We start from the raw sequence: 61657 nt of genomic DNA, 5'->3' as shown, positions 1-61657 counted from the left end.
ACACTTTAAAGACTTTATTATTCTATCTGTGATATGTGATTGTTCTTCTTTTTTTTTTTTTAATTTCAATAATCCACGTTCTGGATTCCTTAGGGATTTGATATTATATGTGCCTGAGTTATTTCATAGTATCTTGAAAGACGAAACGTTTCTAACATTTAATGTACAATTTAATACGGAAGTGTAGAGTACTTATATACATATAAACATTTATATATATATATATATATATATATGTATATATATATATACGTATATAGATATATCTATATATATATGAGTGTACATATATGATATGTATGTATATTATATATATGATATATTTTATATATGTATATATTATATATATGATATATTTTATATATATATATTATTTATTTGAACTAATGGAGAAAATATATTGATGTAATATATTCTACTATTATTTAAACAATAAATATATATTTGAAGTTATTGATCTATTATTTGAAAAAAAAAAGAGGAAAAGAAAACGTCCTTATCAAACGACCTTATATTCAAAAGAAACATAATCGATGAACAATCATTATAAAAATAAACAATAAGTAAAAAACGTTCGTAAAAGTGAACGAAATGTAAATGATCTTTGTAAAAACAAACAAACAAAAAATTGCTGCTGAACAAAACAAAATGTAAACCTTTAATGTAGTAAACCTCTAATGTAAACAAAATGTAGACCTTTTTAAATATAAACAAAAAATATATGAATAAGAAAAATTGTAATAATGATAAAAAAAAAATATTACGATATCTTCCGATATATATATATATATATATATATATATATATATATACATATATATATATATACATATATATATATATATATATATACATATATATATATATATATACATATATATATATACTAACTATATAATAAACATACTCGATGTTATTAATTTATTATTGAAACAAAAAAGAAATTTCAATGTATACAACAATAAGCAATATTACATTTTTCCAATTCATTCATATGTCTACTATTTGAACAAATAAAAACACAATATTTGATATTATTGATTTACTATTTGAATAAAAACAAAAGCAAAAAGAGGACGAATATAGAAGATAAAAATAAAAACAAAAAAAGAAAAGGTACAAAAAAAAAATATCAAATTTTTGCAAAGAAAGAATTAAACAGTTTGGAACTCATCCGTTCTCGCTTTCTCTCTCATTTTATCATCTCCTCCCAAGTCTGTTCATAGTTCATATATCAAACGCTTAGGAAAGGCGGCGACACATAAATACCTTACGCGGTATATAAAAGGCAACGAAAAGGAGAGAGAGAGAGAGAGAGAAAGAGAGGAAGAGAGAGAGAGAGAGAGTATCTCTGGAGAATATATCCCGCGCGTTGGCAGGCAGTAGATAAAATATATTAACCCCCCTTCGGCTACGATATACTCTAAGAACCGACCACTGCCAGTATGACGATCTATGCACGATTACAACGCGGTCGGATTTCATGATTTTTCGAGGACATCGTAGAAAAAAAAAGAACAGAAAGAAATACAGAAAAGAAAGCGACAACAAATAAAAAAAGAGAGAACGAAAATTTATGTAAAATTAGAAAATTCTTTTAGATAATATTACTATGGGATATATATATATATAATCATAACATATATATATAAATATATATAATTTATTATTATAAAATATAGAAAATAATATTATAATGATTGAAAATAATAATATTATGAAATAATATTAATATTAATGATATTAATAATATAATAATATCATTATGAAATGATAATATTATGTATGTGTGTGTGTAACATAAACACACACACACACATATATAATATTATATAAATATAATATTACATATGAAAACGCATATATAAAAAACACGCATATATAAGAAAAAAGAAAAATAATAACCAAAGAGGACGATAAAAAATAGAAAGAAAGACAAATAAAATTTATGTAAAAATCGAAAATATTTTCAAATATTGCAATGATTATATATATATATATATATATATATATATATATATATAATATATATTATTATATAGATTATTATAATTTTTTTAATTTACATATTATGTATATTAATATATTAATTTTATTAATTAATATATTATATATGCATATATTATTATTATATTATTATATTAATTATATATATAGAAAGAAAAAATAATACATAGAGAAGGCAACGAAAAATAGAAAGAAATAGAAAGAAAGAAAATTTATGTAAAAAATGAAAATTTTTTAAAATAATATTTATAATAATATTTACAATAATATTACAATGATCAAATATATGTAGCTATATAAAGTGAGGACGATCTATTTACTGACTTATCGAATGGGAAAAATATGTATGTTTAGAAAAAAGAGTTAGAAAGAAAGAGAGAAAGAGAGAAAGAGAGAAAGAGAGAGAGAGAGAGAGAGAGAGAGAGGGAGAAAGAGAGAATGAAAGAGAGAGGGAAAAAGAAAATGTTAAAAAATAAAAAAATGTAATCATTCAAAATGTATATTACAAATTTTAATTATTTAATCGGTACTTTTATTAATTCGTGGTAAGTATTTTATAAAATAAACGATCATTATATACGAATATTTTGATCAGTATAAATAATTAAGTGTCAGAGTTGCGTCACTTATATTATATAATGATATTATATTAATAATATTTATGATGATTTAAAATACTGACCTAATAAATAACATGCATTATGTACTTATAATTGTATAATATATTATAATACATTTAAATAAAATAAAAATATAAGAAGTACGTGCAGTCAAACACGTATAATCGTTAATAAATTTCGTGATGATTTAATGAATAAGTAATTATTAAACAAAAAAGATACAAATTATTAAATCTTCGATCATTATAACCCAGCATCATATCAAATTGATCGAAAATTATTATAATATGTGTCATTAGTTTACTTTTTTATAATCTGATTCTAAAATTTTTCTCACATTTCATCTATCATGTAATTTTTTTTTACTTTTTTTTTTTGACAATGGAATCAAATTAACTACACAAGATTTATGAGAGTATTGGGTATATATATATATATATATATATATATATATATATATATATGTCAATAGAATGAATAAATATTTTGAAAGGGAAATTTTATAATATAGACCTGTAAAGGTTGATACAACTGCTTTTGCTTGTACATATTAAAAAGTTTCTTGTGTATGTGAAAATGTTGTTTCTCAATATTGGTATTTAAATTAATTAAAATAGAAGTAATTAATTTTATTTGATTATCAGAAGTTCGATCAAAATTTTGATCTGTAAATATTTTATTATATTTTTACTTTGTTTATTAACATACATCAGTGAATTATGATAATTTAATATACTTTTGTTGATATTATATTTACATAATATAAAATATTTAATATAATATAATCTTTTATAAAATATTAATATGTTACGTAAAAAAAAAATCGGACGTAATTAATAAAAACACTTTCATTTCTCGAATCATTACTACAATTAGCGTAAAATATTGAAAAAATAAAAAATAAACAAATTTCAAAATGCAAATACATGCTATTTGTAATCGAAAAGTTCGTAAAAATAAATTCGAAGAGATATTTAATCGATGGATGATTATTAAATAAAATGGAAGAAAAGATTAATAAATGGATAATTATTGAATGAAATGAAAAGAAAAATCAGAAAATTAATAGACGGATAAATATTGACAAGCTAAATGTAACATTGAATTAAAAAATTAACAAATAAATTGATTTAATCGTTTTTCTCTAAATGAAAACAATTCGATGTTTAATGTGGTTCGATTAAAATTGAGAAAAAAAGAAGTACAGAAAGAAAGAGAGAGAAAAACAGAGAGAAAGTGAGAAAGAAAAAGAGGGAAAAAGAGAGAGAGGAAGAGAGAGAAGAGTTAGGCATTCCGCAGGATTGTCCTTATGGTCCTTATGGTCCTTATGGTTCACGTGCGTCTATAATCCCGCGATGTGAGCGTGGCAAGAGAGAAACTTAAAGCGTGCCGCTCGCCATAAGTCATTCGTTGGGAAGAAAGAGGAGAGTGACGGTGAGAGAAAGCATAAGAAGAAAAAAGAGAGAAGAAGAAGAAGAAGAAGAAGAAGAATTTTTGGCTCTCTTCTTCTTTCCTCTCTTTCTCTCTCTCTCTCTCTTTCTCTCTCTCTCTCTCTCTCTCTCTCTCTCTCTCTCTTTCCCTCTATTTTCCATTTTTCTTTTTGTTTAATATTTTCTTATTATTTATTTAATTTTATTTTAAGCATTATTTATTTAATTCAATTTTATTTACTTATTTATTTATTTACTTATATAATTATTAATTTAATTTAATTTTTTTTATTATTTATATCAGTTCACTTAGCTATTAATTTTGTTTTTATTATTTATTTCATTTTTTATTATTTATTTTATTTTGCTTTGATCATAATTCATTTGATTTTATGATCGCGTAGTTACAATACTCATTTGTATATGTCAATAATACAAAACGAAATGTTGTCTTTTTAACATATAATACTCTTACTCATGCATCAAGATTATTTTATATTTTATTATTACCTCATTTTATTAACAAGATCATTTTATCTATTTGTTAAATGAACGTTATAATTAATCAAAAGAAGGATAAATTAATAAAAGAAAACGAAACACGATAAGTAATATAAAAATAAAAAAAAAAGCAATTGTACCTATGAATCACAAATAAGATATTTCGTTCAAAATATCAAAAAAAGAAAAAAGAGGAAAAAAAGAAAAAAAAGGAAGAAGAAAAAAGAGAAAAAAGAAAAAGAAGAAGAAAAAAAGACAAGGAAGAAGAAAAAAAAGAAAAAAGAAAAGAATAATGGGAAAAATCTTTTCCAAAAAAAAGAAATAGAAGAAATAGAGAGAGAGAGAGAGAGAGAGAAAATTTGTGTTTGAGATCGAATGAAGGGCGCGGAATGTGGAGCGAGGGGTTAAAAGGGGATGGAGTGGGAAGAAAAAAATAGTATTCCCTCGTGAGCCTAATCGAACGATCGTTTGTATCGTTAGCAATGATAACTCAGGCAAACGTCTGCCGAGTGCCATTATAAGGGCGACAATGAAGTTGTAGGTTCGATAGTTGTAAAGGAAAGGAGGGGAAACTCAGTGATCGGATTATCCTAGAAACTCCGTGAACAAGGAAATGTGTATCCTCAAGGTTAGGAGGATTCATGTTTGACGTGCAACTATGCCAAAAGGGATACACGACATAAGGCATTGTTAACATCCCATGGGATAAACCGGGATTAAATGCTGTTAGCACGAATAGACTGTTGCCACTTGGCCTAAGTTCGTTTCCATTCTCTGTTGGAATACCATACTTACGATTCTTGGTACATACATAGATACATAGATACATAGATACGTACGTACTTACTTACTTACTCTTATTATCCGTAGTACGATTTCCTTTTACGACATATTGTAAGCCGCTAGCGTTGCCTTCTTCATTTCGATGTTAAATAACGGGTCTGATCGTTAGAATGCTCACATAGAATCATGATTCAGCGCATACTCTGAATCATCCAATAATATCATTTTCTAGAATCAATTGTAGATATTTTATAACAATTTTTTTTTCTTCTTTTTCCCTTTCCTTTCTTTTCCCTTCTATTCGACCTTTTCTCTTTACTTTTCTTTTTTCTTTTCAATCGTCATTTTCTCAATTTTAAATAACAAATATATATATAATTATAAGGAAAATAAATATAATTTCGATAAATTTCAAAACCTTCGAATGTCAACATTTATCGTTACGATTATTATAATTAATCAATCTTATTTTATTTGTACAGATAGAATTTTTATCAATCGCCTTCACTGTTTCTTTTCTCTGATATTAAAATTTCAAATAAAACTCTAACAAAGAAATAAAAACTATAAGTAAATAAATAAATTAATAAATAAATAAATAAAATATCTGTGAAATACAAAACTCCAAATATTTTCTGCACTTAATAAATAGTCAAATAATTATTAAACTACACTTACAAAACTATTACATGTTAATTATTAAAAAGTCAATAAGGATCGTTTGATTCATATGAAAAGAAGAAACAAAGAAAAATGAAAAAAACGAAATAAAAGAATGAAAAAATTGGAAAAAAATCAATTAAGTAATCTCTTTCAGGGCATAGTACATTGATTCCTTAGTATAGTATTGAAAAAAGTTTGGTCGAAAAGGGCTAGAAAAGAATAAATGAAAAAGGAAAAATAAAAAAAAAAGAGAATAAAAGAAACAAGAAATATGAAGTAAGGTAAAGTATCCCTTCGTTTATTAACACGGATCGAAACTCAACGAATCGACATAAGGAAGGAAAATTGAGAATCCTCTTTCTCTCTCTCTCTCTCTCTCTCCCTTTCTCTCTTTGCCTCTCTCTTTCTTTCGAGGATAACAAGGCTATGGAGGAGAATATCGAAAGGCTTTGGCGATATCGGCGTCGTCGAGGTACAGATCACCGATCTCTTGCCCAAGGCGGCAATTAAAACCGTTTGTCGTTTCATCGCTGAAGATAAATTCATAAGTAAGGCCCGTGTATACTAGTCGCTATCGGGCGACTCACACATACATACATACATAAATAGATATATATATCTATATGTATATATGTATATATACAAAAAAAAAAGAGAAAGAAACAGAAAGAGAGAGAGAGAGAGAGAGAGAGAGAGAGAAAGAGACAAGTAAAAACGGACTCAGTGAGCAGAACACGTGATTTACATATTCCTTAGACCGGTATACTCTCTTAAGAATCACTATAAATATGCCGAGGGTGGTTTAATATGCGGTAGCCCTTTAATTTATAACAACTTATTAAATAAAAGCCCAGGGCCATTTACGCGCACCGTGTAAGAGCCAGCGATCGGTAACGATAAATAAAACCGATCGCTCGAGTTCGTTCAAATGTTAAATCTCTCTCCTTTATCGATTATCCTACGGAAATATGTATGTATTGGACGCCATTTTCTTTTCGATCGCGATCTGATATTAAAAATTGATCGATTATTTATGTATTCTTCTTATTATGTAGATACGTATCGTATTGACGTTTAAGGGTGACGAGTAAGTTTAAAAAAATATATATATTATTTATTTTTAATATATATATATGTTTTTTTAATTTATATATTTATATATATATATATGTATTTATAAATTGAGAGAATAGAATGCGAAAAAGGATTAAAAAAAACAAGATGGTGAGCATGTTCTAACGGTTTACTTTTAATAAAATTATTTTTGATTTTTAAGTTATATATATGTATATGTATATATATATATATATATATATGTATGTGTGTGTGTGTGTGTGTGTATGTGTGTGCGTGTGTATGTCTTTTATTAATTTAATTAATAAAATTTAAGTTTTTAAATGTATATGAATCATCATTTAAATAAAACGATTTAACTATAATATAATTCACTAATAATAAAAAAAAGAAAAAAAGAAAAAGAAAAGGAAATTTCACTTCCATTGAGAATGAAAATTCTAACGTCTAAAATTCTATTTTGAGCAAAAAAAGAAATGATGATTAGAATTGAAACAATGAAGAAGAAACGGAATATCATTTCTTTTCATTCGAAAACTTAAAGGACAATTTATTCCTCTTAACTTTATTTTCATATTTTTAAAATGATTTCTATATTTTTAAAATTACATCCCTCGATATAATACCGGTACTTATAATTTAATTGATTTTCCATATGGCATTTATATTACAATAAATATCAATGTAATACCGAAACCGGTAAATATATCGGTATTCGATTTCCACTTTCAGCTATTCATTTTGTCAATTTTTTTAGAATTATCCGATTAAATTTTTTTCATAAAAAATTCTTAATAGTATAATACTATCAATTAGAAATTTTTTGAAAAAAAAAATCGATTTCCTTTTTTATTAAAATTGCTAAATGCATTTAATGGAATTTGTCTTAAATAGAACAATTCTTATTTTCGTGATTTCGTTCGAAGATACCGATACTGAACTTATAATACCGATATTTATAAAAACTTTACCAAATAGGATTTATATAAAAGTAATCTTAAAACAAATATTGGTTTTAATACCAAAACCACAAAATATTCAATTATCTTAAACTTCTTCAATCTTTTAAAATTATCCATATAATATAATTTATATATTATAAATGAAATTTTTATATTATAATATCATTTACAGATATTATTTAAATTATATTATCATTTATATTACAGATGAAATTTTTGTCGGAGAGGATATTTTTTAAGGGATAATGGAAATATTCAAGAAAAAAAAAAAAAAAGAAAAAAAAGGAAAGTGCAAATAGATTTTTCTTTTTAAGTTTCTTAAGTATACATAGATAAAGCATCTTTTTTTCTAAATAAAACGATATAAGTAAAAATAACTTCTACTTAAATAGTTAAATAATAAAAAAAAGGATAATAAAAATTTCATGAAAATAATCGTACCGTCAAAATCGTTGAACGTGAGAACGTTGAAAATGTTGTCGCTTCGTCGAGTAATTCGTAGATTGCCTGCGGCCATAGAAAAGCATTTAGTCCACCCCAGGATTCTTTATCCTGGCGCGTGGCTGCATCCTTTAATAGACCAATAGCATTCCGCTTGGCGAAACAGCGGAACGTGCCGACCGGATCTACCTATTATTTATTCTTTCTCTTTTCAACCTACTTTTTCTTTTTTTTTTTTTTTTCTTTCCCTCGTCCAAGAGTAATCGAAGAGACGATCTTTCCGTTCGAACGCACACCTTCGTCTAATATCGATTAGAAATGTATGTATGTCTCACCTATGTCTTACAGACGTCACGTGACTAATTGATACATTTCCGTTAAATAATCTCTCTCTCTCTCTCTCTCTCTCTCTCTCTCTCTCTCTCTTTCTCTCTCTCTTTTTTAGGATCGTTTATCTTGATAGAAAATAAATTATTTTTAAGCTTTAAAATAAATTATTTTCAAGCTTTAAAATATTTCTTTCGAATGTATTTATTTTCTATAGATAAGCATAGTTATTTATTTATGTAATTATATCTATGTATCTATCTATCTATCTTCGAAGAGATATTAGATTGTATTAGAGATATAATCTTGTTTTTTTTAAATAAATCTTTTTTTTTATCGCAACTGGTTATGATTTTTCAATTTGTTTTTTTTTTTTTGGCTTTTTCTTCTTTTCTTTTTTCTTTTTATTTTTTTTTTCTTTTGATTAGCCCACGTATAGAATTTATTTAAATCAAGAACGACGTGATTCGAAGAATTAGATTTCCAGTTATTTAGGAAAGTGTTATTAGAAGATTACAATGAAATGCAATAGCACACATCGATTCGAAATAAATAAATAAATATTTCAATACACATTGATAAGATTAAAACAAGCAAAATATAAAGTAAGAAATGAATTTAAATGACGTGCTTAGATAATTAAATAAAAATATTTGAATGTGATCAAATTTAATTATGAGATTGAAACAAAATATAAAATTTTTATTGAATCTAATAAAATTAAGAAATTATAATAAATCAAAATAATAATTAGAAATAGGATAAATCGATTCGAAAAAAAATAAATAAATCGATACCTTCAATACACATCGATAGGATTAAAATAAGATTAAGACAAGGTAAAATGTAAAGTTTCAAGTGAATTTAGATGATTCGTAATTAGATGATTAGATGAAGGTATTTAAATGTGGCATATATCGGTTGGAAAGAGGTACTTTTGTCACGCACGAAAGGAGTAAGGAAGCATAGAACAAGCGTATCCACATACGCGCAAGCCAATTAAGGGTCGAGAAGAGACGTCTAAATGTGTATATATCTGTATGTATGTCTGTGTGTGTGTGTTTGTAAATGCCCTTAGGCTTCTCGACGCGTTCGAACTATCGAAATTAATCCTCGCGTAATTCCCTCGAGAGCTCGCTGACAATGAGATGGATACTCGTAACGTGTAAGGACCTACACCATATACGTATCTAACTTTTTTTTTATTCATTCGTTTATTTAATATTCATGTATTTGAAGTCATAAATAAGTGACTACTACAATGAAAAGAGAAATAAATAAATAATCATATTCTTTTTTTTTTTTTTTCATTTTCTTTTTTTTTCAATTTCAATATTCCTAATAAACATCGTAAACATGGTATTATTTTAATTTTGATTTATTCTTAATAGTATATTTCTTTAGATTTTTTTTCTTTTTTTTTTTTCTTTTACTTAATCATGATCGATTTAAAAATCAAAAATTAATATGATATAATTAAATTAAAGAAATTAGATCATTTCGTTCTTATTAAAAATTAAATCATCCTGAAAGACATTAAAGACTAACTCCATTGTACACATATATTCCACAGATCACTGTAACTTTAACAACATTCCAATGTTGTTATAAATCTTTTTTAGACAAAAAGACGTATTAGAAATATTTACTTTTAAAATTAGAGATTTGTAAGACGATAGACGTGGAGATCAATCGTTTTAACCACCCCTCACGAACGTACGAACGTACGAACGTACATATGTACATAAACGCACGTGCGCGTTACACCTTGCGTGAACGCATGGACGTTACAGAGTGGCGCCCTCTGACCTTCTTTAACACCCTTCTGACACACGTGTCGATGGTACACACAGAAAGTAGGCGTCAACTCACGTTCACTATACACATACATACATTGAAAAAGAAGATAACTGTTCTGTAGAAATCATTTTAACTTATTGTGTGTATGTGTACGTATGTGCATGCACGTATACATGTATGTAGATATATCAGTTTAGGTGTACGAAACGCTTATTTATGTATATGAAAATATATTAATGTGTGCAAAAATGTATTTGTGTGGATTTTTGTGTATGTGTGTATATGTATGTATATACGTACATACAATATATAAATAAAATTGTATGTATACGTATGCCAAAGAGAATATGTACAGGGGTAAAGTTTGTGTATATACATGTGTGTGTGTCTTCTCTTGCACAAACGAACATAAAGCGTCAACCCTTACTGAGTGACGCGACTGGCTCCCTCTGTTAGGGTTACACAATCGCGCCCTGATTGATAATTTATACGGTGCGTGCAGGTTATTTGATTATCTGTCCCCAGCTGGGCTCGTATCCACCCCATCTTCTTTTTCTATCTCTGTCTTTAGCTCTCTTTCTCTCTTTCTCTCTTTCTCTCTCTCTCTCTCTCTCTCTCTCTCTCTTTCTCTTTCTCTCTCTCTCTCTCTCTCTCTCTCTCTCTCTCTCTCTTTCTCTTTCTCTCTCTCTCTTTCTCTCTTTCTCTTTCTCTTTCTCTGTCTTTGTCTTTCTCCATTTCTTTTCTTTTTTTATTTTTTTAAGTAATTTTGTTGTTAACTACATACACGCATACAAACATTCGTAAAGTCATACATATTCCTCGATATTTTATATAAAGATTATTCTTCAATCATTGATAATCGAATTTATTTTGATATTATTTGAAGATAATGTATAGTGAATTTGTTGATAATGAAAAAAGCTATGACTTTTTGAAATGGGAAATACATGAGGTGTACCGTATTTCGTAATTGTTTCTTTTTTTTGTCATAATTTTGATCAATCCGTCAATCATATTAATATTTGATATATGTAAATTTTGTAATGAGAAACTCTGATCCCATTTTATTCTATTTTAAAATAAATTCACATAGGAATATGAAATTTAATGGTGGACAAAAAAATTGTCAACAAAAATTATTTATTATTTGCAAATTTCTTCGATCGAATCTCTTACATAAGTATGACCAGTTTTTTAAATAATGTTCGTTTTAAAATGGCTGCAAATAGAGGTATAATAAACGGTATTACAAGAACATAATAATTTTTTCTTTATTTCTTAACTGGTTATCAGCCATTTTAGTTTTATTATTAGTCATATTTGCACTTTTTTACCACATATCAATAATTTACGATGTATATGCTGCAATATATAATCCCATCGATTATTGAGTTAGTACTGTTTTATGATATTCTTTGAAAAGATTTTTACTTCGAACACACATCGTACTACATATATATATATATATATATACTACATATACCCTTATATATCTCTATTTGTTTGTATTTTAAATAAAAAGCCTAATAAACACTTTAAACTATAACGAATAAATATATGTTTAATAAAAAAAAAAATATATATATAGCATTCATTTATATTTTATTACAGTATTATATATATATCTATATATATAGACTTTTCTTAAAATGATAAAATTCTTTGTCCGATAGCAATACAATTTAATATTTAAACAATAAAAAAAATTTTTATTGGCCACCAAAAAATTATGTATTAAAATTATTAAAAGAATAAAAATTAATAGGAGGCAAATAGAAATTTTTTAAGATACACCAAAATGTGCATAAAAATTAAACGCAACATATTGTCGTAAGAATATTCCAATTAAAAAAAAAATTCTAATGTTCGTCATTATTCATCATTTTCCTCTTCGTTTTCTTTTTCTTTTTCCTTTTTTCTTTTCTTGATCAATGAAACGACAAAAAAAGTGGTGTATGAATTAGTACGCCTACATATGGATGATAGTAGAAGCTGAATGTTGGGTTACCTCAAAAGAAGGAGCAGAATGATACCAATTATGTCATCAACGTAGCGTGCGCAACCCTCTTTTCTGTTACGTCGCTGTCACAGCATAGTCTTCACCCGCATGTTAACCCCTGCTCTCATTCACCACCCTCGTGTATTTCATGCTACATAATACGACACGTACTCTCGACACAGAGGGAGATTCCTGATGTGGTCTTAAAATCAGGAGAAAAAACATGTAACATTTTCTATATCTCTTTCTCTTTCTTTTCATAATATCCGTGTGATTATTATTCTATATATTTTTATATTAACAATTAAGATAAAATATATATTTATTTTATTTGTTAAAGATGAATAACATTATTTAATGTCATTAAAAATGGTAATATACGTACGTCTATATGTATTGTATTTGTTAATATGTTAAAAAATTGTTATTATTATTAGGGGGACCGAAAAGTAATGTCGCTTACTTAAATTAAATTCAAACGAATAAATTTTTAACAAGTTTTTATTTTTAATCACAATCAAATATCGACATGCGCAGAAACGACATTACTTTCCGGTCCACCTAATATTTATTATTTAACATTGAAAAATATTCTATTATTATTTGAAATTTATATGTCAATAAAATTTAAATACGTAATATTTTATATATATGATATATATATATATAGATATATATATATATATTTATATATATATATATATTTATTTATATATATATATATATATTATATATATATATTATATATACATATATATATATACATTATTATTTTAAATTATTTTATATTTTAATTATTTTAAATTTGCAATACAAGCGAATCATTCTTCTAAGTCATCGTACTTAACATCAACTATTCGAAAATAAATAGGATAATAATACAAATATACATAATATACATAATACAGATCTATAAACAATTTTTTGTTTGGATTATATTAATTGCATTGCTTTTACTTATTATATGCACATTAATGTACTTTGTTATTATTTTTGAAGTATAATTTTTTAACTAAATCCTTTTATTTCTTATCTTTATGATTGTTACATTATCTTTTTAGTTGTTATCGACAAACTATGATCTAAATTAATTTCTTTTATAGCATTTTTATGTACAGATCCATGTACTTATATCTATATTTTATATTTTTTAAAAACAATTATTTCAAAAATAAAAACCAATAAAGTTTTTACCGACTGATGAAACAGGATCTTAATATTACCGGCCGATTTTTCATCGATCGATAGAACAAAGATCTCATTTATCAACTTTCTCTCGGCTAACACAACAGAGACTCAATTATTACTGACTGAGTGTTTACCAATCGATAAAACAGTTTCCATTATTGCCGATTTTGACTTTAAACAAAATTATAAATACATTCTAAAAATATAACACAGTTATGCTGTTACTCATTTAATAAACATTATTATATTTGTATATATTAGTTTATTATTATTTAGGAAATGTTATACAAACATAAAGTCAAATATTTCAGTAACACAAGACAGATATCCATATGTAGAAAGGAATTTGAATAATACATATAAATTAGTTCTATGAAATGTTAGATATTAATAATTTAATAATTTAATAATATATAAATACATATATATATATATGTATATCATTTTATAAAAAAAAATAATTATTTTGTATTACTGAAACTTTTTATTAATATTTTTCATTTAATATTGGAAAATTGTGATCGAATTTGTATTTAAGGGGAAAATAAATAGTATGATTTTATATATATATATTCGTCATACCATGAAAATAACGAAAAAAAAAATTAAGTTCGATAACTTTTGGATAAAAAATTAGGAAAGTATCCGGAATATATACCGCTTCTCAAAGAATAAGGTTTCGAATAAAGTTCTTCTTGATTCGCATGAACGTTTTCAAGATGTCTGACGTCGGAATTCGAATTTGTTTTTACTTCTTTCGATTTCCTTTCAAGTATCGTTACAGCGATATCGACTATTTCCTGAGATCCGTTTTTCAATTTTTTCACTGGTTCACGTAAACCACATTTCTCAAATTCTTTTCTCCTTTCGTCTTTTTCAGCTTTTGCCATTTTGAAAACTTTCGTTTCAACGTTCATTTTCTTTTTACGAACTCTTTCGAATTTTTTATTCGACAAATCTGATGTAGATTTTTCTCGATTATTTTTTTCATTATCATCATCTCTCGTGCAATCCGACTTGTCGACCAAAATTAGAGCAGTCGACGTTGATTCATCGATTTTGTTATCTTTCAATCGATTAGTTTCTCTAATGACCATTTTCGATCTCGATCTTCTTCGATCTTCTAATTTGGAATTATTGAAATTATCTCCTAATTCCTTTTTCAATCGAGAAATCGCGATTGGTATTCTCGATCTCATCGATTTTTCTGTTTTATTGGATAATTTTAAAAGATTTGAAATCGTCGAATGAATTTTTGAAAAAGATGACGTTCGATCACTGTTAACTTCCTCGATCTTGTTTTTCTCTAATTGATAAAGTTTATCTTTAAGATCGTTATTGCTTTTCGAATTTTTACCTTCGTTATTGGTCGTCTGCGAATTCGACCATCTTTTAGATTTTTTCATAACCGAGGAAATAAAAATAGCGCCTACTTTCTCTAAATCTTTTCTTTGAATATCCGCCTTGTCATTTTCCTTTTCTTTTCTAACAGATCTTGATAAAGAATATCCAGAAATATTTTTAATCGGTGATCTTTCATTGATATTCTTTTTAAATTTTTTCGACGCGTCGGAATTGTCATCGTCGAAAGAGAACACCGTATTTATTTCTTTTTTCGATTCAATTTTTTCCTGTTGAATATTTTCTTTTCTTTGTGAATATGAACCAGCACTTTTTGGAAGAACTCTCGACTTCGTTTTATTATTTTCATTATTGAAATTCTCCTTTTCGATAAAACATTCATTACCTTGAATTTTCTTAGACGCCGAATTATTTTCATCCAATTTAATCGAATTTTTATTAACGTAATGTTTCGCCATATTGTCATGATAATTCATTCTATCACGATCGGCACTTTTTGAACTGCCCTTTCTTCTTTCAGATCTCCTTTCAGTTTTATTATTTGTTTCACGATTAACATCTTGATGATTAAAATTTTCTTTCAAACTTTCGACATTTTCTTGTTTATTCAAAGTAAAATTATTTTTTTCTTGATTAATATTTTCAAATCTATTTTTTATATTTTCATTAAAATTATCGAACATATCCGAAATACTGTCTATGTCCACCGCGCGATCGATCGATTTTCTTATTTTTTCGTTAAGATCTTTCAACATTTCGTTATTACTTTCGTTATTATTATTTACGAATGAAAAATCTGTTCTTATCTTGATATCATCTGTGATATCATTGAATACAGGTTTCGTCGTGAAATTTTCTTTCTTTTTTTGTGGTGAACGTGTTGCCGAAGGTATTCTTCGTTTTCTTTTATTATTATCATTTTTTAAATAATTCAAGCCATCACGCGATTGAGATAATCTTGTTGTGGATGTCGATTCATTTGAATTTTTGTACGAATCAAAAACTTTTTTTCGAGTCTCGTTTTCTTCCCTTTTGTTTTTCCGATTAATTGCCTTTTTAAGGAAATAATTTGATAAATCGGAATCGACAATGACTTTTTCGTTCGATGACAGATCATCCATAAGATTTCCTTGGCTCCTTAGTAGAGTATTTTCAAAATCAGCGATATTTCGTTCCCATTGTTCAATTTTTTCATTAATTTCTTGATCCATAGTATTAGATCTTTCCTCTAAAAATTCTTTCGTTTTTACTTTTCTCGATGATGTTTTGTTTGTCGATGATACATTGCCTCTGGTATTACTTTTTTTCTGGAATTCTTCCTATTTAAATTGTATATAAATATAAAAATACAATATTGTATATATGTAAATATGAAAACATTAATTTATATAATAATAAAAAAAAAAAAATGAAATAAAAACGAAATGGGATTAATAGACAAAATAGAAGAAAAAAAATATATATTTATATATATATCTATATTTCATTTATTTTTAATTAATAATATAAAATATTATATATATATATATATATATATATATATATAATACTATATATGTATACTACTATATATATATATATAAAACTATATATATAATACTATAAAATATATATAAAATATATATAATACTATAAAATTTTTATATATAAAATATATATAAAACTATATATATAATACTATAATATATAGCTCGAAAATAAAGTCAAATAGTACAAATATTTATATGAAATTTTTTTTTATTGAATTTTTATTGTTTTTATATTCTGAAACCACTTTTACTTATTAATGGAAATATCCAGTATAATATAAAATATTTACTATAGACATTATTAGTTTCTATTAATTTCATCTCCCTTTCATTTTTTTTTCCCCTCAGTAAAAATTTTTTTTGCATTTTATCGTATCGTATGTAAAACGTTTCTTATTAACTATTTAAAATTATCATCCTATTTAATTTTATTATTTAAAATTTGCGTATATTAATTGAAACAAACCCGATTTATTTCTCGTTTCTCATCGTATACTTTCCGAATATTTTTCGATACGGGATCACAACTGGGTGTCTTCCTTTCGCAATATGATTGATTTTGATCTTTTTTCTGTTGAATCGAAGACGAAGGAGATATTGCGTCACATCCGGTGTCCGATAATTCGACTATTTTGCCGACATCTTGATAAACATCCATAGGGAATATTGGATGAGCATTATCCATAAAGAAAAAAAATGGATTTTCAGAGAATGCGTTCATTTTAACTTTTTCTGATTTCTTTCTCTTCTCTTCCTTTCTGGTTTTTTTTCTTCTTTTTTTTGTTTTATTTTCAATATTCTCTCTCTCTCTCTCTCTTTAATCGGACACTAAACGGAATTACGTTACCGGAAATATCTTGATTCGGATGCCATGTTTCCTATTACAGGATATTATTACTATTGAATTTGTTAAATCATTTTGTATAAGCAAAAAAAAAAATTTCGATTTTACTTTTTGAGAAAGGTTATACCGAATGAGATGTCGACTTTTTTGTATCTTCCGATATGAACATATCTCAGATCGTAATATTTTTTTTATTTTTATTTTTTTCTTCATAATCGATAATAATTCTAACGTGAGAGACATCGATAATATTATTCAACAATACATATATATTAACATTTAAATATTCAAAAATATATTCTATTTTGTAATTAATTGATTTTGGTTTCTTCTTTATTTTATATTTAACTTCTTTTTCTTTTTTTTTTTTTTCTTTTTTTATGATAGAGATCTCTTTCGATATCAGAAAATACTGCGAAATTTGTTGTACGTTACAAGCAAAGATCATCACGATAAAAATAATATTTTATTTATATAGAAAAATATTCGAATAATTTTGATGAAAAAAAAGATCAAACAAATATCTGAAAGGTTCATATTCGTTCTTTTTAAATGATGTTAAAGATAGAAAACAAAATGCTAAGTTAACGTAAAGCACGTCAGCATTGTCCATTTGTGGCACTAATTACTCATCTATATATATAGTCCTGAGATAAAAACTGACTTTTCCTTTTTTATTTTTAATAATTCTCTAGAATAACAGTCTCGCAAATTCTTCCATTTTCTTTGAAAACGCAAGGCTGCAAAGATAATGACTCTTTGAAACAAAATTTGTTCTTTCATCAGTTCATTCTTTCAGTTATTTTTAATTCTATTATTATTGATTAAATCAATTACAATAATTATATTATTATATTATATATTATTAGTAATAATAGTAGTAATAGTAGCTATAGTACGAAAATAATATAACGTAGACTAGACCTGCAGAATAACCATAAAGGAAAAGGAAATAGCACCGAGAGTTTTATCTCACAGATAATACGTAAATGAATTCACATTCATTTTTAATAAAATAATATTGTATGTAATATATAAATATTAATTAATTATTATCTACTTTTTTCCCTTGACAAAATAATGGATAAAATTTTTTAATCTTTTTTTTTTTTGTCGCAAATTTATGTACCAACTATAATATTTATCGATTGTATTATTATTCTCTATGCATTTGCACGTAAATTAAAATCTTTTCTAATTCAATTGTTAGGTTAAATGGCAGTACTCCTCACTAATTCAATTGTTAGGTTAAACGGGAGAGGAATATAACCTCAAAACAAACTTATATACCGATAAGATAAATTTATGGTTTTAGGTACCCTATCGCTTTTCTATTTTATATTTTGTCCATACTTGTCGCTGAAGTCACATACACTCTTTCAGAGAAAGATTATGAATATATATATATCTGTCGACACTAACGCCATCCTTAGATTTATGCACAGTATTAAGTGAGACACGATTAGCCTATAAAAATTGTATGAAACTAATTTTATATATAAGATTTACATGTATAAAATATAAAAGCTTGTGAGAAGATAATGATAATTCTTTTCTTTTTATTTTCAAAATATTCGAAAAATCTGACAAATTATTATATTAAAAAAATACAGATATATCTAATAGATTTTTTGGAGTTAAAACTAGCTTTAGAGTTTAGAAGATTTTATTTCTCTTAAAATTCCAAATTACTCCTTCCAATTGTAAGATATAAAATATAATTATACATAAATCTTGAATATTTATATTGAACTACATGTTGTCAGTAAAGTCAATATACGAATTTTGTGAAGAATGTGAAAGTTGTGATGATGTTGGAGAAGGCGTTGTGTGTACCGAAGATGAAAGTGGACTTTGCGTTTGTGGATACGAATATGTTGCTGTTTGCGTATGAGTAGTTGATCTATTTACATTGGATTGGTTATTTTGTTTAAAGCTTTGGGTAAATTGGCATTGATTAGTAAATGGAAAATTTAAAGAAGGGATCGAACACGTTGAGGGTGATGACGCAGAAGAGGGAAAGCTTTGACTTAATCTAGCTTTCTTAAAGACATTTAATAGTTCACATTTAACATCGAGCTTGATATCATCTGGAATCTTTTTTAATTCAGGTACTAACGACAACACAAATAACGTGTCTTCGTCCTTTTCCATAGTTTCTTGACTCTTTCCTCTCATTAATTTTTCAGCTACACTTACAAAAAGTTTATCTTCCTCCAATTGTTTCATATCAGATATATTTCTCTTACTTCGAGAACGTGATTTTAGACTAGCTTCCATTTCTCCTTGTCTTTCTGGTTCTTTCTTCACCAACATTGTCATATTCTCTACGTTTTCTATTACTCCTGACATCGGTTTTACAACAGTTTGTAAAAAACTCAATTTGTTATAATACATATACTGCTTTCGATTAGCAGGGGTCCCCGAACCTGACTTTTCCTTTTTTATTTTTAATAATTCTCTAGAATAACAGTCTCGCAAACTCTTCCATTTTCTTTGAAAACGTAAGGCTGCAAAAATAATGACTCTTTAAAATACAATAATATAAATAAAATTATTCTTTCATCAGTTCATTCTTTCAGCTATTTTTAATTCTATTACTTATCATATGTCAATATAAACAAAAGATTTTCCGAAGTAAATATCAAAAAAAGAAACAAATAATTCATTATAATATCGAATACTATATTAATTTTAAAAATGTCTCGAAAATTAAAAAAAACTTACCAATATTATTTTTCTCTGCATTAGACTTTCTTTCAAATTCTGGGCAAAATTTCCTAATAACTTCTTCCCAAGCATTCTTCTTGGTAATTTTATTTGTATAATCATCACTGGATAATTCCCAAATAGCTGGACGTAATTCAATTTCCGAAATAAAATCTTCAGTATTTATATTATTGATATCTTCCATGTTGTATCTACGTGTTTCTTATAAGTAACATTACCGCGCCACACTAGACCACAAAATACTTGCACAAAGCAACTCGGTGGCGCCACAAAGAGTAACAACGAACGTTTTTGTATTCAAGACGAAACATTCGATTCAATACATTAAATTATTGTTATTAATTAATTATAAAAATTGTTGTTACATTTAAAAGCACACATACAAAAAATAACTCGATGCTTTTGAATTTTGTGTCCGTCACAAATTGATGATGACAATACAGTAACCTCTTCCACATAAGAGCCACGTATAGTAGGGATGTGGCGCCGCATTGGTGGCGCCGCTAACGCAGATGGCGTATAAAAATTTTTGAAACTTCTGATATGATGAATTTTTTTATACGTACGATCATTGACATAATCTTGTAAAAATTGAAGAAATTTTGCTACATCAAAATTCTTGTCAAAATATGTCATAGTTTATAATAATGAGATAAATATTGATTTAAAATAATATTAACTTATCTGTGGCGCCACAGATTTACGACGACTTTGTCGAGTAAGAATGTACATTCTATTATCTTTTAATAATTTCCAAGAAAGATTATAGATTCTTCTTTTTCGCAAACGTGATATCAATTCTTTCATACGTTCTATTTTTGTATCTTTTTTATTTATTTGTCGTTTCAATATATGAATTTTATGTTGCAATTTGTCAATTATTAAATCTTTTTTCGAGTCGGTAAATTTAACTTCCATTTGTTCCTTGTTGTTTTCTACTTCTAAAGTTATTTTGTTTAATCCATTAGAATATAATTGTGGATCGTCAAAACTTTGTTCTGATTTGTTAGAACATTTAGGCTCACTTCTAGCAGATGTCATAATCTTTTCTTTTTTTAATTTCGACTTGTTTGATTCCAAAGTATCAGAATAGTTTGAAAATACAGATGGAACAGCATCGTGCTTTAAACGTCTGATATATGGATACCAAGCTGTACTAGGACGATGCAAGAAATCTTGCGGCTTGAAATGCGCACTACAAATTCTACTTGCCTTAGAAGGCTTCCAATCTTTTCTATGAACTGCTGTTATCCAAGCTGCGAGTCTGTGCTCATCCTTGAATGGAAAACTATAAAAAAAAAAATACATATATAACAAATATATTATATGTATTCATATGTATAATACGATACAAATGTTATTGATACTATCCTAAATTAGGTTAGTTCGGTAAGAATAAAGTTATATTCTATTATTTTATATGTATATACGTGTATATATATATATATATATATATATATATATACAACAAATATTGTTTAGTTATTGAATGTTAAAGAGAAAAGAAATAATAATTTAAGAAAATTGATACTTACGTAAAAAATTGAATTTTTTTCTCTTTGGAAAATCTATTACTACAACCATACACACTACACGATGTAGGCATTTTGTTAAGCCGATATTTTGCACTAGTTAAACGAAAATGAAATTTTTTAAAACATTATTTTTAATAGTTTCTTGTCAATTCTTACAAAATTGAACTTTTGTTTTGTCTATCACTTACAAATGGCGATCTTTCAACTAAAACTACTTTCTTCTTTTAACACCAGATGACTCAGTAGTATTCCATAAATCATTACTTATATGATAAATATTGTTTAAATTGTTATTTTATATAATATATACATATATACATATATATATATATATATATATATTCATTATTTATATTTTTAATAATAAAGAAAACAAATACTTAATAATTATTCTTTTATTTTTATTAATTAATTTATCTTAATTCTTTATCATTAATTATTTTCGAAGAACTATGAAAATACTTAAATATAATCAATTCGTTAATTGTTTAATTTAAGAATAGTATAGATCAATTATAGTTTACTTATCAATTGTATATAATTATATTTGTACGAAACATAATCCGTCGATAAATTTAATACATTTAAAACAGCGTCGATAAATTTTATTTTCCGTCGGTAAAATTACTATTATCGATAAGAAATTTTTAATTCTTAATAATAAACAATGTAAAACGAGTAATCTACTGTAAGGAGATTATCAATAAAATGATAATGAAACAAAAATAAATAAATGGACATGATTAAATTAATAAAAAAAATTATCAAAACTTTAATTAATTTATTTATCAATATGTTCTTATGTATTTGATTAATTAATCGTTAAAGAAATAAAAAAAAAAAAACAAAAAAAAAATAAAAAAAATTGATGTGTCTAAAACTTTTGAAAAAGAGAGGAAAAAAGAAAAAAATGGATTTTAAAATCAGCTAATACATCATAACAATTATAGTTACGAAATGATAATTTTTCACGCAAACACGCTATGTGTCGAAATAATGTACTTGAAATAAATCGTTTTAATGAATAAATAAATGTTTTTCTTTTTACCGACAAGAGAAGAAAGTTGATACTTATTGTCAGCTGTGAAGAATCACGAAAAGGATAGAATGTTTGCGCGCGCAGAAATCAATGAGACAAATTTCAAAGCATGCGCCTGTGATATTCCGGCACAGAACACACGTCTGATCAAAGTGTTGAGAGGAAATAAATAATGCGTTGATCAGGTGCTGTTAACTGATCAGTGAAAAGTGTGTACATGGTGCGGCTTTCCATTCTTCTTTTTCTTCTTCTTCTTCTTCTTCTTCTTCTTGTTCTTCTTCTCTTCTATTTATCTATCTCTGTTCTATCTTTTTCTTCCTAATTCTCGAGTTATCTTTCAGTTTTGAAGACTCAAAATAAATTACAAGTATCCAACAACGACTCTTATCATGTATCTCTAGAAAGAGAAAAAAGAATCAATTTGATTGATCGTCCAAAGTTTCTAATCTCCGCAATCTTAAAATTCGTCGATCCTAATCATTCTAACTGTACAACAACAAGAAATTAATAAAAAGGAACAAAATGGACGAAAATCTCAGTCGTGGATATGTGCAATTAGGAAAAGCAAGAGGCATGAACGAGTTTAAATTCTCTAATGGATTTACACATCTTTCACCACCGGTCGACAAATGCAACTTAATCTATCTGGCCTTGATACTTGGTGGAATAGGCTTCCTATTACCGTACAACAGGTCATATTAATCATTTTTCATTATATATATATATATATATATATATATATATATATATATACATTTATAGAATGAATATATATTATATACATTTCCAGAGCCTATGTCAAAGACCTTCGAATACTAAATAGTATCTCGTGGTCTGACCTTTGAAGAACATAGACTGTAATCGATTGAACCACCTTGCGGAATCAATGAGAGATTCTGAATTAAATTGTCAATTCAACCATGAGTTATTACAATATGTTCTTTTCTTAGATAAATTTATTTTTTCATGAGAAATTATCGAATTTTATCGATTTATATATATATAGTTTTTATATAATTTTTAGATAATATATCTATTTATATTTTTTAATTCAATAATTTTTTTTTTTGAGAAAATTGAACTATTATATTATTTTAATTATTTTTATTTTTTATGATACAATATCGAATTATATATATATATATATATATAAAATTTTTAGATAGTTATAGCATATCTATTTGTATCTTTAATTGATCAATTTGTTACTAGAATTGAGGATTCATTGAATGCTATAAATATATATATTTTGTTTTAATTTTTAGGTAATTATAATATATTTATTTATATTTTTTAATTCAATAATTTCTTTTACAACTTGTTGAGCCATTATATTACTTTCTTAAATTTTATTTTCTTTGTAGTAAAATTTCAAATTTTATATATATATATATATATATATATATATATATATATATTATAATGTGTAAAAAGTTATAATATATTGCTTTATATTTTTAATTTACTAAGTCGTTAAACCTAATAAATAAAATAATGTTAAAAGATATTTCATTTATGCATATCCATATAAAATATAAATATATAATATAAAAATAAATATACGATATAAAATAATATATATATATATATATATATATATATATATAGAATAAATACATAATAAAAAATTATAAACGTGTATATATATATATATATATATATATATACATATATATATATACACATATAATGTTATATGGTATGCCATCATCTTTAATGTTTTTAAAAAGTACATACATTATACCGTAATATGTCATCATATCTTATTATTACAGCTTCATAATCGCTGTAGATTACTTTCAAACAAGATACCCTGGTACAACAGTAATATTCGACATGTCTGTCGTTTATATTACAATGGCCTTTTTTGCAGTATTCGCTAATAATATTTTAGTCGAAACATTGTCGTTGAATATGCGAATAACTTTTGGTAAGGGATATGTATTATATATATATAGGTATATAATACATTTTTATTGAATCTTATTTATAATTATTATCGTTATCGTTATTATCATTTTTTTACCAGGTTACTTGGTCTCGTTCGTTACATTGAATTTCGTTGTAATATGCGAAATTTGGTGGGAAGTATTTGGTGCTGGTACTTCGTACAATATTAATTTAATGGCTGTTGCTATTGTCTCGCTTGGTTGTACAGGTAAAGTGTCCAATGTTATTATACCTTATTATAATTACTTTGTAAAATCATCGAAATTATTTATTTCTTATTAAAAAGTATCTTTGATAATTAACAGTTCAACAATCGAGCTTTTATGGATATACTTCGATGCTTCCTAGTCGTTATACGCAAGCTGTTATGACTGGAGAGAGTAAGTAGATATTAAATTTGAAAAAAAAAAGAAAAAGAAAAAAAAATAAAAGAACAATTTGAAAAAAAAAGAAAAAGACATCAATCGTTAAATATTTTTCTTTGTTTCGTGAAAAAGTACAGAAAAGAAAAATTTGGGAAAAAAAGATCTATTTATTGCTATGACAGTTCAATTAATTTTGCAATGATTAATAAAATTACGAAGTTTATTTAAAAAAATTGTTTTCAACGAATTTTTCATATGTAGTGATATTTGTGTACGTAGGTGTTGCCGGATTTTGGGTTTCGATTAATCGAATTTTGACGAAATCGTTGCTGAAAGATGAACGTGGTAATACGTCGATGTTCTTTGTATTGTCGAATTTGACGATATTAATGTGTTTCCTGTTACATCAAATTGTACGAAAGTCTGATTTCGTACAATTTTACATAACATTATGCCAAGAGAGAAATCGTATTACATTGGAACCAACGGAGGACGTTGGCCTGGTAACCGAGTGATTTTACACAATACGTTGTTACACATACGTAACGTTGACAATAACGATGAGAGATTGAGAGATTAAATAATTTCATTCAACAGATGGATCCGCTTGACCAGGTGGGTGACCCAAGTAAAGGTCAATACGGAATTTTGAAAATACAAACAAGTCCATTGGGAACTGATTCTGCCAGTGCAAGTACAGATCTAAATGGTAATATATTTTTTAACTTCAAAATATTATTGAATTTAATTTTCTTCCTTTTCTTTTCTTTCTACGTATTAAAAAAGGCAATTTTTTCTCTTTTTTTTTTTTAATTTTCATTAATGTTATTACAAATTATAATATTTATTTATATTTTGTATATATACCTATTGAATAGTTCATATCTTTATACAAATTATTTCATCGAATTTTTTGATTAATTCGTAAATTTGATAGATATTAAAGAAAATATATATAAAGAGAGAGAGAGAGGAGAGAAAAAGGGAGTAATATTTTTAGTAATTTTAAACAAATTATTTTTATTCCTTTTAGGTACCGGACAATATTCAGCATTCTCCTTTAGTAATCCCGTTTATGAGCCTAGTGCACCTTCTGGGAATCCTCCAGGAAGTGCTGGTCCAACTTACAAAGTTGAAGACGTTGTGGTGATGAGAGGCTCTTACGCTAATCAGAATAGCAAGCCTTGGTCTGGTATTAAAAGTAAGTTTTTCATTCACGTCTAATTGTCAGATAAAACAATATTTGTTTAAATAATTAATTGAAAATTGTATATGATTAATATTCTGAGCAAATTTTTATAAAAAACATTTTTTAAAAATTCGACTAGAGACGTTACTTTAGAGACTGACGATCAATATTTAAAATTATATTGTCATCATTTTGAAATTTATTAAATAATATATTTGATATCTATTAGATAATTGATATCTATTTGATATCTATTAGATAATTGATATCTTAATTAATAATGTATTTGATATCTATTATAAAGAATTTTTCTCTTTTCTTTCTTTGTTTTTTGATTAATTTTGGTAAAAATCGATCCGATCATTTTATTAAATTTTAACGTCAAAATATTTGCTATAAAATAATCGCCATTTTAAAAGCAATCAAGCAATATTTACTTTTTCTTTTTCTTTTTTTTTTTTTTATTAAATATAGAAAAAATAGATCCAGTCATTTCGTTAAATTTTAACGTCAATTTACTATAAAATGATAATCATTTCGAAAGCACGCGAGCAATATTTTTGAAAGAACAAATCGTCATTTCTTTTTCTTTTTTTCTTTTATTACTTTTCTTTTTTTGAAATTAATAAGAACTGTTTCGTTTGAATTATTTCAGGAGGATTATTGGCAAGATACGAAGTCTCAAAACTTATTTTCCCATACATGGCTAGCATCGGAGTTGCATATTTCGTAACTCTCTGTTTATATCCAGGAATAGTGTCAGAAATAGTATCTTGCAAATACGAATCATGGATGCCGGTCATTTTGATGACAGCTTTCAATGTTTCTGATCTCTTTGGCAAGGTAATAAAGAAAGATAAAATTAATATAACAATAGATAAAGAAAAAATTTTAATGAATTAAATTAAAAAAGAAAAAAAAAAAAAAGAAAAATATTCAACTTATTACACTTCATTTATATCCAGAAATTAAATTACAAATTTAATATTTATTATTAACTAAAATAAATATTAATGAAATTATATGGATAAAATTAATGCGTTATTATATTTAAAATTAAGATTCATTTGATTCTTATTTAAAATTGTTAGTTAATTATTGTTAAATATATATTTAATAATTATATTATATTTTATATATTTAATAATATATGTTAAATATATATTTTTTTTTACAGTTATTAGCAACAATACCGTATCAATGGAAACGTACTCATTTACTATACTTCTCGAGTGCAAGGATAATACTGATACCTTTGTTTTTGTTATGCGCTATACCAAGAAGTGGTCCTATATTATCCGACGAATGTTATCCATTAGTGTTTTCCTGGCTGCTTGGTTTAACAAATGGTATTGTTGGAAGCATACCAATGATTCAAGCACCTAGCAAAGTACCAGAGGAACATCGTGAGCTTGCAGGTATGAATTAATCACAATTTTAAATATTATTTTTTATTAACATATACGTAAATATAAATTATAGTCATATAAACTATTCATTATACCAATATTCTTAAAAATTGAGATTTAAATAAATTTTACTCTTAGTATTTATAATAATATATCATTACGTAATATAAATGATCAATATTACATCGATTAATAAAAATAACTATTAATATTTTAATTAAATATAATAATTCGTCGGTATTTTAAATAGATTAGTATTTATAATAAAAACGGAAGCAATTATATTGATAATAATCGCTTATATTACGTACTGATATTTTGTAATAAATATTCACATCAAAATCTTCATATATATTGATCATTTATTTATCAAAATGCTTAACATTAACTAATAAAAATATTAATGAAATAGATAGAAATATAAATTATTTACATGTAAAATTAATTATTAAAATTTAACTGATTATTCATTTTTTTGAAGAGTTACGAAAATAATTCAAATAAAATAATCGATTCGTTGATTGCTTCATTTTAAATATTATTATCGAACAGTTATGTCTATTTATTAATTTTAATGTAATTATTGCTTTTCAATATTATTATGTCTGTAAACAATTTCCATATTCTTCCCCCTGATAGCAGGCAATGTATGCATACAGACATTTTAATCTAGCATAAGGGGCTCCGGACAGAATATAAATTATTTAAAAAAAATTCAATATTTAATATATCTTAATAGGCTATTGTTGGAGTATGAATTATTGTCTATCTACGAGTACATAAACGATATTTAAAAAAAAATTACAACAAATAAATAAATAAACATAATTGATTACTTATAATCTTAAATTTATTAAATCGTTTTATCGAATAAATTAAAAAAAAAAACGAAAAACAGAAAACAATCGATTAAACAAAACAGATCGAGAAAACAAATCAATTAAATTAATTCTTCTTTTTCTTTTATTTTATGTATTATACCAGGCAATATAATGACACTATCATATATAACGGGCTTAACAATTGGCTCATTGGTAGCATATTTAATGGATGCTTGCTTTGGTCCGCCGTTTCAAACGAAATATTTATGCCCGAAACCATGGAAACCATCGACGACGCCAATCACTAACACAACCATAAATATTATAACAAATGTCATGTCTTCCACATTACCTACCATAGAGAAATCAACAGCGTTACCTAAATTAAAGACAACTGCTAGCATTCTAACAACTGTATTGACGAGTACTATGTTAACGAATAGCACAATTTACACGGACCTTCCGACGACAATCTTACCGAAAATATTAGCCAATGTTACAGCCTCGGCCAGTAATGCGATTGTGCAACACTAAAACGCGCACGTTTGTGTACTGTGTGGAGTCTGGTGTTTTACTTATTTTTTTTCCTCGTAAAAAAAAAAAGAACAAAAGAAATCAAATTCGTGAACAATGAATAAAAATTGCGCGAACATATAACATTCTCGTAGAACGAAGAAAAGATAATTAGAAGATATTCGAACTAAATAAGAGGAAGAATTAGAAAAAGACGATGAACACGTAATCGATCATTTAGATGATTTTTCATAATTTTTCTTTTTTTTCTTTTTTCTTTTTATTTGTCATTCTGTTAGATCTCATATCATCAGCTAAGAAAATAAAAAGAAAAATAAATATTCTCAAAAATCTTATTGATATTGAACGATGATAAAAATTATTTATTAATTAATTAACATGTTTATTTTTAATGTAACGCCAGATTAAACACACATACAAAAAATAAAATCAAACTATTTGAAATATTATTATCTCCATAAGTTCGTAGAACATTGTTTGAGTTTATTCTAAGTCAGGGATTTAAACCTATAGAAATATTTAATAATATTTTAACTAAAAAGGATAAACTTGTTAGAGACTGATAAGTGTGATTTTATGAATTTATTGTTCCGTTAAAACAAATGTTTATCATCAAATGACAACTTAATAATATTTGTTTGTTTTGTTTCTAAAAAAAAAATTTATATAAATTTAAAAATTAATTAATCTAAATATGTTGTTGATACTTCGTTAATACGTTGAATGCCACTTGTATTTTATTTAAAATGTTTCTAAGATCGATTGAATACTATTAATTAATTTTATTGTTAGTTGTTATTTAGTAGATAATATTTGTTAACCAAGAAAAGAAAAAGAAAGAAAGAATACTGTTAAAAGACGATAATGTTCGGTGATAAGTAGTGTAAGATCTAGTATATCTTTGTTTATACAATAATTGAAATTTTTATTTTAAAAGTGGAATAAATCGATTGTATCAAAAAGAAAAGAAAAAAAATGAAATGTTATTTTAAAGAAATTATTTTATCAAAATAATTGTAATAAAATTTTGGTATATAAAAACGAATTAAAAGTATCGAACATACGTATAATCGAATACTGTCTGATTGCATTAAAAATATATATGATGTGATCTAATAATTATTTATAATAATAATTTTCAAAATTGGCGATCGATTTAATAATAAAATTAAAAACGACGTATTCCACTCTTGAGATAAAGAACATAGTAAAAAAAAGTAAATAAATAAATAAATAAATATAAAGAAAAGACATTAAAATTATACAATTCACTTTATTAAAATCAGCAATTGGCATTCAACGATATATAATTTATTAGCCTCTGATAATAGACAATGTATGAATTTATACATTTTCGTTTATCACAAAAGAACTTTAAAACTTAATGAATCAATAAAGCGCAAATAACTTGTCAAGTTTCAAAATCGTAATGGAATACGATTTCAATGACATAACAAAGGAGAAAAAAAAACAAAAATCAGAAAAAAAACAAGACAAAAACTCTTCATGTTAGCGATAAGAGAAAAAATAAAAAAAATGAAAGCATAATAGGAAAGATGATAGAAGCGTGAAAGAAAAATGGAAGCGTAATAGAAAAAATAAAAAAAAAATTTAAAAAATTAAAAAAAATTAAAAAAAGCATATCATCGACATTATTAGATAGAAAAAAAGATAAGAAAAAAGTGAGTCGTCCTATTTGGAAAAATATCCAAAGGTTGGTTAAGCTCTCTCTTTCTCTCTCTCTCTTTCTCTCTCTCTTTCTGTCATATAACTAACGATATATGTATCACTTCAAAGTTGTTTACATTATGTGAAGAAAAAAAAAGAAAATGAAAAACAAAAAGAACAACAGCAACAACAAAAAAAAAACAAAAAGAAATAAAATAATAATTATTATTATTATTATTATTTTTCACGTATCTAAAGACATATCGAAGAACATGTGTAAAGGATACAATCAAATTTTATAAAATATAAAAAAAAGAAAATCAAAGAAACAGACGAACAAACAAACAAACAAATAAAGAAATTAATATTTTAAACCAACAAAACAACAACTAAACAATATGAATTTTGTGAAGTAGCGATGAAACAAATACGATAATGCTTTGTATAGTAAAATATCTTTCTCTCTCTCTCTCTCTCTCTCTCTCTCTCTCTCTCTCTCTCTCTCTTTCTTTCTCTCTTTTTATCTTTCTATTGTCCATATATATATTGTTTATATATAAACAATATATGTATAAACATATATATATATATATATATATATATATATATATATATAAACGAATATTTGCCTATCTCTCTCACTCTCCTCTTTTTCTCTTTTTTTCTCTCTCTCTCTCCTCTTTTTCTCTTTCTCTCTCTCTCTCTCTCTCTCTCTCTCTCTCTCTCTCTCTCTCTCTCTCTTTCTTGTTTTTCTATACTATTCTAACCTATAAAATTGAGTAGAATATTTCTCTAAAGAATTATAAGACATCTAACTGAGGTTGGCAATTGAGAATATTGTCAATCATATAAACATATTTTATCAATGGTTAAATGTACACGCAAATCATATTCGCAAAAACAACATATCGTCTATTAAGAAAAACATTAATATATCACGCATAAATATCTATATCTTTTGCGTACTTTGCATAAATAGCCTCTTACAATAAGGAATGAATGGGGAATTAGAAATTTTGTGACTTGTACTAATCCTAAGTTTGTGTATGTTTTGCGAGAAATTAATAGATCTATTTTTTAGTCAATAAGTTTCTTTTCCTCTTTTTTTTTCTTTATTTTCTTCTTTTTTTTCTTCATTTTCTTCTTTTTTTTCTTCATTTTCCTCTTTTTTTTCTTCATTTTCCTTTTTTTTTCTTGTAATTTTCCAAATACAAGACAAATTTATTTTTTTACTTATTTATTTTTTTTTAAACAGAGAATTTGGAATTGTAAATTGATAATTAAGAAAGCGATAGATAATACAGTTTGTATAAATGAAGTTGATGATACATAATTAAAAAATGAAAATATCCGATTTATTGTAAGTCATTTAAAATGAAAATTTATTGTGATATTTTATTTATCCTTTTTTTAATTCCTTTTTTCTTTTCTTAGTTTTCTAATCTTTTGCTCTTTTCTAAGAAAAATGAAAATTGCAAATTCTTGTTATATAATATATAATTAATATAATTAAAAAATCAGAATATTAAATTAAGTTATTGTTCATTTTTTAATTTCTTTTCATGTCCCTGTGCTTAATTTTCTTTCTTTCTAAAATATATTTTGAAACATATTCTTTCTTTTTTTAATATTTGAAAAATTAAAATATATAACTTATTATTTAAATCATTTTGTTTACGCAAGTTTCTTTATATTTTCAAAGTTCTATTTCTCTAACTTTTCTCTATGATATATATATATATATATATATATATATATAATATTATATATATATATATATATATATATATATATATATATATAATATTACATTATATATCTAATAGTACATTCTTCTTTTTATTAATTGTTAAAAAACATGGAATTTTTTAAAAATTATTATTATCATGAACTCGGTACAAATCAAAAAATTTTTAATTTTTCATAATTCGCAACCATTGTTATAATATAATCATTACCAGCACAAGAAACAGGGAAAACAAAATTAATAAATCAATTTAATCTTTAATCGTCGTAATCGGTGATAAAAAAAAACAACGTTAATCGCTTATGTACATGCTAATTATATTCGTGTTAAACGTCTTTGTTTAAAAAAAAAAAAAAATAATAAAATAAAAATAAAAAAAATTAAAAAACAAAAAAAATAAAAGATGAGAAAAGAAAATTAAAAAAAAAAAAACAGAAAAAGAAAATAAAAAGAAGCAATACCAGTAGTCTTTCCTCGTGAAATAAAAATTTTAAATTAAAAAAATAAATTTCAAAAATTTTCAAAAATACATATCTAGATATAGTCGAGAAATAGCCATAGATTTTGTTTATATAGAAATTAGAAAGACTTCCAAATGTGTGCAAAGGAAACATTATGCGCACTACATAATTGTATTTGAGAAGAGTAAAGAAGGAAAAAATATATATATACACACACACATATATATACATATATATTTTTGTTAGACGTATCTATGTATATCATTTTGCTATATCCCGTACGCGGAGAGAAGAAATTGAAAAAAAAAGAAAAAAAAAAAAAAAGAAAAAAAAAGGAAACCAATTCACCGACAGAGAGATGATAGTTGCTGCGTTAATTTAAAAAAGAAAAAATAAGAGAAAAAGAAAAGAAGATTCAAAAAAGTAGAAATTAAAAAAGAAAATTTATTAAAACATTTCTTTTTAAGCAACAGTTTCCTGTTTATTTTTCAAAGAATATAAGTTCTTTCTCCGATTCTAGAATTAATCATAATAATTAATCACATTTGTCATTAATCATATTGTATTACGCATATACACATTCATACGTATAATGATAAATATTATATTTAATTTAATCAAACATATCGCTCATTCTATTGTATATAATATAAGCATGACATAAGGAAGCAAAAAAAAAAAAAAGAAAAAAAACGAAAAAAAAAAAGAATTAATTCACATGATGTTACTAGTGTAAATTTTAATCTCGTCGATCGTTTAATCAAGTTATATTTAGTGAAGGAAAAAGAGAATAAAAGAAAAAAAGGAAAAAAGAAGAAAGAAATCATTTTCTTTCTTTTTTTTTTGCGAGACGAGTTGAAATCGTATTAATTAATTAATAAAAAAAAATAATTCATTCCTACGATGAAAAATGAAATAAATGAAGGAACGAAGGAATATGAGCTCTGTGTAGAGACTATATAAATGTTTTATATAGCTCTTAAAATAAAATGACACTTTATCTTGATACGAATTGTATTAATAAATATAAGTACGAATATATGAAAAGGATAAAATAAATAAAAAGACTATAGTAATTAGAGAGAAAAATTTATGCGAATGATAAATAATAATAAAATAATAACAAATCATTATGTTTACTTTTGATTATACTTAGTAAATAATACAAAAAATTCATTTTTATTTTTATTTTTTATTGCTGTATATTATATTATTATTATTATTATTATTATTATTATTATTATTATTATTATTATTATTATTTTCTTTTTCTTTTTTATTACATCCTACTTCCATATATTTATTGTATCGTAACGCGATACTGAGTATATTACTCTGTTATTTGATTGAATAAATAAATTTAAAAAAAGAAAGAAAAAGATCGAAATGAATCTTATATCAATTATTCATATTGTATTATGCATTAATAAAAATTTGCAAGAGAGAAAATTATTTCAAATTGTTTTCAGAGATATTACTCAATGTTGCGATAATGTTACTATATACAAATAATAAATGTACGTATGTATGTGTATATATATATATATATATATATATACCTAAATTATTATCATGTAATATTAATTAATCGAAGATTATATTCGTATTTTCTATTATACCATTGGCTCTGGAATTCGTTGTATATATGTATATATATATATATACTATACTATACTATATATATATAGTATAGTATATATATATAGTATATATACTATACTATATATATATAGTATATATAGTATATATAGTATATATACTATACTATATATATATAGTATATATAGTATATATAGTATATATACTATACTATATATATATATATATATAGTATAGTATAGTATAGTATATATATATATAGTATAGTATATATACTATACTATATATATATATATAGTATAGTATATATATATATATACTATATATATATACTATATAGTATAGTATATATATATATATATAGTATAGTATATATACTATACTATATATATATATATAGTATAGTATATATATATATATATATATATTAGGATATTTAATATGATAATATGACTGCTTTTCTTTTAGCTTTCATTTATATTCATGAACAATAAACGATCACGCACACGTTCCATTCATTGCTTTCTAAATATTATCAGAATGTTATTCAATGAAAAATTCGGAGTAATGAATGTATCGAATTAATTTTTCATTTCGTTCTTTTTTTTTTTTCTTTTTTTCTTTTCTCTAATCTTGTCGGTATTCATGATTGATTGAGAAAAAAGAAAATAAAAAAGAAAAAAAGAAAAAAGAAAAAAGAGAAACAAAGCAGCATCATCTGGTAGATCTAATACTACAAAATAGAAATCTACTTTTCTAAAACGAACGATTATGCAAAATGCAAGATTGTTGGAACGATTGGAATCATTCTATCACAGATTAAGGTAAGTGTCGATAAAAACTAAATCTTTCATTTTAGGAGGAATTTTAACGTGGTCATTTGAGATATTTAGCTGCCCAATCAGTTCGACCATGGAGTCCACTGCCACTTCCACGAACATTCAAGACAGTTCCAAAGAGATTCGTTTGTAAAGCTGATTTATTTGGTTGTTCTAAGGGATAAGAAGAAAATTATTAGAGATTATAATGCCATTAATGAGAAATCATTCATTAGAAAATTATATTGTTAATCTTTTTCTTTTCTTTTTTCTTTTTTTTCGAATCGGATTCTTAATATTATGTGTACATCAGTGTATATATGTATGTATTTATGTATGTGTGTATATATGTACTCACTGATATTATGCGTACCATAAACACTAGGATAAGGTATTCTTGAATTTTGCTCGGCTATAAAACGATTTCGTGAGAGATAATGTTGTCTTGTTTGATTTTCAACGTTCTCTCTGGGTCCCCAAAAGTTGTCATTGTATTCTTCATATTTTGCTGAACTAAATGGACCGATCATGCCGTTCATCGTTAATCTTGATTGATTCGAGTCGGTGTCTCCGTTTCTTGAATGAAATAAATACAAAAAAGAAAAAAAAAGAAAAAAAAAAAGAAAAATAATAAACAAAATAAACAAAAGTGAAAATAAATATACATAGATATAAACAACAGTAAATCGTCGGACAATTGAACAAATGGATTATGGTTAAGGAATAATTTTATTCAAGGAATTTTATGTTTACATGGGAGGACGGTGTACAGTTCAGGAATAATGGAAATTGTAAGTAATATGAATTTAATTAATAAGATGTTAGTTTACAAGAAAAAAAAAAAAAAAAATATGACGAAATTTTTTTCAATGACATTCAATTCGGTCTCTTTTTTATATTTATTATTACATATATGTATTGATAATTATTTTTTTATTGATTAATGTCTCTTATTTGATCTTTAGATATTCAAAATTATATACATATATATATATATATATATATATATATATATGTATATAATTATAATATATATAAAATATATATATGTATATAATATATATATATATATATATATATATATATATATATATATATATATATATATATATATGAGAAAAGATGATTAACTAATTTTTTTCTATCTATTAGGCTTGAATAATTTTCATAATTATTAATGCACATATGTAATTATTGGGATTAATAATTACCACTAATTCTCTCTCTTTCTTTCTCTTTTTTCTTTCAATCTCCCCTAATTTCTTTTCTTCAATTTGTAATAATTAAAAAGAAATAAACCGAAACAACACGTCCCAGTAAGAAATAATACCAAATAAATTCCCAACCACGTAATATCGAGATAATTTACGAAATCTGAAAATAAGTTGTACAGTTTCAAAAAAAATACATTAAAATATTTCCAAAGTTTGTCATTGCAATGTTCTCTAATAAAATAAAACGACATGAGAATTTTATATAAATATTTCAATGAAAATAGTCCTTCATTTTGAGCGAGAGACAAAAAAATGTTTAAAAAATATTCCAACCTGAATATTGGATAAAAAATGAAGAAAATTATTTTACAAATTATATCGTTTAACTTGATAGAAGCTTTAATGGAATATTGTCTAAGTTCTGTCAAACTATTGAAAGATTTTGATAACGATTTATCTTCGAACAAATTGGACAGTGTATTTTTTAAATGAATAATCAACGATCGAAAGCTCAATTTTGTATTCGACGATTTTGTATAATTATAAGTATCAAATTTATGTAACCATTGTACAGAGAGAAGAGTTTTATCAGTCTTAAAAAATATCATGATAATTTGATAAAAATATTGAAAAAGTTCGATCGGATTACCATTATAGAATAAGATACTACCAACTATTATTATTGACAAATGTAGAATCAAAATGACCACGATAATATTTCGTAACTTTCGATACCTGGACGACAAATTTGTGGTCTGGCCAACGACGTACCGAGCCACGCTGAGATAATGTTGTTTAGCTGAAACCTTCCTAGCGTTCTTCGTAGCCGATTGAGATTGTTGATTCCAATTCTTTAATTGCATCGTCTCGTTCCAAACCGGCAATGACCAATTTGCATTAGTCTGCTTGAAATTCTCACCATCGGTATAATTGGCATTCCAATTGGCACGATTTTCTTTGTAAACACGATCAGGCAGTAGCTTTGTTTCGATGCTCTCTGGGATTATCTTGCTTCTGACGATCGGACAATTACTAGTATTAGATTATTGAACGACGTCTTGATTAGGACTGATTATGTTATTCGTGCAACACACCCTAAAATATCAGCGAAATCATCTTCGTCCCATTTGGACGAGTTGTTTTCACGTTTACGATTATTATGATTCAATAATGGTAATACCGGTTGTTGCTGTGGTTGTACAATCTTCTCTTGTACTCTGGAAAAAGAAAAAAAGAAGGAAAAAAAAATATTTTTCAAACGTAATATATTGTATTATTTTTTTTTTTTTTTTTTTTTTTTTAATCGTAATATCTCAACATATTTTACCTAGATTGTATTACGTTATTCATGACCTCTTCGTGCTGATGATAATTTGATTGTTTTGGAATCGGCGGTGGAAGATTGACTTTGTTCATTATCAATTCTCTCTGCGATGATACTCCAATTTTTTTACTGCTAACCACACGTTGAATTCCAATTTGATAATACGGATACCTAAAAAGATTCATTTGAGATATAAAAATTGAATTATTAAATGGCACAATGATTTATATTGTTTATACCTCAATGATTGTTGTGCCGTTGGCCTTTTCAAAGGATTCCATTGTAACATATCTTCCATCAGTATCACAGCTTCTTGACTAGCATTGGGTATCAATACAGCTAATGATGTTTTCGTGAAATTTGGAAATTTGAAATTCATTGCCGATGCTAATTGATAACCTTCAGGCCAGTCGTCCTTCTCCGGTGTCCCAATGACCGAACATATTTTAAATATCTCGTCTATCTCACTTTTGCCAGGAAATAAAGGTCTAAATGTGTAAAGTTCAGCCATGATACATCCAACAGCCCAAATGTCAATTGGACTATTATAATTCGTCGAATGCAATAACACTTCTGGTGCTCTGTACCTATCAATGTAGAAACGTAATAATTTAGAAAAAAAAAACAATTATTTTCATACATTTAAAAATCCTAATTTTGTATTACTGTGAAAAAAGAAAAGTTTGAGAAAAAAAAATCGATTTATTCTATATCTATAATTTCAACGATGATTATCTGAAATTCATTAATTACCATCTGGTCGACACATAGTCGGTGTAGGGTGGCCTTGACCGTATTTCCCGGGCTAATCCAAAGTCAGCTATCTTTACCAGTTCCGGCCCCATGCATAATAAATTTTCCGGCTTCATGTCACGATGGAAAAAACCGTGTTTATGCATAAAGGCGAGTCCTTGTAAAACCTGATACACCATGTTTCTGATCACCGGTTCTGGAAAAAGTTTGTCCCTAAAAAAGAAAAAAGAGAGAGAAAAAAAGTGTCAAAAAGTACATTTATGTTATTATGTAATATAAAAATTATATCATAATTAATTCGATTATTAATTTTATATATATATATATATATATATTTATTTATTTATTTAATTTTTGTAGTTATAAAAATGTTAACTATGACGCTTGGAGATAGGTTACATTCTATTTTTCAAAATATATCGGTAATTATTCTAATAGATAGATAAATGTGTTACTCTTTATGCATAGATTACTAGATTATTTACCGTCAGAAATTTAGAATTTTTAATAGATATTTCTGAAAAAAATACGAAGAGTTGTCTATCTGCAGGAGCATATAACTCTCAGTTATAACTCTTAGATATATCTATAGAAAAAATAAATAAATAAATAAATGCAACAAATTTTTTTTTCAATTAATTTAATTTAATAACTAAAAAATATATTGTTATAAGAAAAAAAAATTGTAGTTAAAAGAATATTAACTATGGCGCCTAGAGATAGGCTACAATTCATTTAATAAAATATATCGGTAATTCTTCACTCTCAATATAGATAGACAAATAGATTATTATGTATTAAAAGCATATGCATATTTACCGAATAAAATACAAAGGGTTGCCTATCTACAGGCGCAATTATTTATTATAATTTACATAAATATCTGATAAAAAAATAAATAAATAAATGTAACAAATATAAATTAATAATTTATAAATATTTATATATATATTTTATATACATATTATATATATTTATATATACATATATTTTTAAGAAAAAAAATGTATACCTATCCTTCATTAATTGGTACAAGTTCTCCTTCATATATTCGAAGACAAAATATAATACGTCATTTTCTCGAATAACTTCCTTCAACTTCACAACGTTCGCGTGGCTAAGCTTCTTCAAGGACTGTAAATAATTTCATTATCGTCAATTGCGTTTGCACACGGAATCATGTATAAAACTTTGATCAGAGTAGAAGAAGCGATAACAGGTATAACACCTGTCTAAGAAAAGGCCCTGAGTTATACCTCCATACATATATGATTCTAACAAAAGTCATTATTATTTCAATTTATTCGTCTTCTTTCCACATTAAAAAGGAAAAAAAAAACAGAAATTGACGAAAATATTCGTTGTATTTTGCTTATAACAATTAAATGTTTTCCTATACAACAACGACAGCAACAAAAATGACTGATAAATATAAATTAATTCAAATGCGTGTTATAATATAGCAAAAATTATATTCAATTTATATACAAAATAATTATAATATAAAAAAGTATGATCTTTAGTAATTCTTATTTTTAACTTATATTATTTATATTAATAATAATTTGCATTTATGTTTTTCTTTATATAACCTTCGAAAAAAAATAATTTCCTGGATGAACAAAATTCGTATATTGTCAAAATAGGAAAAAAAAATATAAAAGAAAAAGTAAAAGAAATCTATATAAATCTCTTAAACCGGAAATGATTGAAATGGTCGATAATAGAGATATATGTTATTGTTGTTAATATCTAACCTTGACCTCCCTAAGATTCATGGCTTCTTCCCAAGAATAGTATTTCCTTTTCATTCTTTTTATGGCGACCTTTTCTCCAGTGTCAATACGTTCGCCGAGCACAACGGAACCAAAGGTACCGTCACCAAGTTGGTTCAAGGTTATATACCGATTCATCTTCTTCTGCATTCGTCCAATTCTTGTTTCGACCAGCAAAGATAACTTTTGAAATTAATATTTCGAGATCTATCACGCTAACCGCACGGCCGTACACGTGTCCGGCATTGAACACGAGTGGTCTCGCATGTTTTTTCACATCACTGTAAATTAAATAAATAAATAAATTAATAGATTATAGAAAATCACAATATTTTCTTTAACATTATCAATATTATTGTCTATTTTAACATTATTTAAATCATTGAAAAAATCTTTCATCACGCTATAATTTTAATATTATTAGAAAATCTCTGTATTTTCATTATTATTATAATTATTATTATTATTATTATTATTATTATTATTATTATTATTATTATTATTATTATTATTATCATCTAGAATTATAATATTATAATTGGATGTACTATATATATATATATATATATATATATATATATATATATATATATATATACGTATAATCTTGATGTATATTATGAAATTACTTCTTAACATAATATGATAGATGAATTCGATAACGTTACAGATGTATTTTTTATTTCAAGATAATTGAATTCTTTTTTAGATTATTAGAATGATATAAAATACGAAAGGAGGAAAACTTCTGTTTTTCTTTTTCTTTTTTTTACGGAGAAGAAAAATCAATTTCTTTTTTTTTTTCATTTGTTACTTTCATTGGTTCACTTTACTTTACGTTTTATATCGTATAATGTTTAATTTGTTGTTTAATTTTTAATTGTTTTTATTGTTTATACGAGTACTAATATATAAGTGAAATAAAAAAAGTTACATTTATTGTCAGTCGGCGAAACTTATGCCAACTTCAATGATAAAATATTAAATACTTGCGCGCATGCTCAGCAGTTTTTACACGATTAATTATTTAATCAGTCTAAAGGTAAAATCAAGTTCATTACAAATGAAATAACTTTTTCGGTAGATCGAGATCTTATATATTATACATATCGCAGCGTTGTAGAGAAGAAAAAAAGAAAGAAAATAAAAAAAAAACCATATTCCTAATCAGATGACAGATAAAAAACTTTGCGTGTTATTCACATTAATTTTCCATTAAAAATGAGAATGAAATTAAATGAATGATAAAAAAAATAGAAAAGAAAAAAAAACAAAAAAACAAAGAAATAATAGAATTTTAATTAAAAAAATCATCGAATATAAACAAATCACATTATTTAAAAAAGAAAAAAGAAGAAACTGATACACAGATTAGTAAATATCGAGTGATTCAATAACTATTAATATGATCGCGAATATATCCTCGATCTTGAATTATTTATCTTTTTTCTAACATTTTTATCTAAAACATATTTATCTAATTTCGATCAAAGCAAAAAATATGGCTTGTTGTAATTGTGTTTACCATCATATATTTTTTTCAAAATACCTCGATAACTAATCATTGTACAATATTGTACATACTCGAATAGTTTTTTCGATCGAAATGATACCAAAAATCAGTTGATGCAGAAAGAAAAAAATATTTATATTTTTTAAAATACCGATGACTTTGAAATCTCATCAAAAAAGAAAATAAAAAATATTCAAAGATCATTTCAATTATTATCTTGATATTAGTAATAATCAAATTTTCTGAATGAATTGAATTATATTATTATATATTATTTTTATATTAATTCGATTAAAATAAAAGAACAAATTATTGTAATAATATTGTTTTTCCAATACAAAATAAATTAAATAAATATAATAAATATTTTGTCATTCTCATATAAATATTTATGTATATATATATATATATATATATATATATATATATAATTTATAAATAAATATATATGTATAATACTATTAAAAAATAACTAATAAATATATAAATAAATAAAAATAAATAAATAAATTTGTACGTACGCAATATAATACAATGCAATTATAGTTACTGTACTTAGAGAAAATATGTATGTACATAAATATAAATAAGTAAATATAAATAAGTTTATAAATTAAATCAATATTTTTTTCTTCAATCTTTCTTTAAATGATTCCATTTAAATGAATGAATGAATTATGATTGGAAATAATTTTTCCTCGCATTATTTCAGATAATCAACATCCCATTACACTTGTCTTTACCACAATGGCATCATTTTACATACATGTTATAAAAGCTCGATCATGCCTACTTGAAGGTTAAATCGATATAATGTCATATAACTCGTATGATATCTTTGCGAATGACACGTCAAACCTTTCCTCGCTATTTTCATTCGAACTAGACCTTTATGAATTACTTAATCTTTCAAATATAGAAAAAATAATTTTAAAAAAGTTAAAAAAAAAAATAAAAAATAGGAAAAAAATTCTTTTTCAATAAAAAAAAAAAAAAATAAAAAAAAATAAAAACTTGTTATAAAATATATAATTTTTCAACGTGACTAACAAAGAATACATAAATAAAAAAAAAAAAAAAAAGAAAAAGAAAAGAAAAAAATAATAATTGATTTGTATCAATCGATTTTATTCATTAATAATTTCTTTAAAAAATTGTTAAATTATTATCTGTTACAAAATTGTTCGTTACAAAAAATTATTATAAAAAAAATTGTATATGAATTTTTATTAATAATATTGCCATATAATAATTAAATATATATGTCATATGTATATATATATATACATATATGTATATATATATATATATATATATATATCATATGTATATATATATTATTAAAAAAAAATTGTAACAAAAAACAAATCTTCCTGATTAATAAATAAAGTAAATAATTTTTACAAAGTAAAATATATTATTTAAAAATTCTTTCTAATATGTAAAAATAAAAATTAATTAATCGTATTAATATAATAATTTATAACTTTATAAAATATAAATATCAATTTTAGATAATCTATTTGATTATATTTGAACTTTCTCTCTCTCTCTCTCTCTCTCTCTCTCTCTCTCTCTCTCTCTCTCTCTCTCTCCCTCTCCCTCTCCCTCTCCCTCTCCCTCTTTCGTTTAATTGGATTTTTCGATTTAATTGAAAATATAACATTTGATGCTTATCATTAATCAATCTAATATTTTTTTCAATAAAACCGGATAAGAAATCAGATATTTATTGAATTGGTATGGCGAATGAATCAAATTTTTCTCGTCTCGGTGATACACGGAGTAACGTCTTATATCGATTTTAGCAAGCGAATAAGGTCGATTCGAGTTGTCACGAAAGAAGAAGTTGTATTGTTTTCATAAAAGGTTATAACCTGTTCGATAAAGATCAAGAAAATAAGTTAAGGCACGCTTATATACTATATAAATATACATATTGTATATTTATATAGTATATAATTATATTTATATTAGTATATAATATATATATATATATTTATATTACTATATAATATATATATATATATATATTTATATTAGTATATAATATATATATATATATTTATATTACTATATAATATATATATATATATATTTATATTAGTATATAATATATATATATATATACACATATATATGTACTATATATATATATATATATATATATATATATATAATGTACACTTTTTCGTGACGAAAAAAAAAATTTCTTGAATATCTTCGTTATCGATTAAATTATTTTCTTGTAAATATATATACACACACACACTCTCTCTCTCTCTGTCTCTATCAAAAAATAAAAATATAGAAAAAAAACAATGATATAATTTTTCAGAATCATTAATCTTTGTGTTTTTTTTTTAAATCAATCTTTTTGGACATATATTTTTGTTCATAATAAAAAATAATTTTTCAATGCAAAAGAAAAGAGAAAAAATTATAATTGTTTATTCCGTTTTTATTTATTTATTTTTTTTATACTTTTATATTGGATATATATATGTATATATTTCACTACATTTTTGTATTACCTACACAGATATACATTTCTTTTCCTATACACAGATATACATTTCTTTTCCTTTCTTGCTTTTTTTTTATGGGAAATAAATATAAAATTTAATTTCGCTTTTGTTTACTTTTTATTTTCTTCTTTTATAATAAAAAAAGAATTTTTATTATAAAATAAAAATAAAATTTATTTTTTGTTTATTATTTTACTCTTATTTTCTTATTACTTTGTAATAGAACATAAATTGTCTCGTTTGTTTTTTTTCCCCTTTTTCTTTCTTTCATCTTTTCCTTTTTTTTTTTTCAAGGAAGGTAAACACAAAAATTCGCAGTAGTCGAGCACAAATGTAAATATCAGGTCTAAGTATATAACATCGAAAATAGCAAGCAATTTATCCCTTTACATAGGAAATAATGACTTAACGTGAAATCGATGAACAGACGAAGACTAATATATTAGATATTTGTAGAATTATATATACTCGCTCTGTGACATTTCCATTCACTTTGTTTTCAAGTTTCTATCTGAATACTAAATCTGTCAATTATTAGATCGACGATTATCGTAAAGAATTATAAAAAAAAAGAAGAAAATACAATATTATTGATCTCCCTTATCATGAATTCAATTATAAAAGCTTAGAATTTTTATTTCTTAAACTATTTATATTTTATAGTATACATTAAACTATATTTCTTATTCTATTATATCCAAATGGAACATCTAAATTGTAAAAAAAAAAAAATCCTGATCAATTTATGAAATTCTCCATCTCGTATTTATTCGATTCAAATAAAATTATTTTTCTTTTCTAAACACATTTTAAACCAATAATAAGAATATCTAAATCATATGAACTTTCTAAATAATTTTTAATATTAAATTTTAATATTTTTTCTATTTTTCAAATACATTCTAATCAATAATTAGAACACCTTGTCAAACCATTCCTGTTAAACTTTATTTTTATAATTCGAATAAAATTATTTCTAATTTTTAAACACCTGCTAATCCAAAAAATTAGGATCAACGAATTTCTAATTTTGTCCCATACATCCTCATAATAATTATTTTCATAAAATACAATAAAATAAGAGAAAATAAAATAAAAATATATACATATATATATAATAAATATAATAAATATAATAAATATAAAAAAAAATAATTTCATTGAAATAAAGTTGAAAAAAAATATATACCTACACATACACATATATATATATATATATATATATATATATATAAATCTTAGTACATATCTTAGAAAACTGTTCTATTCGTTCAATAAACCAAACCATTTAATCATCCAAACTATATGGTTCATACTTGACACATGTAAAACTCATACGTCACAAATTATTAAATTTTCAATATCTACTCTTTTCTTTTTATCTGTAAAGTTCTTAGAATAATAAATGAAAACGATACTACTGATGACAATAAAAAAAAAAAAAAGAAAATTCAAACATCAAAGGTCTCAAAGCTAAATCATTATTGCTTGCATGTTGAGAATTCGATCGATCAATATCCTACTCCTTACGCTTACCACGTGTCATTTATATCTACGCACGTAAAATATATACGGGGTGTCCAATTTAACTCTTTTCTTTTTTTCTTTGTCTCCTTTCCGTTTTATTATGAAAATACAAAATAATGTTATCAAACAATATTACACATTACATTGTAATGAGAGATATAATAATATAAAAGTAACTTTTAGTCGACATTATCTTTTCTTTGAAGTTTCATTTTGTTATTATATAAAAAAAAAAAAGAAACAGGAAATAAAAATAAAAGAAAAAAAAAAATTAGAAATCACTACTTTTATTCCATTATATTTCTTATCTTAAGAATAACATTGTTCCAAGACAATATATAATACTTTTGTTTAAATGTTTATATAATACTTATACAAAAATAAGGAAGATATTCAAATGAAATTGGAGTCTTTAATAAATATAGTAAATAACATGAATATATTTATTATTCAAATGTACGACAAGTGTATAATGATTTTGTATTTTGATAAAAGAAAACTAATGTAAGTTACACCCCAATAATTAGGTCGCTCCTATGCAAACGTTGGATTTTGTGGTAAACGAAGGTACAGAATCTAATCTGGGTTACTTCTCGTATATGTACGTATGTATGTGTGCCGTTTCCTGAGATTACCATTTTCTTAGCTAAACTCAAGACACGCGAGGAAACTATGGATTTCCTAAGCACTCTCTCTCTCTCTCTCTCTCTCTCTCTCTCTCTCTCTCTCTCTCTCTCTCTCTCTCTCTTTCTCTCTCTCTCCCTCCCTCCCCTCCTCTTTCCCCTCTTGCAACTTGCTTTATAGAAGACAGAATTATTTTCTTAAGATGCATATATATACATATATATACATAATTTATGCATAAATTCGTTTGATAATTGTCAGATAGGTTATTTATGTGATTACTTACAAATATGGAAAACAAAATATTGATTAAAAAAAAAAGTTTTAAAATTGTTCAACATATTTACTTGATTTCATTTCAATAATGATCACCTTTAATTGAATATTCCAAATCATCTTATTTTATTTAATCATAAAAAAAAAAAGAAGAAAAGAAAAAATCATTTATTTAATGATTTTAACAAAAATGTCAACTTGTAACTCACTTTAAATGGCTAAATCTGTATATTATGTGATTTCGTCTTACATAAGTCCAGATAAATTGTACATGAGATTATGTATATAATTTATGGAAAAAAAAAATATTGATAAAAGAACAAAAGTTTACTTTCGAAATTATTCAATATATTTAATTGGTTATTTCAATAATAATGACCTTGAATTGAATATTCTTCATCTTGCTTTATATAATTAAAAAAAAAAAGAAAAACAAAAAAAAAGAAAACGAAAAAAAGAAAAAGGAAAAAAGAAAAAATTTATTTAATGATTTTCAAAAATGTCAACTTGTAATTCACTTTAAATGCCTATATATTATGTCACTTCATTTTATATAAGCCCAAATAAATTATAGTATGAGATTATGTATATAATTTATGAAAAAAAAGTATTGATGAAAAAGATATCGGAATTATTCAAGATATTTAATTGATCATTTCAATGATAATAATCGCGAAAAGTATATTCTCCATCTTATATAATTTGATTAACAATAAAAAAAATTTTGCTTGTTTCACGATTTCAAAAATGTCAGTCTAAAATATTTCAGATATGACTCATTCTGTATATACTGTGAATTCGTTATATATATATATATATATATATATATATATATATATATATTCATATCTAATATATATATATATTAGACATGAATTATGTATAAATGTGAAAGATAATATTGATAAAAATTTTGTTTATTTCAGTAATAATGACATTGAATAAACTATTCGCTATCTTGTTTTATTTAATACAAAAGAAATTTACATTATTGCATAGTTTTTTTAAAGTAATTACGTCTTTTACGATGTTTAATAATTCATCTTGTATATAAATATGTACTTACGTATATTTATTTAAATATATATATTATAATATATATATTACATATAGTATATATATATATATATATAATTATTTAATTTGTTTTATTTTACTCACTTTATATATATTTCGAAGAGAATAGTTGATAACATTATATATAAGATAAGCTTTGTATGTGTATGTGTACGCGCGCGTGCGCGCATATACGTAATTTATAAAACTTGTAAATTTATAAAACTTGTAAAAATATTTTTTTATAGCGATTAATAATTCACTAATATGCAGTAGATTCAAAAAAATAATTGAGAACCTCTATTCTAAAGAAAAACATTTTACAACAAAAATTGATTTATCTTTATATAGTAGGTCTCCTATGTATAAAGCGGGAAATACGATTATATACATGCGGGTCCCAAAGCTCAAAAAAGAAAATGTACAAATGAAAAACATATTTTTTTTTATCTAACCTAATAACAATAAATTCGTTTATTTCGTTTTTAAAAGAAACGAATGTTTCGCATGTATATCTGTGGCTATACGTTTCTAATCAATATTTAAAAATTCTTAGAATGAAAACATTAGTTTATGATACGTATAATGTATGGAGACATCCCATATACGCAAAATAAGCCAGTAAAATATGAATCTTACTTAAATGATTCACTCTATATACTTATATATACACACAATACGTATACACATATACGTATAATATATTTACGATATACATATTTATACATACGTATTTCATAGTAATGGGTTTATAAATTGACACGAAGTTTTTATAAAATCGTTCTTAGAAATGCAAAGTAAATCTAATTGCATCGATTAGAATTGTTTCTTTCTACTTATTATCACTTTAAATAACTTTTATTACCGTGCTCTCATTTACTTTCTTTTTTCTTTTCTTTTTTTATACAAAGGTTATGTCAACTTCATTCATGCTGCTTATAAAAAAGAAAAAAATATGATAAATGACAAGGTTACTTGAATTATTAATAATATAGTCATACAACAATGTCAATCAACTTTACAACGAAGTAAATGTTAATTATCATCATAAATGATTGATTGTAATGATCACCAAAAAAATTGCGTTGTTCCTCGACACAATAAGGAAAAAAATCAGTATAGTTAACTCGATTTATTTATGTAAAAAAAAAAGAAATAAAAAACTTAATCAACTAATTAACAAAATTTGAGTACTCACCTAAAATGTCATATAATGTCGATGAGATATCGTTAGATATTTAATCATTACCTTCTTGTATGGCTGGTAATTGTAAACTGTCGTATAATCGGCCATGCTTTTATCTGTTTCCATGACAACATGACCAATAACTTAAGGTCCTTTCGTTACGCATGTGCACTAATTATTTTCGAACATAACATAAAATTTGAAAAAATCTATATTAACATTAATTACAATTTTATTTCGATCAGTATAATATCAGAATATGATAGGAATTTAAATATTAAAATTTTTAATTATAATAGAATATCTAGATTATTGAGATATATTGATTAAGCAAAATCAATTATTTGAAAATCTGATATTTGTATCATATGTAAGTTTATTAATTTGGTTAATTTTTATAGAAAGTTTATTTTTTCTTTTAATATAATAATAATAATAATAATAATAATAATAATAATAATAATAATATGTGATAATATAATATAATGAAAGAGAATATATATTTTTTTATATAAAAGAAAATATAAAAATAATTGAAAACATTTATATGATATTTGAATTTTATTTAAAGACTAACTTGATTATAGAAATAATATGTGAATTTTTTTATTTATTCCATAACCTTAAAATGTAACTTGTATTTATATCCACAAATTGTACTTTCTATCGAAACAAAGGATAAATAATAATCTTTTTAAAATAATTAAATCAATTTTTATAATTGAATATATAAAAAGTTATAGATTTATAAAAAAAAAAATTTTATATAAAAATATTTCTTTCATCAATTAATATAAAAAATAAATGAATAATATTATACTTATAATTCTATTACAATAATTAAATAATTTCAATAAAAATATTGTCAATTTTTTATGAAACGATAATTTTTATGATTCACTGGTTTATCAATGATTGATATTCATATACATATGGCGCTCTCTATACCACCTGTTAGTGCGCAAGTCATGCAAGATTTTCTTTAGTCGATTACTGTAAACATAAACATTCAGAAAATATATTAATTAAAATATGTCACAAGAAACAAAAAAGTCAAAAAGAAAAGACGTGAAAAAGGAAAAGATAATGCAAGTTCAAAATAATGTGAAAGAAGTTGTAGATACTAATGCAAATAAAAATAACAAACCGTATGTATCATATGTTTGTAACTTGAATATATTTTTTATTCAAGAGAGACATTGATTTAATTATTATTATATAAATATAGTGTAATATACATGAAAAATTAAATCTGTCAACTTTCCTTCTCCATAATAAATTATCTATTATTTTAGTTTAAACCTATTATTTATAATAATAATAATAATAATAATGTTTATTTTTTTTAGAAAATTTGGACCTTCCATATCCTTCCCATATCAAAGAATATGGTCACGTTGTATTTTAATAATTGGAGTTTTATTTATTGTATGGTATAACAGTAAACACGGTAAAGAGATACAATTAGCAAAACAGAAAGATATATTGGTAAGCCGAACGCAAAATGTAGAGTGTTCAGAAGAGTATAAAAATGAATTAAATAAATTTTCTGGTTGTCTACCAGAAAAGTGTGGAAGGGTGGTGACAGATAAATTAGTTACTTCAACAGAAAGCGATGTTCTGTTAAGGCTAGCAATAAATGGTATGAGTCTTGGTGGTTCCAATGGTGGTGTGACTATCTTAGATCTTCATTCTGGTGCATTAAGTAAAGGATCTAAATTCGTTAACATCTATGAACTAAAAGGAAAAAATAAAATATTTAATGCCGCAGATTTTGCCATTTATAAGTATGAAAAGCTAATTACTTTGATAAAAATTATATTTAAAACTAATGTTTGATTTTATATAAATACTTATCTTTATCCATAGAGTAGTTAAAACAAAGGTTCAACATGCCATAGCACATAATTTTGGAGTAGATGTCGATAAGATTTATCTAACCAAACCAACTTTCTTTTCACAAATGACTAATGTTCCAGCTAAAACTATACACGATGAATACTGGCATCCTCATGTTGATAAGGTATAAAAATGTTCTATCATATATTATGCTTTTACAAAAATATTTTTAGATTCTTTTTATTTATAGGAAACATACGAGTATTTTCATTACACTTCTTTATTATATTTAAATGATTTTGATAGAGATTTCGAAGGTGGCAGGTTTATGTTTATTAACAAAAATAATGTTAATAGCACTGTAGAACCACGAAAGGGTAAGTCTTGTGATATTTTACATTAAAAGAATATTTAATATATAAAATTAAAATAATCTCGTAGGTAGAGTATTAATGTTCACATCTGGTAGTGAAAATTTGCATGCAGTTGAAAAAATAAGTTCTGGAACTCGATATGCATTGACTATATCTTTCACATGTAATATGAACGAAGCAATTTCTGATCCAAGTTACCGTAATATATTGAAATAGAGTATATTAAATCATTTTTATCTTTGAATTCTTTGTCTCTAATTCTATAAGAGCGATCTTAGGTACAATTTCTGTTTCATAATATTGGAAGAGTAATTCGTCTGTTATATTTTCTGAGATATTATTTATAGTTGGACCAGCATCATTCGTATCTACGTTATTATTTTTAAAATATATTTAATATTTTTATGTATCTATAATAATTTTATATAATTTAATATTACAACATTTTAAGAATTGAAACTGACTTCTTACATTTATACAAGGTATTATTTATTTTATGAATAATTGATAAATAGTTGAAAATAATATAAATAATTGAAAAATTAATTATGAATAAATGGTAAATAGAAATAAATTGTAATAATTATTATCATGATTGAAAAATTGTAATGTAAAATATTTCAGATGTTTCTAAAATGAACTAATAATAAATGGAATGTATTAAAATAAAGATAACAATAAAAAATTGGTATGTATATATAAACAATATTAAAGTTTCTTTTTAATTTTCAAATTAAATTTTGCGTGATATTAACATTTATTATAATTTATGAAAAATATTGTACCCAAAGAAAGACAATTTTTTTTATACCATGTAATATTATTGTTTACATTTATCGATACAAAAGTTTTAATAGAAATAGATTATTGTTGTCTAGAGTTACATACTTACCTAATAATTTTTATTTCGATTATATCTCCATTAATTATTATTTAAAGTATTTTCATAGTTCCTCAAAATTGATAAATAAAATAAAACATAGAATACGTTCGAAATAAAACTATATTACATAAATCTTATCAAAATACCACGTATAATAATACACTAGTCGATGCATTTAAGAATTTATTCGATTAATACACATGAATATATAAACAACGACGGACATTATGCTCAACATCGTATAAGTCTGACTGAGGTTACCATAAATATCAACATATCCACAGATTAATTTTAACAAAATATTATACTTAATTATCAGACAAAACAGATCTAATTCCTACTTTGAAAAGGAATGATTAAGTATATTATGTACTATGCACCATCTTTGATTTTACATCTTCATATAATGGATGTAATTTTCTTACAAAAAAAAAAAAAAAAAAAAAAAAAAAAAAAAAAAAAAAAAATTGAAAAGAAAAAGATCTTATTTCTTAAAAAAAGAAAATATAGTACAATAAAAATATTGACGTAAATGAAGAGACATTAAAAAAAAATATATTTTTTAGTACATATTTTACAAATACCATTTATTGTAACGCTCTTCAACAAGCATTTGTTTATTTTTATATTCTTGTCTTTTTTTGTGTATATATATATATACACATATATTTCTTTTTTTTTTTTCCACTTAAAACCACGTGTGAATACCTGGTTATACACTTTTTATAACAACTTAATTAAGACACCTGTGTTCTGTATATGTGCCTTTCATACTGATATTGAAAAACAAATAGAGAGAAATGACGCAACAAATTATTATTATTATTATTATTATAATTATAATTATATAATAACAGAATAAATATAATGATAATATCTATAAAAACTTAACAATGGTTACCTTGTCCACCAATAACCACTGAAAAGATTTTATAGTACTTGAGACCTTTCTGAAAAATATACTAAGCACCTCTACCTTTCTTCATCTTTCTAAAATTATTTTCGTGCTTATTAACTACTTATTTAAAGTAGCCCTTTTTCTCTTTTCTTTCTCTATACACAATTAATTTAAGTTATATTAATTATAGCTTATGTATATAAACTAAAGCTTTGTGCTTGGCACATTCTTTTATAATTTATGTAACACATTTCTTTAAAAGATTACCGTGATCCAAATCACCAAAGCGAAAGTTCATATTTTAATAAGAGATATAAACAGTTACAACGAAGATTATGTTTGTACAAAAGGAACTTTTAAAACTTTGCATACGAGTCGTTATTATTACTAAATTCTATAGATACATATATACCTTTGTTTCTCTCTTTCTTTCTTTCTTTCTTTCATTACTGTTATCTCTTAGCGAAATAGTATATCACGATACTTTGTAAAATTTAAATCTTCTTTGACGACTTCGTAGATTTGCAATAAAATAAAGTATTACATTTGGTATTGATTTTTTTTTCTTTTTTAAATAATTTTATACTCGCAAAATGTTTGCTATTTTCTTGACGCCATCGCCAGCTAAGATATCTCTATGATTACCTGGTAGTTCTTCGACTTTAACTTTTTGCCTACAAATCTGTAAAAAAGAAGATAAGTGTGTTGAAATTATATATAAAAAGTAAAAAATATAATAAGAATAGATTTTACATAAAAATCATTACCTCTGAAAGGTCATAATCGTAACTCAATGCTACAAAATTGTCTTTGGCTTTGAGTAATGTAATTTCACCCTTAAATTTGTCATTAGGTTGATAAAGATTAGCAGCTCTTAATTTTTTGTAAAATAATATTCCAGCGATTTTTAATTCCTCTGGTTTAAATGGTGTACTACCAATTACTTCTAACATTTTATCTAGCATCTGTTTCTCTGTTTGTGTGTCTTTTAAGATACTATATGCCTGTAAATATTATATTTGATATAAATAAAAATATAAATGGTATCATTATAATATATATTAATATTAAAAATTTTAAGTTTATTATATTACCTGAAGATAATTAATATCCTTTCTAAATTGTTTCAAGAAAAATGCTAAAGCTTTTCGACGACCATCAGATAATTCATCTTCATTCATCTGAATACCTTGTTTCCCAATTTTTTGAGTATGTGAAGTGATAAAAACTGGTGAACCATCAAGAAGAGTTAACACAACATTTTCTCCAGCTTTTTCTAATTGTAAGCCCATTTCAAAAGCTATACAGGCACCAAAAGAATAACCTGTTATATGGAAGGGACCTTTTTTCTGTACCTGTTTCATGATCTTTATATAGAATTCAGCTAATTCCGATATGGAATTAAGTGGAGCATCTTGGGTACATTGAAGTCCCCAAACAGGTCGTTCTAATTGAGCAGCTAAAGTTTTCAGAGGAGATATAATTCCTTCTATAGCATGAATCAGGAACAATGGTGTACCCTTTGAATTCTTTGTCTCTAATTCTACAAGAGAGATCTTAGGTACAATTTCTGTTTCATAATATTGGAAGAGTAATTCGTCTGTTATATTTTCTGAGATATTATTTACAGTTGGAGCAGCATCATTCGTATCTGCATTATCAGATGACAATTCCAACAATTTGCTCAACGTCAAGCCACGAATCTCTTGAGCTGACAGAACTAAATCGTAATTTTTCTCAAGAGTTTGTTTTATTTCTGTACCCATCAACGAATCCATTCCTAAATCAGACAAAGTGTTATTTGGATTAATTGATTTTAGATCTTTGATTCCTAGAATATTTCCAACAGCTTGAATGAGAGTCACTTGATTTGTTTTATCTGTCGATTTATGTTTCTCTGCTAAAACTATTGACGATAGAACAGGATGTAATTGTTGAAGAAATACGTCCAATGTTGAGAGACAATTACTTATACGTTGTGGAACTGTACCACCAATTTCTGTATCATTATCTCCAATATTTTCTGTAAAAAAAGAAAAGAAAAAAATAATATCATGTTAATATTTGTATAAGCATTATTGTATATGTTAAAAGTATATTTAGACTTTCATAAGAGATATGATCATACCTAAAATTAAACCAACATCACCAATGGCACCCCATTGAATAGCCAAACCAGGTAAACCATTAGATTGCCTCTGTTCTACTATTCTCTCCATTGCTGAATTAGCAAGACCATAATTAGTTTGTCCTAAATTACCTCTTCCACAGGATATCGATGAAAAGACAACGAAGTAATCCAAAGAAGGACAATGTTTCCTCGAGGCTAGATCTAAATTCTTGGTGCCATCGATTTTAGGTAATGTAACATTTTTGAAATTGTTTTCGTTAAGATTTTCAATGAGAGCGTCGTTTAAGACAGCAGCCAAATTAAATATGCCACCAACAGGAGCTATCTTGTTACTTTCTTTTATTAATTTCTCTGCACCAGCTGACGTAGTAACGTCAGTTGTAGAAATGACAATATTTGCACCGCATTCACGCCAACGTCGAACGCATAATGCTTGATATCCAGTACGTATACCTGATCTTGACGTCAGAACGACATGCTTGGCGCCTCGATTTATCATCCAACTTGTAAGTTCTAATCCAAATCCACCAAGACCTCCAACAAGTATATATGATTTGTCTGGATTCATATATGTTCGTGGAATAGCTGCTACAGTTTTTGATAATGGTTGTACAACCTTTTGTGTTTCTTCCTCACGAATCTTTAACATTACTTTGCCAATGTGTTTACCGGTAGCCATGAATCTAAATGCTTGTTCAATTTGTTGTTCCAAAAAGACAGTTGATTGGAGTGGCTTCACAGCTCCATTCTTAATTCCTTCGCTAACCAATCTTACTATCTCTTTTTTCTCTGAATTATCAGTTTCAAATAATGCATCCAAAAGTATACCATGGAACGAAGTATTTTTTAAGAAAATAGACATTCCTAGAAGACTATTATTTGCTAAATCAAATTTGCCAATTTCAAGGAATCGACCATCCCTTGCAAGACATCTCACACTAGCCTGTAATTTTTCTTCTGCCAATGAGTTCAGAATAACGTCAACTCCACGTCCATTAGTTTCAGTTAGAATCAGCTGCTCAAAACTAGTATCTCTTGAGTTACCAATATTTCTGTTGGTCAATTGTGGGAACGTCTTCTTTAAAAAGTTTCTTTTCTCTTGAGATCCTACTGTAGTGAATACTTTACATCCAGCATGTAAAGCTATCGCAATACTTGCTTGACCAACTCCTCCACTACCAGCATGAATCAAAACAGTTTCACCTGGTTGTAATCTACCACGTACAAAAAGTGCATAATAACTAGTTGCATAGACAACAGGAATAGTTGCTGCTTCTTCTAAAGTCCACTTATCGGGTACTTCCCACATAAACCCAGGATCTGCTAAAACAGTTGTTGCTAATCCTCGGGACGCTACCATTCCCATGACTCTTCGTCCTTTGGTATCTCTACCAGAAAATTCAAGACCTAAGATACAGTCTTGAGAAACGATATTACCTGGTAATGCATCTGTTTGTAACTTTCCAGTGGCCAACATAATATCTCTATTAAATATGTAAAGGTATATTAAGTTATTAAACAGAATGAATAAATAAATGAAAAATCTCAATCGGGAACTCACCTAAAGTTTAATGGAGCATAATAAACACTACACATTTCATTGTTTGGATATTTTTCAGGTTGATAATAACTCAAAGAGCTTTCGATCCATCTTAAACTTGTCAAATCACCTGTAATTAAACTATTAATATACGCATGTTCAACTTGTAGAGACGATGCATCTTTCTGTTGCTCCAAAGGTAAATGACGATAACTTCCCCAATGACCTCCTTTCAATACATTGGCCACTAACTGCTTATTCAATTGTTCAGCGTAAGATCGTGAAGTTAAAGAAAATTTCGGTGCATTTTTGTCTTGAATGAAAACGTAACGAGTGTTGTTTCCACCACTCTCAAAACGAAGACAATTCATGAAACCGATTAAACCTATAAAATGAAACAACATTTGTATCATTATTTATCAATCCTGATTCATTAACAATAATCATAGAAGATACAGGATATCATAAATAAAATAATACGTAATTCATTTTTATAAATGAAGAAATTGCAAAAATTCAATTTTTTTTTAATAAAATGATTAGTTTTTATGAAAAACAAGTTTTGTCAATCATCCTGTATAATCTCATATATAATTAAATAAAAAATAAATTTACCAAGTAACTCTTCTCCTTGACTAACTAAAAGAACTTCTTGGCCTTCTGTTTCAGATTTATTCAATGCAGCTTTAACTCCTTCGAGCCATGAGAAGTTTTTTTCGGTAATTTGTATAATTATTGGTTGACCTTTCTCTTCGAGTTTCTTCAAAAGCACATAAGTCTTTCCAGTATTAACTTGTGTACTAACGACCATTAATCCAGTACCTTTCAATAGTTTTACATCAAAATTTCCAGTCTCTTCCAAAATAATGAAACCTCCATTTTTCAATGAGTTAGATAAGTTTCCTAGGACGGTCAGAGATTTATTACTAAGTACATCGGCTGCTAATACAAGATGTAAATCCTGTCCAGCAGGTGAATTGTTTATATCTTTAGCTACAATCTTTACATTAGATTGATCCAAAAATGTAGCATAATTATCTGGCGAAGTGGTTATCAGTTGTAAGTCAACCTATAATAGGAAAAAAGATTGATTTATACAATTTTCTTTATTTTTATACAAGATTTTAACAAGACTATCATTATTATACACACAAATATTCCAGGTTCGTCGTACAAAATTTGTAACACCAATGATGACAATAACGCTTCCGCCGGTCTTTCTCCAACTACTTCAGCTATTTTCAACTTCATACTTAGTACATTTTCGTTTACAATACCCAATAAAACATTTAAAACATGTAACTTAACTTTGTCAGGATCTTCAGAAAGAATTTGATAATTTTCATACGGTATGAAAGTGTATCGTTCATGTTTGAGTGCTGCTTGAGTTTGATGTCTCCTTGATGTTAGTGTTGCTTTCAAACCTCTAATTTCAACACCACCTGACTTAATGCAAGAAATATTTTTATAGTTATAAACTGGAAGACTTCCTCCTTCTTCTGGTAGTTCGTTCACCAATTTCAGATGAACGGTAGGATCAATAGAAACATATTGTATACGTGTTGGAATATATAAATCTTTTACATCCTTCCCAATTATAGATAATTGAAGCATCGTATCCATAAATGAAATCCAATTGTTATTCCAAGAAAGTTGTCCTTTGACTCCTCGATTGTCTGATAACTTAATACCTTGGAAAATGCCACTGTAATCGTAACCACGTAACCTGAGATCCTTGTAAACGTCTTTTGTATTTAATTCCATAAAGGCAGGTGTATCTTGAGTGTCAGGAATTGGTAGGTTCAGTTGTTCTTTTTTAATGTCATCTGGCAGATGAATTTTACCAGTAACTACAACTGATTCTCCTTCACAAATCTCAAATTCACCGCTACCATCAAAAATGTTTATCAGGAACCTCACTGTGCCTTGTTTCTGAATGATCGTACCACGTTGGAAGCGTACATTTTCAAAAATCACTGGCATCTGTTGATAATCAGTATTGTTCAGTTTTGCGAATGTTTTCCATACGATCGTTAAATAACCAGTTGCAGGGAACAAAATTCTTCCATCAATCATATGCCCACTAAGATAAGCATCTGTTTCTTTGGATAAATCAATTTCGACGATACTTTCTCCAGAACGATTTACATTCTTTGAAAAATTAGCTACACTCCATGAGGTCGAGTGATCCCATTTAACAAGGGAATTTAACATTGGTGTGCCACGACCAACAGGGTAGTTTATAGGTGGATACAATTTGGAAATTTTGGGTTCAGCGCCTGCGGCATATAATTTTCCTATGTTGCTTAAAAAGAAGCCTAAATTATCCTTATGATCTCTTTTATGAAGGGCAATGCTTGTTACAGTTGGAGGTAAAGATCTGCGTAAAATTGCTTGGAGCAAGCAATGAGGTGCAATTTCTATAACAATTGCATTTTCTGGTACATAAACTAATCCTTCTTGGAATAATACAGGCGATAAAAGATTGTTCACATGATATGCAGCTGAGCTAAGCTGCGCGAGTGGACCACCCCAAGCATTCTCTGGTATAGAACTCGAGATCCATCTGGCAGAACGTTGTTTTGGATTTGGAATAATTTTCTCAAGTACTGTACGTAATTTTGGTCCAACTGATGCTATGTATTTGCTATGGAAAGCAATACCAGAACTGTCAACAAGTTTACTGAAGATATTTTGGCTCTTCAATTCATTTACGAATTTAAGAATAGAATCTGCTGGGCCTGAGATTGTTATGGAATCGGCAGCATTGTGACAAACCGGTGATACATCAGGTGGGCAAAGTTTTAATGATTCCTCCCAGCCAAGACCAATTGCAGCCATAGCTCCAAGTGGTAAGTTAGATTCTAATATACATTTGCCTCTCCAATATGCTGCTAAGACTGTTTGTTCAGGTGTAAAAGTACCATCGGCATATGCACAGCCTAACTCTCCAACAGAATGTCCAATGATACCATCTGGATGTATATCCAATAACGTTAATAAATCAACAAAAGCAACCTGAATAGCAGCGATTGATACAAAAGAATTCAATACATTCTTAAATGTTTCATTTGTTCCATGTAGAATGAGATCTAACAGATCAATTCCTTCTGGTTTCAATACTTCAGCGCAACGTTGCAAACTACGTTGGAAAGTTTCGATGCATAATAGTTCTTTTCCCATACCTGCCCATTGGGAACCCATGCCAGAAAATATAAACCATATAGGTCGTTCAGATGAGCTATTATGTTGGTCTACTTCACGAATATTAGAGTTTCCTAATACTTGAAATCCACTTACAGAATGTCCAGATATATTATTAGCATGTATATCATGTATTATTGAAATAAATTCATCGTCCTGTTCGTGTTCTTTGATTGTATCTAATAAAAAGTTAACAGCTTCTTCGGTACGGCCAGATACATTTACAAGTTTCGGTAATTTAGTTTCCAATACTGGTGATAGTTTTGGCTTTGGATTACTACGTAAAATAATGTGTGCATTTGCTCCACCAAAACCAAATGAATTCACTGCTGCTAAGCCACCTTTCCATGGTGTTGGTTTGTCAACGACCTGTATCCTTCCATCCAACAACGCAGGTATGTCAGGATTAGGATTATTAAAATGTAAATTGGGTGGAATAATACCACTTTCCATTGCAATAAGAACTTTTACAATTGAACATAATCCACTGGCTGGTTCAGAGTGACCCATATTTGATTTAACCGATCCAACAAGCAAAGGTCCTTTCCTGTTCTTACAAAATATATCTACAATCGAATTGATTTCTTGTGGATCTCCTACTTTCGTACCAGTTCCGTGAGCTTCAACGTAAACTACATCAGCTGGATTAACACCACTTTCTAAGTACACCTCACGCATCAATTTATTCTGCATATCCCCGTTAGGAAAAGTAATTCCTTGAATCTTCTTACCATCCACATTTGTTTTAGAATTAACAATAGTGGCATAGACTCTACGAGCATCCTTCGATTTTTGTAACAATATTGCCACAGCTGCTTCTGCTCTTACATAACCATTTCCATTAGCATCGAAAGCTTTACACATACCATCCAAAGATAACATGTTTAATCTATGGAACTGTAGTGAACTTGTTGGCTTCAAAAGTAGATTACAACCACCGACTATAGCTGAATCACATTCTCCAGATTTTATTGAAGATATCGCCTGATGCATTGCATATAATGAAGATGAACAAGCTGTGTCTACTGCGTAACTGGGTCCTTGGAAATCGAAAGTGTAAGAAATTCTATTGGGGAACATTGCCCGGCAACATCCAGTCAAACCATATCCTGTTTAAGTATATATATATGATATATTATTATATAATATTATCCAAAGTAATCTAATGATTTCTAATAGATTGTAAGCATGACACAGTGATAATAATATTTCTTATTAAAAAATAATTGCTTTGGAGATACAAGAGTTACAATCTACACACACACACGCGCACACGCACACGCACACGCACACACACATACACATACACATACACGTTATCATATGTTGTGAAGAAAAAGATATATATATATTTTTTTCTTCACAACGTATGATTTTGAATAATCTTGAACTTAGGCCTTGTCTCGAAAATTGCTATCACATATAAAAATATGAAAATGATCTTCATAATTTTATAATCACCGTTTAACATTAAAAAAAAAAAAAAGAAAGAAAAGACAGTTATTTTTGTATCATTCAAGTTTAGTTGAAGAGATTTGTTTTTTAATTCTCATACTTTCGGAGATACTTAAAATAGAAATAATTGCATACAAAGTGACTCAAGGCAAGCAATTAATC

The 61657-nt window shown here is 25.7% G+C and overlaps 7 protein-coding genes across 11 annotated transcripts in view; 2 read left to right on the top strand and 5 right to left on the bottom strand.

Annotated features, from left to right (window-relative positions):
* Positions 1-14321: 14321 nt before the first annotated feature.
* Positions 14322-19050, bottom strand: LOC118448569 (uncharacterized). Of its 2 annotated transcripts, none has more exons than XM_035881983.2 (3): positions 18850-19050; positions 17153-17564; positions 14322-16476 (listed from the first exon to the last, which is right to left on the bottom strand). In XM_035881983.2, the coding sequence occupies exons 2-3, from the start codon at positions 17405-17407 to the stop codon at positions 14401-14403; spliced, it is 2331 nt and encodes a 776-aa protein (XP_035737876.1). In that variant the 5' UTR covers positions 17408-17564; positions 18850-19050; the 3' UTR covers positions 14322-14400. The 2 variants fall into 2 exon arrangements, with proteins under 2 accessions (XP_035737876.1, XP_085517097.1); XM_085660971.1 differs by lacking the exon at positions 18850-19050 and adding an exon at positions 17639-17741.
* Positions 19051-19230: 180 nt separating this feature from the next.
* Positions 19231-20444, bottom strand: LOC118448572 (uncharacterized). Its single transcript, XM_035881990.2, has 2 exons — positions 20258-20444; positions 19231-20040 (listed from the first exon to the last, which is right to left on the bottom strand). Exons 1-2 carry the CDS (start codon positions 20442-20444, stop codon positions 19283-19285), a joined length of 945 nt encoding a protein of 314 aa, XP_035737883.1. The 3' UTR covers positions 19231-19282.
* A 489-nt stretch (positions 20445-20933) lies between these two features.
* Positions 20934-21988, bottom strand: LOC118448573 (THAP domain-containing protein 5-like). The gene is made up of 2 exons (XM_035881991.2): positions 21796-21988; positions 20934-21548 (listed from the first exon to the last, which is right to left on the bottom strand). Exons 1-2 carry the CDS (start codon positions 21864-21866, stop codon positions 20936-20938), a joined length of 684 nt encoding a protein of 227 aa, XP_035737884.2. The 5' UTR covers positions 21867-21988; the 3' UTR covers positions 20934-20935.
* Positions 21989-22940: 952 nt separating this feature from the next.
* Ent3 (equilibrative nucleoside transporter 3) lies at positions 22941-29732 on the top strand. 2 transcript variants are annotated; one of them, XM_035881984.2, is made up of 11 exons: positions 22941-23054; positions 23176-23526; positions 24610-24764; positions 24864-24992; positions 25090-25164; positions 25429-25652; positions 25747-25858; positions 26183-26350; positions 26994-27181; positions 27516-27756; positions 28732-29732. In XM_035881984.2, the coding sequence occupies exons 2-11, from the start codon at positions 23357-23359 to the stop codon at positions 29100-29102; spliced, it is 1833 nt and encodes a 610-aa protein (XP_035737877.2). In that variant the 5' UTR covers positions 22941-23054; positions 23176-23356; the 3' UTR covers positions 29103-29732. The 2 variants fall into 2 exon arrangements, with proteins under 2 accessions (XP_035737877.2, XP_035737878.2); XM_035881985.2 differs by having other exon boundaries at positions 22966-23043.
* Positions 29733-35012: 5280 nt separating this feature from the next.
* LOC118448571 (serine/threonine-protein kinase dyf-5) lies at positions 35013-49296 on the bottom strand. Of its 3 annotated transcripts, none has more exons than XM_035881987.2 (10): positions 49184-49296; positions 40444-40742; positions 39699-39820; positions 38687-38899; positions 38173-38520; positions 37937-38104; positions 37704-37826; positions 37345-37623; positions 35754-35971; positions 35013-35569 (listed from the first exon to the last, which is right to left on the bottom strand). In XM_035881987.2, the coding sequence occupies exons 2-10, from the start codon at positions 40609-40611 to the stop codon at positions 35454-35456; spliced, it is 1755 nt and encodes a 584-aa protein (XP_035737880.1). In that variant the 5' UTR covers positions 40612-40742; positions 49184-49296; the 3' UTR covers positions 35013-35453. The 3 variants fall into 3 exon arrangements, with proteins under 3 accessions (XP_035737880.1, XP_035737881.1, XP_035737882.1); XM_035881988.2 differs by having other exon boundaries at positions 35769-35971; XM_035881989.2 differs by having other exon boundaries at positions 37381-37623.
* Positions 49297-50118: 822 nt separating this feature from the next.
* LOC118448611 (2-oxoglutarate and iron-dependent oxygenase domain-containing protein 3) lies at positions 50119-51870 on the top strand. Its single transcript, XM_035882074.2, has 5 exons — positions 50119-50319; positions 50521-50958; positions 51041-51194; positions 51261-51387; positions 51452-51870. Exons 1-5 carry the CDS (start codon positions 50204-50206, stop codon positions 51598-51600), a joined length of 984 nt encoding a protein of 327 aa, XP_035737967.1. The 5' UTR covers positions 50119-50203; the 3' UTR covers positions 51601-51870.
* Positions 51871-52935: 1065 nt separating this feature from the next.
* FASN1 (Fatty acid synthase 1) overlaps positions 52936-61657 on the bottom strand; it is a 26888-nt gene continuing 18166 nt past the window's right edge. Inside the window, exons 4-10 of the mRNA XM_035882134.2 lie at positions 57989-61149; positions 57452-57905; positions 56858-57221; positions 55294-56780; positions 54260-55188; positions 53933-54169; positions 52936-53847 (exon numbers count right to left, since the gene is read on the bottom strand). Coding sequence (XP_035738027.2) covers positions 53746-53847; positions 53933-54169; positions 54260-55188; positions 55294-56780; positions 56858-57221; positions 57452-57905; positions 57989-61149 — 6734 coding nt within the window. The 3' untranslated portion in view covers positions 52936-53745. The remainder of the gene's footprint in view (positions 53848-53932; positions 54170-54259; positions 55189-55293; positions 56781-56857; positions 57222-57451; positions 57906-57988; positions 61150-61657) is intronic.

The sequence above is a fragment of the Vespa mandarinia genome, chromosome 13 (genome assembly GCF_050613455.1).
Source record: "Vespa mandarinia isolate Hongniang chromosome 13, ASM5061345v1, whole genome shotgun sequence".
Classification (NCBI taxonomy): domain Eukaryota; kingdom Metazoa; phylum Arthropoda; class Insecta; order Hymenoptera; family Vespidae; genus Vespa; species Vespa mandarinia.
This window is presented reverse-complemented; position numbering and strand designations above follow the sequence as displayed.

Bases quoted from the DNA above. Each gene is read 5' to 3' on its own strand.
- LOC118448569 (XM_035881983.2), bottom strand. From the start codon at position 17,407: ATGAACGCATTCTCTGAAAATCCATTTTTTTTCTTTATGGATAATGCT. The intron at 16,477-17,152 runs GTTTGTTTCAAT...CAATTTAAATAG, and splicing joins AGAAACGAGAAATAAATCGG to GAAGAATTCCAGAAAAAAAG.
- LOC118448572 (XM_035881990.2), bottom strand. From the start codon at position 20,444: ATGGAAGATATCAATAATATAAATACTGAAGATTTTATTTCGGAAATT. The intron at 20,041-20,257 runs GTAAGTTTTTTT...TTATTTTTGCAG, and splicing joins TGCAGAGAAAAATAATATTG to CCTTACGTTTTCAAAGAAAA.
- LOC118448573 (XM_035881991.2), bottom strand. From the start codon at position 21,866: ATGCCTACATCGTGTAGTGTGTATGGTTGTAGTAATAGATTTTCCAAA. The intron at 21,549-21,795 runs GTAAGTATCAAT...TTTTTTTTATAG, and splicing joins AAAAAAATTCAATTTTTTAC to TTTTCCATTCAAGGATGAGC.
- Ent3 (XM_035881984.2), top strand. From the start codon at position 23,357: ATGGACGAAAATCTCAGTCGTGGATATGTGCAATTAGGAAAAGCAAGA. The intron at 23,527-24,609 runs GTCATATTAATC...TTATTATTACAG, and splicing joins TTCCTATTACCGTACAACAG to CTTCATAATCGCTGTAGATT. The intron at 25,653-25,746 runs GTAACCGAGTGA...TTCATTCAACAG, and splicing joins CAACGGAGGACGTTGGCCTG to ATGGATCCGCTTGACCAGGT.
- LOC118448571 (XM_035881987.2), bottom strand. From the start codon at position 40,611: ATGCAGAAGAAGATGAATCGGTATATAACCTTGAACCAACTTGGTGAC. The intron at 37,827-37,936 runs GTAAAATATGTT...TTCTTTTTCCAG, and splicing joins AATAACGTAATACAATCTAG to AGTACAAGAGAAGATTGTAC. The intron at 37,624-37,703 runs GTGTGTTGCACG...TCCGATCGTCAG, and splicing joins GATTTCGCTGATATTTTAGG to AAGCAAGATAATCCCAGAGA.
- LOC118448611 (XM_035882074.2), top strand. From the start codon at position 50,204: ATGTCACAAGAAACAAAAAAGTCAAAAAGAAAAGACGTGAAAAAGGAA. The intron at 50,320-50,520 runs GTATGTATCATA...TATTTTTTTTAG, and splicing joins GCAAATAAAAATAACAAACC to AAAATTTGGACCTTCCATAT. The intron at 51,195-51,260 runs GTATAAAAATGT...TTTTATTTATAG, and splicing joins GGCATCCTCATGTTGATAAG to GAAACATACGAGTATTTTCA.